Below are 70740 nucleotides of genomic sequence, written 5' to 3'. Positions count from 1 at the left end.
TATATATATATATATATATATATATATATATATATATACCCATTTGGGTCCAAAAATCTGAATGCAATAGCAAGAGGAACCGTATGTGTGTATGTTTGAGCGTATTTACCTGAGCAGGTGATGGTTTTATCAGAGCAGGTGAATTTGTACACTTTGATATATGGCAGGTTGGCTAAACCAGGACATTCTGGAAGTTTCCTAGCGTTCTCATAGCACTTATCATGCACCAGACAGCACCTAAACAAACAACACAACTCATCTAGTGTGTTAGCCAACTGTTAGACTAGCTCACGAGTAGGAATACACTCTCGTTTTACACCATCATGTTAAGCTAAACCTTTCAAAATATAACATTACCAGAACAACCACCATCTCCATTTTGTTCATCTCCATCAGTAACTAACTAGCTGAGGTGAGGTGCTTAAAAGTTTATTGGTTCCTCATTTTCAACCTCTGATAATCTGCATATCAAACTCTGATTGGTTCTAAGCTGCTGAACCTGTTTATTGAGCTGTATGTAACCCTGCCCCCTGAACTGGATTTATAGCTACAAAAATACTAAGAAAATCTCTCAAAAATGTGTGATTTTTGTGCTCTGGTGACCAGTTTGACCCTAAAATCTAATAATCAGAATCAGCCATGTTAGAGGAGTTACAAACGTAACAGTCAGAGTGTAGAGAGCTAGCTGACGTAGCTGGTGCTAGCAATGGATAAAATGGTGGGTGTTATATTGGGTGTTATGGTAACAGTGCGGATATTTAATACGTACTGATCAATATGGTCTTTAGGAGAGCCAGATCCAGAAAACCCACAGTAACATCCATAGTTGTTGTAAAGGAACGGATTCACTTTCGGCTGCACGCAAGTGATCAATTCACCAAACTGCCACAGAGCGCGAGGCGGAGACTCAGCACACACCACACACACTGCAGGGAGGGAAACGTCATGTAACATCAATGTAACGTCAGCGTAACATCACAAAATATCACATCATCATGTAACTCCAATGTAACATCACAAAATCATGTAACATTAATGTGACATGACATCACATAACATTAATGTGACATCACAACATCACGTAGCATTAATGTATTAACACAAAACATCATGTAACAGTAATGTAACATAACGTTCATGTAACAACACAAAACATCACGTAACATCAATGTAACAACACAAAACCTCATGTAACATTAACATATTAACACAAAACATCACTTAACAGTGATGTAACATTTTACATTAATGTATTAACACAAAACATCACATAACATTAATGTATTAACACAAAACATCACATAACATTAATGTATTAACACAAAACATCATGTAACATTAATGTATTAACACAAAACACCATGTAACAGTGATGTAACATGTAACATTAACGTATAAACACTAAACATCATGTAACATCAATGTAACAGCACAAAACATCACATAGCATTAATGTATTAACACAAAACAGCATGTAACATTAATCTAACTTCACTGTAACATCAAAACATCATGTAACATCACAAAACATCACAAGATTATGTAACATTAATGTAATGTAACATCACTGTAACATAAAAGCATGTAACATCATGTAACATCTGTGTAACATGACATCACATCAATGTAACATCAAAGCTTAATGTAACATCTTAATAACAGTCTGTATTAACACTGTTTATTTCTGTCATGGTAAACGAGTAACGAGGTGGTGTGGTGAAGCGCGTTGCTGTTACCACCTTCAATATTCTTTTCCTAAAACAGCACGTCCTGAAGTGTTTAATTCCTCTTAGAGCACAGACAATTGTTTTTATCCTTTTATAATTACATTTAATTAGTTTCCATTGATTCAGCAGCACCATGGTGTAATGAGGACGTGATAAAGAGAAACAGTCGACTTCATGGACTCACCTGAGGTCAACAGCAGAATCCAGGACAGACGCATGATTCAGAAAGAGTGAGAAAAATGCTGCTGCTGGAGCCTTGAAAAGAGCGAGGGATGAGGAGGAGGAGTGAGAAACGGCCAGATGAAATGACGGAAAAAGCTGATATGCCAAAAAAAAAAAAAAACACTTCTCGTATCACCTAGTTCCCTCTGGGTCATAAATATATTTATTCTTTTTTTTTTTTTAAATAGAGAAATTAAATGGAACAGATTCTAAAATCAGCACTTTTGTTTCCTCAGTTAGTTTTTACATTTTCATTTCACGTTATTGCTCCCAGCTCAAAAATAACCCGAATAAAGATCTTCATAAGAGAAATATGATTTTTGTGCATGTTATTAGATTTCAATAAAGCATAAGGACTTTATGAGGTTGTATAATTCGGTCACGTTTCTTCACCATTCCTTACTTTATTTCCAACAAACAATAAACACAGCACAGTGTAAACCAGACAATGTGTCTTTAAAGGTTTTATTTAGTAGTTCATGAATTTTGGAAAGACATTAAATGATTCATTATTTCTTTACTGCATTTTCTCCTCAGAGGATCATCTATCATTTTAAGCACTGCTTTTCTGATATGATTCAGTCTGGATTTTAACTTTATTTAAAAAAAATCTCACACATCAGGTCTTTTGGAGTTTAGTGTCGGACTTTATCAAAGGTGTGCAGTGTCCGGAGTTTATTCTGGTTCCAGATGACTCTTGCAGTGCTCAGATTCTCAGATTTGATGATTAATTTCATCTTGCAAAATTCATGTCAACAAAAGTGGAACATGTATTCACTCGAGAAAAAAAAACACATGAAGTTTTCCAGTTCCACGAAAATAAAACCGATGTAATTTATAATTTTGCTGATATTGTCTAAGTGATGTTTTTTTTTTTTATCACAAGGATTTGTATCTTTTTAATGGTTTTATTTTTTTTCCATACAGGACATTAAACAGATGAGCAAAAATGTAGAAAGTAACCCGAGATAATGTCACAGCTTTGAAAAACAGTTCGCTGCTGAATCTCAGGTGTTTCTGTTTGCTGATTGTAGATTGCTGATGATTGTTAGCATGAAGCAGAAGAAGAAGAGAGAGTAACTCCTTCCAGTGGCTTTGAACATGAAAAAGTGTAAAGGATGAGATGAGAAGTGATTAGCCTCAACATATTTCAGGTTATTATTATTATTATTATTTATGCTAACGATCGCCACAAAAAAATTATTTTAGAATGAATTGTATTTTTGTTTTTGTCACAGAGTGTACACTCACTTTTGAGAACAATAAGCTATTTTTAATTCGTGGTCACTCTGTGTGTGTGTGTGTGTGTGTGTGTGTGTGTGTGTGTGTGTGTGTGTGTGTGTGTGCGCGCGCGCTCTATGCAGGTCTTTCACATATATAATGATAACTCAATGTACAGTCAGCATCATTCCACAGCCTGTGTGTTGTCGTGGAAGGAAAGTTTTGTTTTGCATGAATCTGCCCGCAGTCTTCTCCATTCACACGGATATGCCAATCATCCGGCTGTCCTTCATCCCAGAGCCTGAGCCTACACACACACACACACACACACACACACACACACACACACACACACACACACACCAATCTGTCAATGTTTATGTTTATTTTGAGACTTGAGGACATGTTTAGCTGTACTGTTATGTAAAGTGTATACACTTTAATAGGAATGTATTGTTGATTCTAAGATCCCTGTTCTTGGCTGCAGGAGTGGAACCCAGTGTGTTCTTCTGTTCTGCTGTTGCATGCTGAGATGCTTTTCTGCTCACCACGGTTGTAAAGAGTGATTATATGAGTTACTACAGGGGTTTTCAAAGTGTGGGAGAGTCAGCCCCCCTCAGAGAGCAAATAAACAACAGCGCCCCCCTTACAATTTTTGTTGTTGCTATACTTAATGTTCCATTCGTATTTAAAAAAATGGTTGTTGTACACATTTGTATTTTTTCTTTTACACATTTTAAACATCTGTGCTTTTTTAGAACATCTTTTTTACACATTTTAAACATCTGTGCTTTTTTAGAACATCTTTTTTACACATTTTAAACATTGTGCTTTTTTAAAACATATTGTTTTAGACATGTGCTAAAAACATTCTTTTTTTTTTTACACATTTTAAACATGTGCTTTAAAAAAAACCACATTTAATACATTTTCTTTTTTAACACCTCACATCACCACAACCCCTTTTCTTGCCTCATCTTACACTCTAAAAAATAAAGGTGCTTCAGTGGTTCTTCAAATCTCTGGATGGTTCCATGGAGAGTCAAAACTCTGTGATGAACCATTACATTATGCGAAAGGTTCTTCACATTGGAAATGGTTCTTCAGAGCCTGGCATTCTCTTACCATTTGCTGGTCAATGCACATAGGCTATGTTTACACAAATCTGTCTTCACTGCTCAAACAAATGGTTTAAATGGTTCTTTAAAGAACTGTTGCATGAACAGTTCTTTGAAGCCCTGAAAAAGGTTCTTCTATGGCATCGCCCTGAAGAACCGGTACTAGCCCCATTATTTTTTAGAGTGTAGTGGGAGCAATGAGTTTGCTTCTTTGATATGCACAGGCACCTGATGCGGGGATGCACTGTTGACAGGAATAAATGTATATCATCCTCTACCTGCAGGCTAGACCGGTACTTGTTTTTGATCAATGTTAACGCGGAAAAACCGCATTCACACAGGTCTGTAGATGTGAACGGGATGAGTACCTGAAGCGCTTTTTTGGAGAGGTGGGGGAACTCGGTCTCCACAGACAGCCAGAAGTGCACAAGTGACACTTCACTCATCTTTTTTTTCAAGTCCATATTAGTTCAGTTCGACAAGGGCTTCTTCCTCTTGCACTGTTAGTGCATCACTGGATGTCGCTGGGAATGAGAATGGATTTCTCACCCACTGATTTGCTAAGGTCTCCTCTCCAAAATACTCTGCAAACTGCTCACACAGCCCCTCCAAATGCACAATGATCACCTGTTGTACAGTGTCCAGTTGCAGCCCTGCCTTCTCCACAACATCTTCCAACGTCGGGAACATTTCCACCGAGCCCCGTTTAACATGAGCACACCACAAGTCCAACTTTTTCCTAAATGCAGAGACTCGATCGTGTGCCAAAAAGACATGGATCTCTTTGCCCTGCAGAGAGGTGTTCAGTGCGTTTATTCGGTCAAAGATATCAGAAAGATATGCCAACATTGCAACCCAGTTCATGTCCCCCATATGCTTCACCAGTGGAGAACTGATTTCGGCAAGGAATAGGAGCACTTCCTCATGCAAATCACACAAGCGGGTGAGGACCTTGCCCCGGGACAGCCATCGGGCCTCGGAGTGCAGCAGCAGCTGTTGGAAGTGAGCATCCATCTCATTGCAGAGGACAAAGAAGAGACGAGCATTCATGGCACGTGATTTAACAATTTTTACTGCTTCGTCCAGCACCGCGCGCAACTCTTTTGGCATCTTCTTGGTCGCCAAAGCCTGGCGATGGATGATAGTGCTTCCAAACAACGGCCGGGGCAACCGCTTGCACCTGCTTCACCAAACCACTGTGGCGGCCTGTCATTGCCCTTGCGCCATCAGTACATATTCCACAACATCGGCTCCAACCAATACAATTCTCCTGCATGAAATCATTCAAAGCCTTGAATATTTCTCCTGCTGTAGTGCGAGTTGGCAGAGGATAACAAAACAAAAACTCCTCCTCGACACTGAGCTCTTTAATATAGCGCACATACACCATTAACTGAGCACAGTTAGCGACGTCGGTAGACTCATCCAGCTGAATGGAGAAGAGAGGGCTCTCACGAATAGCACCCAGCACCTGTTCCTTAACATCCGATGCCATGTCTGAGATGCGGCGCTGGATGGTGTTATCAGACATCAGTATGGCCTTCAGCTTGGCAGCAGCAGCATCTCCCATCATCACTGAACACATGTCTTTAGCAGCAGGTAAGATTAATGTTTCACCAATGTTGTGGGGCTTACCTGCTTTAGCTATGCGTAATGCCACATGATATGATGCTTCAGTTGCCTTGTCATTTACAGTGCTAAAAGTATGAATTACTTTCTGCTGTGACCGCAGTTCATTTAGCCTCCTGTCAAAAAACTCCTGGGGCTTGGTCACCAAACTTGGATGTTTGGTCTCAATATGACGCCGGAGTCGACATGGTCTCTTAGCATCATTAGCTAGCACCTCTTGGCAGACAGGCAGTGGAGCATCTTCAGATCCAGTCCATGAAAATCCAAGCTTTAAATAATCATGGTCATACTTCCTTCTTTTTTTGCTTGGCCCAGACTCTGTCTCCTCACTCACTGTAGCTTTAGGTACTAAAAACCTATCCATTTTGTCTCTGGCAAAGGCTAGCTGAAGTTCGCTAAATGTCCGCAATAGTAACTTATTCTGGTTTATTTTCCCTCACGTTGCGCCCCCCTGAAGAACTCTGGTGCCCCCCAGGGGGGGCGCGCCCCACACTTTGAAAAGCCCTGAGTTACTATATCCTTCCTGGCAAAAAAACTCAAACCAATCTGTCCATTTCCCTCTGACCCTCTCTTATCAACAAGGTGTTTGTTTCCACCCACAGAACTGTCACTCACTCACTCAGTGTTTTTTGTTTTCTGCACCATGCTGTGTAAACTCTAGAGACTGTTGTGTGTGAAAACCCCAGGAGATCAGCAGCTTCTGAAATACTCAAACCAGTCCATCTGGCTCAAACCAGCACCCAGACCACAGTGAGAGAAAGAAAGTCACACTGTGAGATCCCAATGTTTCCCATTCTGATGTTTGAACATTGTGAACATTAACTGAAGCTCTTGATTTGTATCTGCAGGATTTGACACATCGTGCTGCTGTCGAGGGATCGGCTGATTACAGAACTGCAGAGAACAGCAGGTGGATGTAGAGGTGTCCCTAATAAAGTGGCCAGTGAGTATAGCTCAATAGCAATACAACCTCCTTGTTTCAAAAGGAGTTAGGATGTAAGATTACGGTTATGGGCTCAAGATTTAAGGTTATGGATAATGGATTAGGATTTTAGGTTCTGGTTAATGGGTCAGGATTTGAGGTAATGGTCAAAGGGGTCATGGTTTAAGGTTATAGTGAAGGGCTCAGGGTTTGAAATTGTGGTCAGGGGGTCAGGAATTGAGATTATGGTTAAAGGGTCAGGACTTTATGGTTATGGTTAACCATATTGTTTTGTGTCCATGGTCCTGGAGAAATAATGTTTTGTATAAAAGGTTTATAAAGCAAGAGCAACACGTTCCACTCGATTTGAAGGGGTTAGTATTTGAGGTCATGGTTAAAGCTGTACTGCCTTTCAGATTTTTCAAGTGTAGGTCATAAAAAGAATTTTCCCGACACCCAATTAATTTTGTTTAGTGACCGAAAGCTACTGAATTCAAATCACAGACTTCCAATTTTATTATTTTTTTTCTAAAATAGAATAAATAGTGACTTTAGGGCCACGTGGCTTTAAATTCTCTGCTATTTTTTCCTGCTTCACCATGACCCAATTCAAGACACTACATCATGCATCACATCACGTGGTGGGCTTTCCCCATTCACGCAAGGCATTGTGGGATACAAATTTGAAACAGGAGAGAAAAATGGAGGACGTGAGTGTGCGAATGAAACGTGAAAGAGCGACTACAGTAACGGAAAGCGAGAAGAAAAGATGTTATGTTATATACGAAGGAAAGGAAACGCAGGACCAAACTAATAAATATGGGCGCTCAGCGAGCACCTCGGTGTGATCAGCTGTTCGTTTAGCGACAGAATGATGGAACTGTCAGTGCACGCTCAAAGGGAAACCTGTAGATGGCAGTAATGCAACACTGTGGATGCCAGCTGCCGTAAAACCCAAAAGAAGAAGAAGAAGGTAAACCTGCGCATGCGCACACAGACTTCCTCTGTCTGCTTGACTGCGCCAAGAGAGTGATTTCTTGCACATTATTTGCTTTAATCCCCTCAAATTAAATAACTTCCCAGCCACAGAATGGCCTGATATTTTGTGAGATATTACAGAAATAAACAGATATCACAATCACCACATTTCAGACGGAACTAAATTTCACCGATTTTATGAAATTGAAAGGCCGTCTCGCTTTAAGGGGACAGGATCTGGGGTCAGGTGAGGGGTCAGGGATTTGAGATTACGGTTAAGGGGTAAGAATTTGAGTCCAGGATAAGAGGTGAAGATTAGCCATTATGATTAAGAAGTCAGGATTTGGGGTGATGTTTGAGTGCTTACTTCTCAGTGGTCTTATAGTCCGTTCCATCGACCCAGCTCCAGTTTCCCTCGCCCTCTCTCTCAACCAGACCGATCCAAAAATTCAGATGGTCTTCGACCACCTGAGATATATACTCCTGAAAAAATATTATATACAGAGAGACACAATGAGAGAAAGAGATATTCTTCTTATTATTATTCTACTTATTATTATTATTATTATTATTAAGTTGCATCATGTTTTTAGTCATTCAGCTGCACATTAACAGTAAGCAGGTGGACTGCAGGTGAAAATTAGCTAATTAGCTAACCCTGGTATAGAAGCTACTCTATGCATGGTCCCTGTCAAATAAACTACTAAACTAAACTAAACTAAACTAAACTAAACTAAACTAAACTAAACTAAACTAAACTAAGCATCCAGGCTCTGTGTTTGGGGTTTACCATCTCCTCAAGGTCGTTCACCACCAGCAGGTGAGCCCTTTGCTGGATGCAGGCCTTCTCTGCAATGTGCCAGCTCTTCTTCTGAGTGGACACGTAATAACACTTGGTTTTGTAAAAGACCCAGTTATCCTCACAGGGACCTGTACGAACACAGTTTATATGACTTTATAAACGACAGAGGTGATGGGATGGACAGATCATTTGAATAATCAATTGACATTCAGATAAACACAGTCTGACCTGTCACTGGGAGCGGCACTGCAGGTTCACGATGTGCAAGATAATCTACAAGAGAGAACATAATTATAGATTCATAAACAAATACAAAGAGACCTACAGGAGAATGATGGTGTGTGAAAATGGACAACCTCATCTTCACCTTCACCTTAAGCACATGTTATGCATTTCAGTGTAAAGCTCGGAATCAAATTTCCAGCAAAGTTCAACTTTATGTGAAGATTTAGATTCAATGTGTGTTTATCTAGTGAACTTTAGAAGCTAGTGTGGGGGGATAATACTAATAAAGAATGTGTGATGATCTTGTTCACCTGTCTGAGAAGCTTTAATCGAAGTTCTGACGATCTGCAGCGAAGAGACGATGTCTGACACCTGCTGGTTCACCTGAGTGACTTTTATATGAAAAAACCAAAACAAAACACAGATACCCCGTCACAGCTTTATATTTACAGCAACAAACCTCTGAAATTTAATTACAGAAATAACTATAAAAACTTTTCATACTCTACATGACTTCAGACAAAAGCGTACACCTTTTATTTTATTATTATTTTGTGTCTGAGGGAAAATAAAACCATAATTTTCTGCTTTGGCCTCAACACCACCACACTAAGAAAAGTAGAATACTTCTGGTGCATTTTATACCTTTTAAAGAATTGCGTGTGTATGTGTGTGTGTGTGTGTGTTTGAGTGACTTTTTTTTTTTTTTTGTGAGACATTTAACCAGAAAGAGTTTTTAAGCGTGCACTTGTGTATGATGTACTTTTAATTCCCACTGTGAGAGTCAGCAGGAGCAGGAAGACTGTGAGCACGCCAAACATGACGTAAATCCGACGGTTCTGTGGGTCTGAAACAGACAAAAACAGCCGATTATCTCATGATTATAAAAACAATCTCCGGTTTCTGTAAATCTGTAGCAAGTTTAGATTTAAAATGATAACAAATCTATATTCTAATGTGTTATTTACAACCCCGATTCCAAAAAAGTTGGGACAAAGTACAAACTGTAAATAAAAACGGAATGCAATGATGTGGAAGTTTCAAAATTCCATATTTTATTCAGAATAGAACATAGATGACATATCAAATGTTTAAACTGAGAAAATGTATCATTTAAAGAGAAAAATTAGGTGATTTTAAATTTCATGACAACAACACATCTCAAAAAAGTTGGGACAAAGCCATGTTTCCTACTGTGAGACATCCCCTTTTCTCTTTACAACAGTCTGTAAACGTCTGGGGACTGAGGAGACAAGTTGCTCAAGTTTAGGGATAGGAATGTTAACCCATTCTTGTCTAATGTAGGATTCTAGTTGCGCAACTGTCTTAGGTCTTTTTTGTCGTATCTTCCGTTTTATGATGCGCCAAATGTTTTCTATGGGTGAAAGATCTGGACTGCAGGCTGGCCAGTTCAGTACCCGGACCCTTCTTCTACGCAGCCATGATGCTGTAATTGATGCAGTATGTGGTTTGGCATTGTCATGTTGGAAAATGCAAGGTCTTCCCTGAAAGAGACGTCGTCTGGATGGGAGCATATGTTGCTCTAGAACCTGGATATACCTTTCAGCATTGATGGTGTCTTTCCAGATGTGTAAGCTGCCCATGCCACACGCACTAATGCAACCCCATACCATCAGAGATGCAGGCTTCTGAACTGAGCGCTGATAACAACTCGGGTCGTCCTTCTCCTCTTTAGTCCGAATGACACGGCGTCCCTGATTTCCATAAAGAACTTCAAATTTTGATTCGTCTGACCACAGAACAGTTTTCCACTTTGCCACAGTCCATTTTAAATGAGCCTTGGCCCAGAGAAGACGTCTGCGCTTCTGGATCATGTTTAGATACGGCTTCTTCTTTGAATTATAGAGTTTTAGCTGGCAACGGTGGATGGCACGGTGAATTGTGTTCACAGATAATGTTCTCTGGAAATATTCCTGAGCCCATTTTGTGATTTCCAATACAGAAGCATGCCTGTATGTGATGCAGTGCCGTCTAAGGGCCCGAAGATTACGGGCACCCAGTATGGTTTTCCGGCCTTGACCCTTACGCACAGAGATTCTTCCAGATTCTCTGAATCTTTTGATGATATTATGCACTGTAGATGATGATATGTTCAAACTCTTTGCAATTTTACACTGTCGAACTCCTTTCTGATATTGCTCCACTATTTGTCGGCGCAGAATTAGGGGGATTGGTGATCCTCTTCCCATCTTTACTTCTGAGAGCCGCTGCCACTCCAAGATGCTCTTTTTATACCCAGTCATGTTAATGACCTATTGCCAATTGACCTAATGAGTTGCAATTTGGTCCTCCAGCTGTTCCTTTTTTGTACCTTTAACTTTTCCAGCCTCTTATTGCCCCTGTCCCAACTTTTTTGAGATGTGTTGCTGTCATGAAATTTCAAATGAGCCAATATTTGGCATGAAATTTCAAAATGTCTCACTTTCGACATTTGATATGTTGTCTATGTTCTATTGTGAATACAATATCAGTTTTTGAGATTTGTAAATTATTGCATTCCGTTTTTATTTACAATTTGTACTTTGTCCCAACTTTTTTGGAATTGGGGTTGTACATTATAATGAAGAATTCATATGAAGGCTAGCTCTAGCATCTAGCTAACAGGAGCAGGTCTGTCAACTGGGTGACACCCCAAATCTGTCCCTCTGAGTTACATGGAGTCAACAGGAAATCTTTTGGTGGAGAGGGTGGAGACCTCGACTGGCTATCGTAGCCTGCAGGGAATCGGCCGTCAGACATTCTGTCGCATGTCTCAGACCCGGTGAAATGTAACTGAATTGTCTTGGCCAGGCCTAAGGGTCCCATCTGCATCTCATCATTGCTGAGGAGTGTGCTCCCATCACCCAATCAAGCATCCAGCCAGAGCAGGTCATGATATATTTTTTACCATATTAACATGCCATTGTGTGTTATGCCTGATGTAAAGACTCTCGTCTCTGCGAGCCTACCGCACAGATTTAATACTTGTCATTTTTAGGGCATACCTAACAACGTGTTTTCTTTCCCTCTCTCTTCCCCCCCCCATCTGTCCCTCTGAGTTACATGTTGATCCTGGGATTGAGATGCTGGCCTCTTCTGCCCCTCGGACCTGCTTGATCCATCCTGGTGCCCTGTGTCTGGTCGGAGTTTTATCGCCCCACTCCTGTGAAGGACGGCCCCATGAGGACAGTTGAGGGTTATACCTGTTAAAACTGTTAATATTATAGTCAGGCTGTCTGTTGTTGCCCAAATGAGGATGGGTTCCCTTTTGAGTCTGGTTCCTCTCGAGGTTTCTTCCTCATGTCGTCTGAGGGAGTTTTTCCTTGCCACCATCGCCACAGGCTTCATCATTGGGGATAGATTAGGGATAAAATTAGCTCATGTTTTAAGTCGTTCAAATTCTGTAAAGCTGCTTTGCGACAATGTTTATTGTTAAAAGCGCTATACAAATAAACTTGATTTGATTTGATTTGATTTGATGGAAATCACCTGAAACAAGTCGTGTTGATAGAAAACGAAGTGGGAACTCACTGGGTGTGAATGCAGGAGGTTTATTATGATAAAGCTCAGTGCTGTCTGACTCTGATGAGGTGAAACGGTCATACTGCATCGACTCCATTCCTGTACAATGAGAAAAAGCTATGCACATGACTCACATATTAATATCAATAAGCAATAAACACTGTGTGTGTGTGTGTGTGTGTGTGTGTGTGTGTGTGTGTGTGTGTGTGTGTGTGTGTGTGTGTGTGTGATGCCGCTTTAGGAAAATAAAGCTGAGTATTTTCCTATAATGGCACTTCCCTGAATGTTTTATTCCCCTTATATTACAGCACCTCACTCGCAGTTAAATTTTTTCCTTTACAAAAGAACGACATCAGACTTTTTATCTGTTTGTAGTTACATTTAATGTTCATGAAGCTGGTTAGTCCTTGTCTCACTTATGTTCATAAGACAAAAAACACAGCTTGTTCCATCGTGTTCCTGAGAAACCGTAAAGAAGAAGTGTAAACTTTTCCTCTGTCCTGAAGACATCAGAAACCTTACAATTCCAGCTTCACCTCTGACTGTTACACAGCACTCACACTGGAGACTCCTTACAGAGACGTCACAAAAACACATTTCTCCTGACAGAAAACTTCACCATATTAACGATTAAACTTTTTTTTTAACCTGTTTATTAACAGTGGGATGTACCCTGTGAATGAGCTGTTACTATAGACACCATAACGCATTGATAACAAACAACAGCATTAATATAAACCTGCTGTTATAGAAAATTAATCAACACCTTCTGAGCAATCAGAATCAGTCCAGAATTCAGCAGCACTCTGATATAATTAGTAATAATTATTAATAATCAGATAATATAGTATATTGCTAATATCTAATACAGCTGAATAATGCTGTCGACCAAAAATGTCTTAAAAATAATGAAATTAAATGTTTCAACATTAAAAAAATACTATAAACAGTAATCAGTAAGCCATAATAAATCAATATAACAAAGTCAGTATTTGGTGTGAGACGACCCTTTGCTTTAAAAAATATATATCCGTCTCTGGTCCAGTGAGTGCAGTTTTATGTGGAAATGATCTGTAGGTTTTCCTGAGCATCTTACAGAACCAGCCGCAGTTCTTCTGGACACTTTGACTGTCACACTCACTTCTTCATTTCACACCAAAACCCAGCAGCCTTCATTATGCTTTCTTTTTTCATCTGAAAAGTGTCTCTTATGGAATATGCTGCTCAGATACAAACTTTTTTTCCCTGTAACATTTAATTTTGTGTGAAAACACAAATGTTTGGACTCTAAAATGTTTTTGTAATGTTTTGACTCAATAATGTACAAATCATAAAATAGAAATCTGTAACAAAGTTTGTATGAAAAAAATAGGGTGCCTAATACTTTTGCACAGGATTGTAAATACAGATCACTAAAAGCACATTTTAGATCTGACAATAACACTGACAATAATCACTAATATCCAGATCGAAAAGGTTAAGTTAATGTGCTGTTATTTAGAATCTTTACTATTGAAACCAAAATGTTAAAAAAGCTCAACTTTTTATGATGATGATTATTATTATTTTATTTTTTTTATTATTATTATGTTGTAAAATTGTTTATTAGTGTGTATTTTTTTTAAAAGAAATGGATCATAAGGGAATCTGAAATTCTCACCAGATCACGACGGCACAGAAGTGTGTCTCTGAGCTCCTTCACCTTCTAAAATCCCCAAGAATTAACAGAATAAATCTCCAGAAATCACGGTGTGTTTATGATGTGAAGGTCAGTAACTGCACCGAACACAGGAGTTTAATGTGGAGAGCTCCGGTGTGTTGAATATTAACCTGTAGATCAACACAGAATGCAGAATTTCTAGAATTACAAACACTTCAGAACATCATCTGATCATCTGTCCATAAAAAGAGCATGTTATTTCATGTCAGGATTCATGGTTAGGATTTTAGGAATAAAACATCAATATTCATGGTGTTATATGTGTGTGTATGTGCACAATAAATAATATATTCATCTCATGTATTTATAAAGTAGGTTATATAGAATGTTTTTTTAAAGGGTCAAAGTACATTAATGATTGTTGAGTAACTCAATAAAAACCCTGAGAACAACAAAAACTCTAGTCTGAACTCGTTTTTTTTTTAAATAATACAAAGTTTTATATATAAAGCCAAGAATTTGTACACACCTTCTAATTCCATTCTTTATTTTTATTAATTAAAAGTCACTTCATGTCTTAAAGTAATGATGGATGACGTTTCTCTTTACTTAGTTGTTCAGTTCTTGATGTAATATACAGTTGTGGAATCGGGCTATTTACTGTATTTATTTTTATTATTTACTGTTTACTGTTTGATCTCAAACGCATTAAGAAGACATGAAACTCGTCCACTAATGGCCTTTTAATGAGACACAGCTGTTAAGTGAAAAGTGTTCCAGGTGACTCCATCATGAAGCTGGTTAAGAAAATGACAATAGTGTGCAAAGTGTCATCAAGATAAGCGCTGGATATGCTGAAGAATCTAAAATATCAAACACTTTTTTGCTTACCACATAATTCCAGAGATGTTCCAGATGTTATTTCATAGTTTTGATTTCTTCAGTTTTGTTCTACACTGTAGTCACAATACAAATTACTAATATTACATGTTTAAATAATATTGGCTGGCTTTTTTTGTGGTATATCAGATATGAGATCGTTTATATTTACAAAATACAATTAAGTCGGTCAGTAAAACTTAAATCTTTTCTTTGTACTTTTGTCAGTTGAATTCGCATGAATTAACAAATCACAGATTTTTGCTTTTATTGCATTTTGGAAAATATCCCAACTTTTCTGGAAATGGGGTTGGTGAATATAACTCACTTGTTATGATTACATTTATTTATTTATTTATTTATTTATTTATTTATTTTAGAACAATCTCAACAACAAAATGGAAGCAATTTCTCATTTGTGGCCACACATTCGTTCATTCATCCGTTGTGTGTACTTCCCACCTGTATTTAGACAAAACCCTCTACCATTGGCTAATACTCAACAATCCCCGCGCGTGCGTCAGGCATTATCCAATCACAGAGCAGGCTATCTGATCCTTGTCGCCTCTACCGCCAAGGAACACGGAAGCGTGTCATAAAACGGGTGGGTTCAATACATGAATAAACCACACTGCGTGTTATTAACACAATTTCCGCTTCCGTTTTCCTGTGTTTCAGTGGTAAAGCAAAATGGCGGCGTTTGGACGGCTCTCTCGGACTCTGCTGCGCTCCGTTTCTGCGGCTCAGACACGGCAGCTTTCAGCCGCAGCGGCCCACGGGGAGCAAGGAGGTAAAATCATTAAATAACTAAATATACTTTTTATAAAATAATATGTTAAATAAAAGTAGTGGTTTAACTCTTCTGGAGAAAGTGACCTTGTTGGAGCTAATGCTAATCTTCATGTTGGCTAACTGTACTCTTCATTTTGTATATAATTTGACAGAATATAGTTTTGCTATATTTTACAAATTTTAGAGCATAATTTGATGTCTTGTTTTTATTTAATAATTATAGTTATGTTTGCATGCTGGTTTGGTAAAAGAGTGTGCAGAATCATGATTTTTTTTTTTTTTATTAAATAGTATGAATGGGCAACTATAATTTGTTTAATATAATGTTAGACTTTTTAAATAATAACTCGCGCTATCTATCTGTCTGTGTTGATATTATTGGCCTGTTGTAGACAGTAAACTGAGGGCTGTAAAGGTGATGTGGATCACACTAACATGCTCACTGATCATCTCCTCATGTCTTTTAGTGAAGACTTGGAAGCTGCTGACCTTCTTGGTGGCTCTGCCGGGAGTTGGAGTATGCATGCTGAATGCCTTCCTGAAGGCTCAGAACCACAGCCACGATCAGCCAGAGTTCATCCCCTACACACACCTCCGCATCCGCAGCAAGGTGACACACACACAAATCACATGATACACACACAAGTGCTCTCTCTAAAAATAGTTTGAAAAGCCTGGCTCTGCCATCATCTTCATTTACACCACAGTGCTGCTGAATTCTGGACTCTGATTGGTCAGAAGGTGTTGGTGGTGTTGATTAATTCTCTATAACAGCAGCTCTGACAGTAGCACAGGTTTATATTGATGTACACGCTCTAATATCTTATCGTTTCCATAGTAACTGCTCATTCACAGGTACGTGTACCGTGCGTGCTCTGCTGATGATAAATGGATTAAAAATAACTGATGTGGATTTTCTGTAAGCTGAAGGTTTTTTTTTTTAATGGTAAGAGTCTCCGGTACCAGTCAGGAGAAATGGCTGATAATGATTGATGATAAAGCTGAACTTGGAATGATCATGATTAATAAAATGAGCTGATGAAGCACTAAAACCAGGAACGAGGCAAGATGATGGAAAGATCGCAGTATTTTTCAGACATGATGTGCATCACAATGCTCATGTTTTATAACACAGTCCACAAAGTGTTGAACTGAAAAAGGATAATTCAATGATAAACCCTCCATTGTGTAAATTTAATTTTAATTTGTAGGGTTTTTTATTTAATGTTCTTTAATAAAAAGATCTCATGATATCTCAAATGTACACTGATATAATTAATCATGATATCACTACAGAAGCATACAGCGTTTAAACTATAAATTACAGCTCCAAAAAAAAAAAAAATCGTGTTGATCTGTTTGTCTTGGACATGACAGTTTCAGTTCAGGTTACTGTCCTTAAAGATGTGCTCATATGGAGTGTATTCTGTCTCGCTCTTGTTCATTTATCTCCACTGTAATGAGTTTATTTCTGATTTTCCTGCTCTGCAGCGTTTTCCATGGGGTGATGGGAACAAGTCCCTCTTCCACAACTCCCATGTCAACCCTCTTCCTGATGGATACGAGGGCCACGAATAAAGGACGCAGGGCTTCCCCATCAATCGGGACCAGAGGGCTTCCTCATCCCCCCTTCTCTTAACTCCTGGACCATGCTCCATTATTTCAGTTTACGTCCCAACATGTTTAAATTGTGTGTGTGACTTCTTGCTCATGGGTGCAGTGACTCACCCTAGACCACTGTGTGAGCCTGAATAAAATATACAATCCTTAAATTATAAAGGTGTCTCTTGTGTCCTTTAGTTTGTATAAGTTGTGTAGAATGCACACATTTGACACTTGGGTACAATGTGAATGGAAATCTATTTACACAACGATATTCTTGATCGAATTTGTCCCTCTGTGCATGCCGTATTTCTAGTTTCGCTGCGTGCACACTACTGTCCTAGGCAGTACGCTGGAATAGTGCGCATGCGCAGGTCTCGGACCGGTTTCGCGCACTGCTGAGTGAGTCCGCAGGGGGTTTGGGACAGCGCCGCTCTCACATGACTCACTCTTGTGACCAACATTCCAGACTTTAGGAAGATTGACTTTTAAATTAAGTCTTTAAAACTGAGGAAAAAGAGAGAGAGTGCGCGCGCAGGTAATGTCCCGTTAGGGGGAAATAAAATCTTAGCTTTTTGTTTAATTCGGTGTTTTTAAAGTGAAGGTGATGCAGAAGCCCTGAGTGAGTTTGGACTGACAGGTGAGTTTAACATCAACTGATTTTAACAACAGAATTTTCTAATCACGATTTTAATCTGACTTAACTGTCAAAATGTGCGGCAAGCGATTAGCATTGCATTAGCTTCATGTTAACGGTTCCTTTTTAGCACAGTTTGCTAACTTTTTTGAGGAACCAACATTTCTGATTCTTTTATGTTACAATACTGACATTCTCTGAAAGAAGCATAAAACGCCGCAGTCTGATTCTAAAAAGTTCAGTGAACATTTTTTTTTTGAGAAGCGTCATGAATAATTTTACAAATCGAAATTTAATTAACACACTACAATTGCGGGGTTTTTCTATAGCCACCCATATTCAGACAAATCCCCCCCGTTCGCTGTAATTGGTTACTAATTCGACGCTTCCTGAGCGTTCTGGGTTCTACGATTGGTTAAGATTTTTTCTGAAGCACCAGTTAGCCAATCAAAGAGCAGGAGGCGGGCTTGGCATAAAGCGGATAGGAGAAATAACGCATTATTTTAAAGTGATACTGATATTCTTTAATTTATTAAACGAACAGTTATTTTTAGACCTTGTTATCAACATTCAGATTTTTGAACTAAAAGGATTTGGATTCGTTCCATGTTTTAAAATTAGGATTTACATATAATTATTCAAGACTTGTTTAATTTTATTTAATTGCTGTACATTCCGCATAACATCATACAGATACATAAATAATGAGGTATAAATAAGTTTTAAAGAACAAAAATAATGAACAGACAATTAAGATTAAAAAGCACTTAATAATTACCTAAGACAAAAATGTAAATAATACACAAACAAGGCTTTTATATTATAATTATATAAAATAATTCAACACTAATTTCTGATAATTAGCTTTATAGGTTATAAATTTACAGATGATATAATAATTTTTGTATTGTTTTTCTTCTGTGCAGCATCTCAGCTCCACTCAGGATGGACAGAAGACGGAGGACGGAGTGTCTCTGATAAAGGTCCAGTTTAATCAGCACCATGTCCCTGAATCACTCGGCACTGATGGCTGAAACACGACACACTGAGAGCTCACTGTGAGATCATACACACACTGGGACAGAGAGAGCAAAGCAGGGATAGAGAGAGAGAGAGACAATTTTCAGTGATGGCACTTAGACCTATATTGTGAGTTTGAACTAAACACGTGCAATAATAATAGTGTGTGTGTTGTGATGTTTTCAGCTGCAGTTGTTTTTTCCTGTATGATCGCTCTAAAGTTCGGGAAGAAGGTGATCTGACCCGCGCTGGCATCTGCTACTACTACCCTGAACACGTAAGAACTGTCTGTCTGTCTGTCTGTTTGTTCATACAACTCGCCCATTAAATCTGTGTGTGCGTGTGTGTGTTACAGACTCCGTTGGATCAGCAGGAGCTGATGTGTGGTCAGCTGGCCGGTGTGAGTCGCTGTGTGTCAGAGATTTCTGCGTCTCCTGTCCGTCTGCTCCGTCTGCGCAGGAGCAAATTTGCCATCCGCATGAGAGACAACTTCCTCTGGGTGTGTGTGAGAGATCCAAACTAACAGGTTCATTAATATGGAGTTGATGATGAATCCCACCCCATTTCTCTTTGTCTCTCTCTCTCTCTCTCTCTCTCAGGCTCTGAGCTGTGTAAATGATCTCCCAGATGTCAGTCTGTGTGATTTTCTGGATCAGATCATTGATCTGTTCTGTTTCTATAACGGCTCAGTGCGTCGCAGCTATCAGGTACAAACGCTGATCAGTTATTTAATCACCATCATTACTGACTTTCAAAGAGTGGAAATAAGCCCCGCCCTGTTCTGTTGAAAGAAGGTACGTCTCACTGCCCAGTGTCTCTGTGCTCTTCCTCCTCCCTGCTGTAGCTCCACACTCAGGAGGAACTTGTTGTACGCTGGGCTCGCTATCTGTCCTACCTGCAGGGCGGCGCTACTGAGCTCCACCACATCTTCACCTGCCTCAGAACTGTCGACTACACACATGTACTGTACCTAACACACACTCCTGATCAAAAATATTAACAATAACACAGTTTATTTCTGTTGCAAATCTCATACGGTGTAATTGCAGTTATCAGTAAATGGGAAATGAATTAAAATTCATACAAATTATGAATTAGAAAGAACAAATAGGTGTAAGATGAAACATGTAATATTTAATGTACAGGAATTAGTGCTCTGTATGATTTATGATTATAATTTAAATAGTCTCTCTCTCTCAGATTGATCCGTTGTTGTTGCTGAAGGCTGCTCTGATCCTGCAGACGTGTCAGCGCTGCCCCCTGGTGTTAGCAGGCTGTATCCTCCACCGCGGCAGGTTTGGAGATCAGTTTTTAAAATGTTTATCATGTTCATGAAATGGGGCGGCACGGTGGTTAGCGCTGTCGCCTCACAGCAAGAAGGTCTGGGTTCGAGCCCCGTGGCCGGCGAGGGCCTTTCTGTGCGGAGTTTGCATGTTCTCCCCGTGTCCGCGTGGGTTTCCTCCGGGTGCTCCGGTTTCCCCCACAGTCCAAAGACATGCAGGTTAGGTTAACTGGTGACTCTAAATTGAGCGTAGGTGTGAATGTGAGTGTGAATGGTTGTCTGTGTCTATGTGTCAGCCCTGTGATGACCTGGCGACTTGTCCAGGGTGAACCCCGCCTTTCACCCGTAGTCAGCTGGGATAGGCTCCAGCTTGCCTGCGACCCTGTAGAACAGGATAAAGCGGCTAGAGATAATGAGATGAGATGTTCATGAAATAGTCACCTCTCTGTTACACACGAGAACTTCAGGTCAGTTTGCAGTGCTCTGTGTTCAGTGTTTCCCTACTCCCTGTTCCCTACTTCCTGTTCCCTACACTGGAGAATTATGCACACTACATAGTACCGTAACATGAGTGTATTAGAACAAAGAGATGTTCACTGTGATCTGCAGGGTTCAGGTTATCAGAGAGTAATTCCCCCCCATGTCATTTCTGTGATGATGCGCACTACTGTGTTTGCTACCAACTAGCTAAACCACATTTTAGTGTTGTTATTTATTATATAAAAGAGCGTAGTTCTATTAAATTTGTGATGAACAATATTTAGATGTTTATGTACCTTACATTAGTATAGTGTTTGTGTGTGTGTGTGTGTGTGTGTGTGTGTGTGTGTGTGTGTGTGCACGTGCAGAATGGTGAGCACGCAGATTTCTCCAGGGTTGACGATGAAGGTGATGATGCATGAAACAGAGACCTACAGCCTACAGGTAAACTCCACCTCTACTAAAACTCAAACAGCTGCTTAATAAATGTTCTGTATTTCATTTGTTTTTGTTTTTTTTGTCCACATCCCCTTGGTTGATTGTGCGTGGGTTTTTTACATCTGTACATGACTTGCAATGTTTGTTTGTGTAACTTATAATTAGGTAGCTACTAGAGATGCGCAGATGGGTTATTTTTTCTTCCGCAACCGCCTCACAAAACCACTATCCACCCGCTATCCATTTGCACAAACGTTTTTTCACCAATTTTCAAAACCGAGCCCGCCCACCATCCGCCAATTGGAGCCTCGATGAAAAAAAAACGTAGCTCATTTATTTCAAATTTTGCTCCATTGGACAACGTGAATGTTCCCTAATTGTTTATAACAACCAACGAACGTCCGTACTTGAACTATAGCAATTCAAATGCCTATTCCTCAAGTAGGCACTAGTACAGTGTCTGGCTGTTTTCAACTGATAGGCTATCGAAACGAGTCATCCACGACCACGAGCCTGCATGTTTGTCTGATAGACGAGACACGACATACAACAACTTGCGAATTGTTTGGGCTTGTGTGTGTGTGTGTGTGTGTGTGAAGAAGGGGGTGCGGGGGGGCTCCGTTTAATATCGGAAAAGACCAAATGCTTGACAAGACTGATGAACCTTTATTGATATCGAGCAATGCCAAATCTGTCAAATAGGGATGACGTGCAAGAAAAACATGAAAATAAATAGGCCTACCTAACAAAAGAAAATATGTCACATGCCCTATAGCCACGTATGTAGTTGAACAGTTTAGGCTAAATAAAAATAATAGTGGGCCTATGCCTATACAAAAAATAAACGGCATAGCATCAGCTAACAAACAAAATATCTGCGCGTTGCCTATAGCCACTTGTGGTTTGGTAAGTTGTTGAAATTATTTTAAAAAATATGTTAATAAAATAAACGGCATGGGCCTATGTGCCTACAGTAGCTTATAAACCGTTATCAATCACCCGACACAATCTTCAGAACATAAACGACATCAAATACCACACAATGTGTCTAAAGAACAAACAACAAAAGGTGTGTCTAGATTTTTTTTCTTTGCACTATGCAAGAATAAAATGGCATCTACTGTGTCGGGTTTTAGGCGAGAGCGCCTGGCCTCTATAACGCGCCCTGCTGTGCTGAAGGAGCGCTCGCTCGCAGCACTTGTTGCTGGAATGCATAAAATTCTCTTGGCGAGGTGCTGTAGTCGTGGAAATGCCTGCCCGTGTTTCTCCCAAAAGGAAAGTAGATTTTCCTCTGCTGATCCATTGATATATGGAAGTTTGTGGAGGAATACTCCCCTACTTCATCCACAAATTCACCTCCTGCATCCTCCTCCCATTCCGAGAAGTCAGTCCTTGACTTTTTCGATTGTGCACCACCAGCTATACAAAAGACAGATGAAATAAAATGTCATAAATACTCTACAATGCAAAGATGCATAATTGGGATAGTGTAATTAAACAGAATAACCTATGCCATCTCATACCCACCTTGCTCTGTGTCCGTCATGGGCTCTGGGTTGCTTTCATCTCCCTCAGGTAGAAGTTTGCGAACTTGCTTGGTGACGTCTTGTCTGTCATTGTCGGTCAGCATTTTCAGGGACTTAAATTTTGGGTGAAGAAAAGTGGCGATTTTATGAGTAGCTGTGGGGAGCATCTTCTCATCAAGAAGGGCAGACGCACGGGAGCGGAGACTTCTCATGAAAGGCACGTCTCCAAACTTGGGCTCGCAGTGTTTTTTAAGTTTAGAAAACCAGAGTAACACCATGTGGATGGTTGGGTAATGTTCCCCTTCAAGCTCACCGATTGCTAACTTGAAAGGGGAGAGAAAGTCAATCACCTGTGTGAGTTGGTCCTGGTGGATCCCATCAAGGCGATGTTCTTGGTCCTCGCTCTCCAGCAGCTCTCGTATGCCCTGGTATTGTGTGCGTATAGATTCCAACATGGTGATTTTGCTGTTCCATCGTACATCACAATCTTGGTGCAGAGCGTGCTTGAGGCTGGCCACTGCACCGGTTCTCTTCAGGTAAGCAACAAGCTCCTTGCAGTAGTCGATCATGTCCAGAACATTTTGAAAGCCATCGACATCAGCATCCTTTGTACCGAACGTATGTCTCAGCACCGTGTTAAGGATGTGTGCGGAGCACAGAATCCAATGGTAGCATCGGAGCGCGGCCTTTATATTGGACCCCTGATCACTGACAAAAACTGTTTTGTCGGGTTGTATTCTGTAGGAAGCCAACACACTGGTAATTTGCTCGTGAAGGTTTTCGCTGGTTTTTTTCAGCGTAGGGTCAAATTCCACCGTTGCCAAAACACGGCTTCCATTCGCAGATGTAGTGGCACGTAAGGACAGTGTATGCCCTCTTTTTAAACTCATCCGTCCACATATCTGTGGTTATGGCAATACCGCCGTTGGTACTTGGAGCTCTCTGGATGTCGTCCAAAAGTTTCTGTTTATCAATGGATGCCTGCTGCTTTGCCTGATCACATACAGTTTGCCTATGTGGCAAGATGGCAGCAGCGTCAACTGTACCAAATTTGGCGCCTATGTCAATCAACGTCTGGGCCACTTGATGGAATCCTTCACCAGATACTGTGTCAAATGGGCGCATATCAAGACAGCATAGGTCCACACATGCATCTGTCAATTTTGATTTGGCATCCTGTGGTACTCTATTTGGATCTCGACGGACGAAACTTGCTAAGGTGTTTGGGGAGGTTTGGGGTTTAGAGCACCTGTGATGCACCATGTTAGACGTGCCCGTCTTATGACTATCGTGAACATAAACAGCTTCACAAGTTTTGCACATGACATAACCTGCACTGGTGTCATCTTGATTCACCACCTCAAGAAATCTTTCCCAGACAGCACTTTTTCGCCCTTGTTTTTCCTTTGTTTTCAGTTCACCTCCTTTCAGTTTCTCACGTACCGAGTCCGACTTCGCTGCCGCTGCCATATTTGTTCTGGCCAAAACAAAGCAGCATGCAAACAACAGGGCCCAACTGCCTGATAGAAAAGGTGTATTCGTTTGGTTTTCAATTGTTTGTTTTCGTTCGGAACAATATTTTAAAATGTTTTTTGTTATTTATTTCAGTGCTTCAACCGCCACCCGCCCGAATTTAATTAAATTTTTATTTTTCGCTAGTTCACCCGCCCGATCCGCGGATTATCTGCGGACTCCGCGGCTGCAACCGCCATCCGCGCATCTCTAGTAGCTACATAAGTAGTATGATAACTAATTAGTTAACTAATTAACATAATTGTAATACCAGGTTAAGCGAGTGTTTAATAAGCCCCGCCCTCCTGTTTCAGGAACTGAACAAGCCAGCCACTGGGAGGAGCTCATTTCTGTCCACGCCCCATTCCAATGTGACCACAACATCAGTGTTTGTGACGCCTGCTGAGCTGCACACGCTGCGCCGCCCGCTAGTGGACAACTCCGTGTCCTGCAGGTGCCAAGACATTACAATCACATTCACATTTATTCATGATTCAGTCTTTAAAAATCGTTTATTTAACCTTAGATCTGAATCTCCTGAACGACCAGTGAAGCCCCGCCTCCTTTCCCGCACACTCTCTGACACTCCAAACACCGAGCAATCGTTCAGTCAGATTCTGACATCCTCCCCTAACTCCTCCCTCTCTGATGATGCAAGCTTCAGCTCGTGTCCCTCATTAGTGAGCACGCCGTTTCGTTCCAGCGTGGCGAGCCAGCCAGGAGAAGGAGATGCCGCTGTGTCACATGATCCTGCCATGGCCAAAGAGATGCTTCTGTTTGAGGGTTCAGCACCAGGTAAAGGTGAGGACAGTGAGCAGGAGCAGGTTGATGTCAATGCTGGGTACCTGAACCACAGCAGCAGTGAGGATGAGAATCTCCGAGCTCTCAGAGATGACGAAGAGGAAGAAGGGGCGGAGCAAGTGAATGACATCAGAGAGAGGAGGAGTGACGGAGAGGAGGAGTGTGTGAGGGTGTGTGAGGAGCAGGACATGGTTCTCGAGCCCTTGCTGCTGTATGAACACCGGGTCAGAGGGCTCGTACTCGTGCTGCTGGTGGAACCTGGCTTCAACACACACCCTAGTGCCAGACAGGAAGTGGTGAGCTGTGTGTGTGTGCGCGCGCATCCCAAACCATTATACTACTACATTATATAGGACGCCACTCAAGGTACCTTACCGAGACAAAGGTTTCCCAGTTACCATGACAACCAGACACATAATCAGCAGGACACTTCTTAATGTGCATACTGTTTAATTCAGTAATGTATGTCATTTGGTACACAGCCCATGAGTCTCTGTGGTCAGCTGACACTCTTGGGGTGTGTGTGTGTGTGTGTGTGTGTGTGTGTGTGTGTGTGTGTGTAGTACCACAGTAGTCTGGCGTCTCTGAACGGACTCGAAGCTCACCTGAGGACAATCGCACCTGCATCTGAGAGCCCTGCGACGCCGTACACTTTTGCCCACTATGACCGCATCCAGAACACAATCGCCAGTAAGACACTCCCACACTTGTGTACACACACACACACACACACACACATACATACATGCGTGCATGCACACAAAAGCTGAAAGAAACAGCCAATAGGAGCTAGTCTGGTTTTGAGGATGATTTTGTGTGTGTTAGCAAATACGTGTAGACATTCTACAGGACCTCAGGATCGCGCATTTGTGAAAGCCACAGCGCTGTTACACTCCCACTTCTCACATGAGGACATGCTACAGGAAGCCATTATCAGGTGTGTGTATGTGTGTGTGTGTGTGAGAGGGAGAGGCTGAGTGTGGGGGTGTGTGTTAGATATACTATGAGCTGAAATGTGTGTATTACAGGAGTGCCGGTTGTACTCTTTATGCCACTCGCACTGCAGCGCAGGAGACCTTCTTTGTCCAGCAGGGGGCACCCACAAGGAATTCTGGGATACCGAATGGCCAGGACAGCGCCTTCTCTCTACCGAGTAAAGCTCGTCATCGCTTACTCAAACATGGAGTTAACCTTCTCTGAACTACTCACTCACTCACTCTCTCTGTGCGCGTGCACACACACACACCCCGCCTGCCTGTGATTATTAATGACTTTTACATACAGATTCAGTGTATTAGCAATGTAATAACTAATGAACTTGCACTCCAGTGTATGGAGCACTACGTAGGGCATGAAATAAAGACTCCTACACACTACTTAGTGTCTAAATTCACTCCCCACTTTATACCATGTTGCAAGTTTGAGATAAATACCTCAACAACTACCTAACATTCCAAAATTCTTATGGTTATTTTATATACTTTTTGTATTTTTCTTAGTTTTTGTCCCGTATGTGTGTGGGAGGGGGTGTACATTTCCTACTAAAACATACACACTTGCAGTAAAAAGGGTACTAAACTGTACCTTTCGTTGTTTTCTGCAGTAGTACCCTTAAGTCTACACCTTTTTAGTACCTTTAGTATCTTTTTCCTGCAACTGTACATGTAGTTTAAATATTTATTTAAAGGTCTACATTTTGAGATGAAAGACGCTAAAGGTACGAAAGATACCCACCTCATAAAGGAAAAGTCCAGTTTGGTTCCCTAATCTTCCTGCACGTATAAAAGCATATTTTTGTTTTACAACCCCGATTCCAAAAAAGTTGGGACAAAGTACAAACTGTAAATAAAAACGGAATGCAATGATGTGGAAGTTTCAAAATTCCATATTTTATTCAGAATAGAACATAGATGACATATCAAATGTTTAAACTGAGAAAATGTTTCATTTAAAGAGAAAAATTAGGTGATTTTAAATTTCATGACAACAACACATCTCAAAAAAGTTGGGACAAGGCCATGTTTCCCACTGTGAGACATCCCCTTTTCTCTTTACAACAGTCTGTAAACGTCTGGGGACTGAGGAGACAAGTTGCTCAAGTTTAGGGAGAGGAATGTTAACCCATTCTTGTCTAATGTAGGATTCTAGTTGCTCAACTGTCTTAGGTCTTTTTTGTCGTATCTTCCGTTTTATGATGCGCCAAATGTTTTCTATGGGTGAAAGATCTGGACTGCAGGCTGGCCAGTTCAGTACCCGGACCCTTCTTCTACGCAGCCATGATGCTGTAATTGATGCAGTATGTGGTTTGGCATTGTCATGTTGGAAAATGCAAGGTCTTCCCTGAAAGAGACGTCGTCTGGATGGGAGCATATGTTGCTCTAGAACCTGGATATACCTTTCAGCATTGATGGTGTCTTTCCAGATGTGTAAGCTGCCCATGCCACACGCACTAATGCAACCCCATACCATCAGAGATGCAGGCTTCTGAACTGAGCGCTGATAACAACTTGGGTCGTCCTTCTCCTCTTTAGTCCGAATGACACGGCGTCCCTGATTTCCATAAAGAACTTCAAATTTTGATTCGTCTGACCACAGAACAGTTTTCCACTTTGCCACAGTCCATTTTAAATGAGCCTTGGCCCAGAGAAGACATCTGCGCTTCTGGATCATGTTTAGATACGGCTTCTTCTTTGAACTATAGAGTTTTAGCTGGCAACGGCGGATGGCACAGTGAATTGTGTTCACAGATAATGTTCTCTGGAAATATTCCTGAGCCCATTTTGTGATTTCCAATACAGAAGCATGCCTGTATGTGATGCAGTGGCGTCTAAGGGCCCGAAGATCACGGGCACTCAGTATGGTTTTCTGGCCTTGACTCTTACGCACAGAGATTCTTCCAGATTCTCTGAATCTTTTGATGATATTATGCACTGTAGATGATGATATGTTCAAACTCTTTGCAATTCTACACTGTCGAACTCCTTTCTGATATTGCTCCACTATTTGTCGGCGCAGAATTAGGGGGATTGGTGATCCTCTTCCCATCTTTACTTCTGAGAGCCGCTGCCACTCCAAGATGCTCTTTTTATACCCAGTCATGTTAATGACCTATTGCCAGTTGACCTAATGAGTTGCAATTTGGTCCTCCAGCTGTTCCTTTTTTGTACCTTTAACTTTTCCAGCCTCTTCTTGCCCCTGTCCCAACTTTTTTGAGATGTGTTGCTGTCATGAAATTTCAAATGAGCCAATATTTGTCATGAAATTTCAAAATGTCTCACTTTCGACATTTGATATGTTGTCTATGTTCTATTGTGAATACAATATCAGTTTTTGAGATTTGTAAATTATTGCATTCCGTTTCTATTTACAATTTGTACTTTGTCCCAACTTTTTTGGAATTGGGGTTGGAACACTTAAGTATAAAGGTAATATTTGTTGTATAAAATGTAGTATTACTGCTGAATTCATGTTCACTCAGTTACTGAAGTGCTGTAGCAATTTATTTCATTTTTGTTGTAATTATTCCCCTTTTCCACTATAGCTCCAGTTCACTTTCTCACTGTGTTTTCCCTGTTAATTTATGCTGCATTGTTCTCATCTGACTTTATTAGTGGTCATATAAATAACCCTTCTCTCGGCCACACTTAAACTTCATTTCCAGGTTGCGGCCCAGCAGTCCCTCTCCAGCAGGAACCTTCCAGATCAGATCCCGGAGTCAGCAACCTGTCAGATTCCTTCTAATGTGTGTAAATGAATTTGACTTGGACAGGTAATAAAAATAGTAAAGGGTTGGCTCAATGACGTCCAGGAACATTTAAACGTTTTGACCACTTTCAGGAACTAGGTCTGAAGTTGTTTAATGAAATTTTACTATACCTTTTGAATTAACACAATAACGTTACTACACTATAGCTTCGGCTGTAGGAACACAGTTCAGAGTCAAATACACGAGTCACGATTCACACAAATGGAATGGTTCAGATGTTGAAAGGTTTGTGTACAAGCATTTTAAGTGGTTACTGAAAATAAATTAATGAATAAATTATTAGCAACATTTGAAAAAGAAATATGAATGGCTCATTAGTATATATGAATCAGTTCTTGGTGTTCACCTAAAAAACTCTGAGATGCAACACCTTTCCTGTACTGTATGTGTGTGTTACTGAGTGCAAGTGAAGTGATTCTGAAGGCAACTCTGTCGCCTTGGGCCCCACAGACTCTCAGGCCCCTCGACCTGCTATTGATTGTGCTCTGGGGTCAGAAAAAGAAAGTTTTGTGCTCTCTCAGCTGGTGTCATTTCGTGTGCAAATGAGTGTTGTGTTGGTAATGGTGCACATGCAGTGTAATTAGGGCTCATTACGGGGTTGTAAATGGGAATAGTCTGCATTAAGCTGTGCACTGAAGGGCCTCATTATGCAGGAGCATTTAAAACCTCTATGGGGGTGTAAATGGGCGCCTAGAGACACAAAAACCTGCACAGGCTGGGGGAAGGCCTCCAATTACACTCGGTACATACACCCTTTTGTCATTGTCCCAGAGTTTCAAGCCCTTTTTGCAGTGACCAAGCTCACTTGATGCTAACTTGTGGTGAATTTGAGGCCAGATTTGGTTTATTAACCTCTTAAACTATTTATTTTTTAAGGGACTTAGAAAAACAATGACTTTCAAAGCACATATTAGTTACTTTCTCCATCCTGCTCCTGATAAATCCTTAACTCCTGTGTAGAGGATTTGGGGAGTCAATTGCAGGGATTCGATTCACTGATTCTAGGATTTGGGAATCGTGAGTCGACTCTGAAGCTTTGGTGTATTTTACTTTAGAAAACAATGTGTAAAGATAAAGCATGTAACTGAGTGCTAACCTGCGTGTTACACTAAAGCAAATCACTAAAAGGTCTGTTGTTCACGAATCATATGTAAATCATAAATGATAGCTGAATCAGAAATGTTGGTAAAGATCCTGGTCATTTATTATGACACTCATTCTGATTGTTTTTCTGTCAAAAAAGACAAAGCGACCAACAAATTTATATACAGGGTTAGTCAAAATTATGTTAACACTTAATTCACAAAACATGCATGTGCAAGGCAGCGAGCAACAGCACCGTTTAACCCGTCACCCGCGGCGTGCAGGAGCGGAATCATCCTTCAGTTCAGTGTGGACATCATTGGGACTAACCCTGTGTTATAAGGATTTGAATCCTTTTCCATGAGCCTGGAAGTGCGAGTCGACTCCAAGAAGGAAAAATGCCTGAATGAAACGTGCACGAGAGCGCTGAAGTTCATTGGACGAAGAATGACCAATCAGATAAGAGCGTGCTCGCGAGCGGCCCGAGGCATCCGCCCACGAACGGAATTAAAGGTGTCATGATTAAAAGAGAAAAATAATTACATTTTTTAAAATTAATTTTTCCGGCGGTTTTTTCCCCCCGAAACATTTTCGATGAATAAGTTACTTCACCGTTTTATATATATATAGTAAGCAATGGAGTTATTAAAGTTGTTTACTTTTTCATCAGTAGCACGTTTTGATCCGTAAATGACCACAATCACGTCATTAATATGCAAATGAGCTCGTGACGTCGCCCAGAGGATTGTACCACCGGTTAAACAGTGAGCGCGGAGCCGCGGCGGTCTGAGGGAGCACCGGATCGGCTCTGTAAAAAGCAACTCTAATTATTTTTCTCTTTCTGTTTTAAACATGACGCCTCTAATTGTGTTCGCGCTCTGGAGCTGTTTTGCGGGGGCCAGGAGTCGGTGGTTGCCCGGGCGGATGCCGCGCTCTCCTGCAGCGGGGCAGTGCAGCCAGCTCACCGCGCCGTGGACCGGCAGTCAGCCCGCCTCAGCGGCCGCAGACTGGAGCCGCGTGTACCGCCTGAAAGTGGCGCCCATGTCTGAGGATGGCCCGCAGCGCCCGGTGTTCCCGCAGCAGCCGCTCTTCCGCTTCATCCGGCGGGTGTACAGGTGCTGCCGGCTGGGCCACCGCTGCGGAGGGGTGAAAGGGCTGCAGGGCCGGGGGACTGCAGGTCAGCACTCTGTCAGTTTAACTCCATTTTCCCTCTTATTACTTTCTTCCCTTTATCAGAGCTCACAGGGCTGCTTCTGCTCATCTCATGAATAATTCACCAACACTGAATTCCCGCCTTTTATTTAAATTAAACTGTAAACTTTAATCCGTGAAACTGCACGCGGGACGGACTGTACCATTCGTCCCACTCACAGGGGGGGTCAGTTTTCAGGACCGGTTCGGTAACCTGTGTATTTTGTTCTGGAATTATATTTAACCTCTCAAAATGTGCATTATTTTAAAAATGAATGAGTACAATTAACGACCACTCGAAGACATATATTATAAGGTAAACAAAAAGTATATACATATATTACATGCTTTTTAGAACCTCCCTCCGAAATAAATCCGCAGCCCCTCGGTTTAAAGCTCCGCTGAATGGCAGAGTGACTCTGCTGTGATTAACATGGCTGATTATAGGAAATGAAATAATGTTCGTTTTCAAGGCTCTGCAGTTGAATTTGTGCTGAGCGAGGACGTGTGGTCAGCACCGATCCTGAGAGCTGAGGTTCATCTTGACGTTTCCAACCCGCACCAGCTGAACATCCAGCCCCTGCTGCCCTGGCTGGAGAAACGGCACCTGCCTACGAGGTGAGACGCATCACAGAGTGCAGACCAACACCAGTTCTTCACCGCTGAACATGTACTTCAGTAAACTTATACAACTGAAATATTCTGTCTCTCTTGGTAGGTACAGTGTGTGGAGGAACGATGGCGTGCTGGAAGTCAGGGTGGATCTGCTCTTCCTCTTCCAGGCTCTTCAGGCTCTCGGAGGGAAGCGTGGAGGCTCCAGCGTAATGGAGATCTGGCGTCTTGGAGGTCTGCACACAATCCAGGCTTCCAAAGCAAGGCCCACTGAGATGCAGGGTGGAGACAGAAAGGTGGCGCACCCCCTGCAGGTTCCTGTAGAGCTGGGCCTGGTTTTACACTGCAGCACAGTGGAGCTGAACACGCCACTGCCGTGTGAGAGTCACGGGGTACGGCTGCTTCACACACCCTTCATCACGCTCTCATACGGATAACTCTCTCACTCACTCACACACACACTGCTCTTGATGTGTTTGTCAAAAGTGCGGTATACCAGAACACTGTAAATTTCCAAATACGCACTTCAGCAATCCATTGAAATATATTTAATTTATATGGCTGTTATTTTATGGGGACTGTATGAATGTATATAGTGTAAATAAACATATAGTTATATATGAAAGCTTTATTTCTTTTCGGAGTTGAATGCTGTTTGATTTACTGCTCAACGTTACTGCTGTGTTTGAATAAAAATTAAGTTTTGTTTCATAAAACACGAAACAAATGTTCATGCAAAGTGCTTTAGGATAAATTATTCAAAATTTAGCTTTACTATAAAACTTGGAATTTAAAAAGACAAATTGCATTTTTAAATTAGGAAGCAGGACCAACACTCAAAAAAATTAAACCCTTTGCAAAGCAGCAATATTACAAACAGTATTTAAAGTTAAATATTTATAAATAATTTGTCACAAAACAAATGTTATATTAGAATTTATTGGATTCACAACACAACTCATTCTAAATAAGATATTCAGTGTGTTAATATTGCACAACTGTGCTGCTCACACAGAATGGTCGTCTCCAATAGCTGGAACACAGGGCATGATGCTTTTCTCAGTACTAAAGACCAATTCTGAATAATCCTTATTCCTAAATAATGCCCTATTTTAGCCTGGTGAGCCAGACTAAATGTGAATATTTAGTCTGGCCTCGATCCGTAGACATTTCCGAAGCGGGTAGGAGGAACAAACCGCTGTCTTTCAAACTGTCTCTGTGCGTATAGGCCAACGCTCTGACCAATCAGCGCAACAGTGACTGTGACGTAGTCAGAGTGACAGAAAGCAGTGGGGGAGGCCTTGAAATTAAATAATTTTTCAAAATGCGTATTAATTAATAAACAGGTTCTAGATATTAAGAAGTTTGGAGATAATGACCACAAGTTTGGAGTCTGTACCACATACACATTTTTTCCCAAGTGTTTTTCAAGGGTTTGCTTAAACTGTTTTTAAGAGTTTTTATTTAGTGGTGTTTGGTGAAATAATTTCCTTTAAATTTAAAATAATGGGAAAATAAGAAACAATCAAAAAGTAATGTTTCAATGCTGTTTATCAATTCTTCGTACTGCACAAACTAGCCCCATCCTTTTGGCTACAAGCGGAGCCTGGTGACTCTAAATTGAGCGTAGGTGTGAATGTGAGTGTGAATGGTTGTCTGTGTCTATTGCCGCTTTTCCACTACAAACGCGGCTGTGCCGTGCTGAGTTGGGCTGAGTCGAGCTGAGCGGGGCTGTTGGAATTGCATTTCGACTACAACCGCGCTGAACCGTGCTGGCTGGAAGTGGGTGGACACATTGGGTGGAGTTAGCGAAAGTGGGTGGACGTCACGTGATGTCGTTAAGCAGCGCAAACAGTGACATCAGTGAGCTTTTAAGCGGTAGTCTCACGACCCGAATAGTAAACAATAAACATGGAGGACATGGAGTCGTTAGTGTTGCTGGTCTTGGTGCTGTGGCTTGTTGTCACCGACAACGCGGACAGATACTGGCAAGAGCGTATAGATGAGGCGAGGCGCATAAGGCTTCAGAAATTCTCGTAATTCGTAATTCTTCTCCTTCCGGGTTTGCGGTGTTTACAGATCCCAGCGTGCTCGCGGGGCGTGTGTGGGCATGTGAGGACACTCCTCCTCACCAATCAGTGCACAGGGGAGTGTCTGCTCACGCCCCCAACCTCACTCGGCTCGCTTTGGCTTGCTTCAGCCCCACTCCAAAACGGTGCGAGTTTTAGGGGCTAAGCAGGGATGAAGCGAGCCGAGTCGTGCTGGTTTTTGGTAGTCAAAACGCGAGCCGTGTCGGGCTGAAGTGAGCTGAAGCGAGCTGAAAAAGGGTAGTGGAAAAGGGCCTTAAGTGTCAGCCCTGTGATGACCTGGCGACTTGTCCAGGGTGAACCCCGCCTTTCGCCCGTAGTCAGCTGGGATAGGCTCCAGCTTGCCTGCGACCCTGTAGAAGGATAAAGCGGCTACAGATAATGAGATGAGATGAGACACACCGCCTAGTGGCCAGTGTTAGTAATTACCAGTCACACACTGCCTGGTGGCCAGTGTTCATAATTACCAGTCATACGCACCGCCTAGTGGCCAGTGTTAGTAATTACCAGTCACACGCACTGCCTAGTGGCCAGTGTTCATAATTACCAGTCATACGCACCGCCTAGTGGCCAGTGTTAGTAATTACCAGTCACACGCACTGCCTAGTGGCCAGTGTTAGTAATTACCAGTCACACGCACTGCCTAGTGGCCAGTGTTAGTAATTACCAGTCACACGCACTGCCTACACCGCCTAGTGGCCAGTGTTGGTAATTACCAGTCACACACCACCTAGTGGCCAGTGTTAGTAATTACCAGTCACACGCACCGCCTAGTGGTCAGTGTTAGTAATTACCAGTCATACGCACCGCCTAGTGGCCAGTGTTAGTAATTACCAGTCACACACCGCCTAGTGGCCAGTGTTGGTAATTACCAGTCACACACCGCCTAGTGGCCAGTGTTAGTAATTACCAGTCACACGCACCGCCTAGTGGTCAGTGTTAGTAATTACCAGTCATACGCACCGCCTAGTGGTCAGTGTTAGTAATTACCAGTCACACGCACTGCCTAGTGGTCAGTGTTAGTAATTACCAGTCATACGCACCGCCTAGTGGCCAGTGTTAGTAATTACCAGTCACACGCACTGCATAGTGGCCTGTGTTAGGCAGCTGGGCCATAGAAGGTTCACACTGCACGCTGCATGCTGCACGCTACACGCTACACGCATGTAAAGAAAAGTGGACAAACGTAGCATGACTTGCTCTGGACCATAGAACGGCGTTCACGTTGCACGCTGCACGCTGCACACTTCACGCGTGAAGCGAGAAATGAACATGCACACTTTTTTCTAGGCGTGAAGATGGAAATTCCAGTCAATGCATGCGGTCACCGCCGCGCCAGCCAATCAGAACGGGTCTAGGGAGATAACTATGCTTTCAGGGGAAAACTTCAGAAAAAATATAATTGAATGGTATAATTGAAAAATAGTTCTTCATCGGGATTGTCAAGCAGATTATAGAATGTTCGGTGAAATTCACCACGGGTTTCTCTCAGAAGGAAGTGTTCTCGGCTCCAAATTCTGTTCCTTTTTCTCTTCCTCTGTCTCAGTAAAAGCAGAATGAGGCAATCGTCGTCATCCGAAGAGTCCATATTGTTGGTTACTCGGTCAAAGTAGAACAGACGCAACACGTGAACATCCAAGCATGAAGTTTAATGGCCCAGGGTCCGGTTCTTCACGTGAACGTGTAGCGTGCAGCATGCAGCGTGCAGCGTGAACCTTCTATGGCCCAGCTGCCTTAGTAATTACCAGTCGCACACACCGCCTAGTGGTCAGTGTTAGTAATTACCAGTCACACACACCGCCTAGTGGTCAGTGTTAGTAATTACCAGTCATACGCACCGCCTCGGGCGGCACAGTGGTGTAGTGGTTATCATTGTCGCTTCACAGCAAGAAGGTCCTGGGTTCGAGCCCCATGGCCGGCGAGGGCCTTTCTGTGTGGAGTTTGCATGTTCTCCCCATGTCCGCGTGGGTTTCCTCCGGGTGCTCCGGTTTCCCCCACAGTCCAAAGACATGCAGGTTAGGTTAACTGGTGACTCTAAATTGACCACAGGTGTGAATGTGAGTGTGAATGGTTGTGTGTCTATGTGTCAGCCCTGTGATGACCTGGCGACTTGTCCAGGGTGAACCCCGCCTTTCACCCGTAGTCAGCTGGGATAGGATCCGGCTTGCCTGCGACCCTGTAGAACAGGATAAAGCGGCTACAGATAATGAGGTGAGATGAGACACTGCCTAGTGGCCAGTGTTAGTAATTACCAGTCACACACCGCCTAGTGGCCAGTGTTCATAATTACCAGTCACACGCACTGCCTAGTGGCCAGTGTTAGTAATTACCAGTCACACACCGCCTAGTGGCCAGTGTTGGTAATTACCAGTCACACACCGCCTAGTGGCCAGTGTTAGTAATTACCAGTCACACGCACCGCCTAGTGGACAGTGTTAGTAATTACCAGTCACACGCACCGCCTAGTGGTCAGTGTTAGTAATTACCAGTCATACGCACCGCCCAGTGGTCAGTGTTAGTAATTACCAGTCACACGCACTGCCTAGTGGTCAGTGTTAGTAATTACCAGTCATACGCACCGCCTAGTGGCCAGTGTTAGTAATTACCAGTCACACACACCGCCTAGTGGTCAGTGTTAGTAATTACCAGTCATACGCACCGCCTCGGGCGGCACAGTGGTGTAGTGGTTATCATTGTCGCCTCACAGCAAGAAGGTCCGGGTTCGAGCCCCGTGGCCGGCGAGGGCCTTTCTGTGTGGAGTTTGCATGTTCTCCCCATGTCCGCGTGGGTTTCCTCTGGGTGCTCCGGTTTCCCCCACAGTCCAAAGACATGCAGGTTAGGTTAACTGGTGACTCTAAATTGACCGCAGGTGTGAATGTGAGTGTGAATGGTTGTCTGTGTCTATGTGTCAGCCCTGTGATGACCTGGCGACTTGTCCAGGGTGAACCCCGCCTTTCACCCGTAGTCAGCTGGGATAGGATCCAGCTCGCCTGCGACCCTGTAGAACAGGATAAAGCGGCTACAGATAATGAGATGAGATGAGACACACCGCCTAGTGGCCAGTGTTAGTAATTACCAGTCACACACCGCCTAGTGGCCAGTGTTCATAATTACCAGTCACACGCACTGCCTAGTGGCCAGTGTTAGTAATTACCAGTCACACACCGCCTAGTGGCCAGTGTTAGTAATTACCAGTCACACACCGCCTAGTGGCCAGTGTTGGTAATTACCAGTCACACACCGCCTAGTGGCCAGTGTTAGTAATTACCAGTCACACGCACCGCCTAGTGGTCAGTGTTAGTAATTACCAGTCACACGCACTGCCTAGTGGTCAGTGTTAGTAATTACCAGTCATACGCACCGCCTAGTGGCCAGTGTTAGTAATTACCAGTCACACGCACTGCCTAGTGGCCAGTGTTAGTAATTACCAGTCACACACACCGCCTAGTGGTCAGTGTTAGTAATTACCAGTCACACGCACTGCCTAGTGGCCAGTGTTAGTAATTACCAGTCACACACCGCCTAGTGGCCAGTGTTCATAATTACCAGTCACACGCACTGCCTAGTGGCCAGTGTTAGTAATTACCAGTCACACACCGCCTAGTGGCCAGTGTTAGTAATTACCAGTCACACACCGCCTAGTGGCCAGTGTTAGTAATTACCAGTCATACGCACCGCCTAGTGGCCAGTGTTAGTAATTACCAGTCACACGCACTGCCTAGTGGCCAGTGTTAGTAATTACCAGTCACACACACCGCCTAGTGGTCAGTGTTAGTAATTACCAGTCATACGCACCGCCTAGTGGTCAGTGTTAGTAATTACCAGTCATACGCACCGCCTAGTGGTCAGTGTTAGTAATTACCAGTCATACGCACCGCCTAGTGGCCAGTGTTAGTAATTACCAGTCACACGCACTGCCTAGTGGCCAGTGTTAGTAATTACCAGTCACACACACCGCCTAGTGGTCAGTGTTAGTAATTACCAGTCATACGCACCGCCTAGTGGTCAGTGTTAGTAATTACCAGTCACACGCACTGCCTAGTGGTCAGTGTTAGTAATTACCAGTCATACGCACCGCCTAGTGGCCAGTGTTAGTAATTACCAGTCACACGCACTGCCTAGTGGCCAGTGTTAGTAATTACCAGTCACACACACCGCCTAGTGGCCACCGTTAGTAATTACCAGAGGTAAACAACACCTAGTGGTCATCATTAGTGGTAAATGATGTGTTTACACAGGTGTTTACCTGTGCTAAACACCGCCTGATGGTCACTAGTAGCTACCAGTGGTAAAAACTGTCTTGTGGCCATCATTATTAGGTACCAGTGGTAAACACTGTTTGGTTGACCATTGGTAGTACTTACAAGTGGGGAAACACCACTTTGGTCATCCTAGTATCTGTCAACATTGGACACCACCTAGTGCCATTTGTTTGTAAATACCAGCAGTAAACACAATTTAGTGGTCATTGTTAACTGAGGTGAGCACCTAGTGGGCTAGTCTTAGTAATTACGAATGATAAACACCATCTCGTGTCCATCTTTACATTTATGTTGTATATTTATCCATCCATTATCTGTAGCCGCTTTATCCTGTTCTACAGGGTCGAAGGCAAGCTGGATCCTATCCCAGCTGACTACGGGCGAAAGGCGGGGTTCACCCTGGACAAGTCGCCAGGTCATCACAGGGCTGACACACAGACACAGACAACCATTCACACTCACATTCACACCTACGCTCAATTTAGAGTCACCAGTTAACCTAACCTGCATGTCTTTGGACTGTGGGGGAAACCGGAGCACCCGGAGGAAACCCACGCGGACACGGGGAGAACATGCAAACTCCGCACAGAAAGGCCCTCGCCGGCCACGGGGCTCGAACCCAGAACCTTGCTGTGAGGCGACAGTGCTTACCAATATACCACCGTGCCGCCCCTGTTGGATATTTATATTGTATTAATTGATTTATTTACATAACCTTTAATGATGAAAAGTTAAAAAAACACCACCTAGTGGCCATCATTAGTAATTACCAGGAGTAAATCCCACCCATCAGGATGTGTTGAATCCTGAGGTCTGTTGTAGCGCATACCTGGTGGAGAGAGATGCTGTTGTTCCACACTAAATAATCACTTAGTAAATATTTACTTTTTATTTAGATATTGATATTTTTATATGGATATTGATTTTGTTAGCTAGCTTACTATTGCTGCCTGCTTCTAATTCCACTGGAATATTATTATTTATGTAGTGTCCGGTCCCTGGAGTGTTTGAAGCTGTAGCCATGTAGGTGTGTGTGTGTGTGAGAGAGAGAGACGTCCTTTTTTCCACTTTAAGGGTCGCAGTTAGACTCTGAACTCTGGCCCAAACTTGGAATGGAGGGAGACGGGGGCAAAGTTCAGCGTGACACACAGAGACACAGAGAGAGAGAAAGAGAGAGAGAGAGAGGGAGGAGGGGGAGAGCAAAGCGAGAAAAATCACCTTTGAAAGCAAAACAACAGCCGGCAGAAGTGGAGACACGAGAGAAGACTAGGAAAAGTGGCTACGAGTCCTCACCGGACGTGTTAAAACGGATAAACAGAGCATACGGTGGCACACAGGTGAATACGAGTGTGTGTGTGTGTGTGTGTGTGTGTGTTACACCTTGTGCGACCTTGGGTGTGAGGAAGGAACTACAATAATGATTATTGCGTTCACCTTTCCATATGTTAACTGTGAGCCACACACACGCATATATATAGCAGCACTCTGTGTGTGTGTGTCTCACGGTTTATGTCTCTCCTGTCTTCAATGTGTGTATGGTGTGTTTATTCAGCAGCACACACACTGTTTCTGATCCACATTTTGTGTGTATCCCTTTGTGTGTTGACAAATTCAAAGTTGATCTACAACCCCAGATCAGAAAAAGTTGGGACGGTATGTTGAAATTTAAATTAAAAGTCAAAACAATGACTTTTAAATATTATTTGCAACAGAACAGCACATTAGGCGGCACGGTGGTGTAGTGGTTAGCGCTGTCGCCTCACAGCAAGAAGGTCCTGGGTTCGAGCCCCGTGGCCGGCGAGGGCCTTTCTGTGTGGAGTTTGCATGTTCTCCCCGTGTCCGCGTGGGTTTCCTCCGGGTGCTCCGGTTTCCCCCACAGTCCAAAGACATGCAGGTTAGGTTAACTGGTGACTCTAAATTGAGCGTAGGTGTGAATGTGAGTGTGAATGGTTGTCTGTGTCTATGTGTCAGCCCTGTGATGACCTGGCGACTTGTCCAGGGTGAACCCCGCCTTTCGCCCGTAGTCAGCTGGGATAGGATCCAGCTCGCCTGCGACCCTGTAGAACAGGATAAAGCGGCTACAGATAATGAGATGAGAACAGCACATTATATGATGTTTTACACGTTCCCACTGTGTGATGGTCCATCCCAGATGCCTCCGAGCCTAATGTCGCTTCTGGACACCATTAACATAAGGCTTCCTTTTTGCACAGTAAAGTTTTAACTGGTGTTTGTGGATGGAACTCCATATTGTAGTTTATCAACGGATTCCCAAAGTCATCCCGAGCCCATGTGGTTCTATCAGCTGTAGATGAATGACGGTTCTTGATGCCATCTGAGGGATCGGAGATCACGGGGGTTCAGATTAGGCTTGAGCCCTTTGCCCTTTATGCACTGAAATTCCTCCAGATTTCTTGAATGTTTTAATGATATTATGCACCATAGAGAATGAAATATCTAAATCCCTTCCTATCTTTCTTTGAGGAACATTGTTTTCAAATTTTTCAATAATTTTCTCACACATTTGTTGACAAACTGGAGATCCTCGGCTCATCTTTACTCCTCAAAGACTCGGCCTTTCCTGGATACTGATTTTGTATCAAATCATGATGACAGTCACCTGTTTCACATTATATCGTTATTTAATTGTTTTACTTCATTACTCGCCCAAAATTTCCCTGTCCCAACTTTTTTTTGGAATGTGTTGCAGGTCTGAAACACAAGAATAGATGTATATTAACAAATTAAATGAAGTTGAGCAACAAAACATGAAATATCTTGGGTTCATTCTGTCTGCAATGAAATACAAGAAAAAAGTATGTTTAGAAAAATCACTGCTTTCTTTTTTTATTTGTGTTTTCCACACTGTTCCAACTTTTTCTGATTTGGGGTTGTAGATATCTGCTGGTTCAGTGAGTTTATTCAGAACCTCATATACACAATGAGTGTGTTTGTGTTGTGTGTTTTTGTATTGATGTTTGCGTAATTTAATTGCTTAAGGGGCTTTATTGGTTTTGAGCTGAAACTGAAATCCATGGTTCTTCAGTCCACAGTCTGGTTCACAGCGCATGCAATGTAAACAACATGCTTCCAGATTACGGGTATTAACCTACAGAACGTACAAGTACAGCAGCAGTGGAGCTTTTATCATCAAGATCCGTGTTAATAACCATAATTTAAAAGGCCACTTTATTTTTAATCTCTAACTGTGAGGTCATCATATAGTGTGCTTATAAAACAGACAAATAAAACAGACCCAGACTGTGGACCAAACACAAAGGTGTTACACAGCAAATTCCTCAGTGTTGAATTAACACTTTCAGAGTTAATTTGTGTCCAATTGGACCTATATAAACACAGTAGGGTGTTAAATCAACACTCTGGGTGTTAATTCAACACTGGGGATTTTGCTATGTACTAGAAATGTGGTCCAAAATGAGGACTGAACCCAAGGCCCAAATACACAACATGAAAATACATCAAATGGTTTTCCAAAACCCAAGAACTTTACGAAACCATTGCTCACCTCAACTGAAAAGGCCAAGACCTGAACCAAACTGTGACCCAAAAGACAGAAGCTTGAGACCATGGTCTAAAAACCTGAGGTCTGAATCAAACCTAGGGCCAAAGAAACAGGCTCAAAACAAAATGTGACCCAAAAGACAAAGGTTTGAACCAGACTGTGCTGCAAAAAGACAAAGGCCAGAACAAGACTATTGCCCAAAAAAACTGAGGTTACTATATTATACTATAGTCCAAAAGTCAGAAGCTTGAACCAAACCATGGCCCAGAAGACAGGCCTGACCAAAATGTGGCCCAGAAGGCAGAGCCCAAAATCAAACTGTGACCCTAATACAATAGGTTGAGTTAAACTATGACCCAGAAGACATAAATCCAAACTATTTTGCCCAAATTACAGTTCTGAACTAAGCTGTGGCCCAAAAGACACAGACCTGAACCAAAATATTGCCTAAAAGAGAATCCTGAACTAAATAAAACTGTTGCCTATGAACTGATAACTGTGTGGCCCAAAACCCAAAAACTAAATTAAATCAACCTGTGGGGGAGAGAAACACACACACACACACACACACACACACGGATTGAACCAAACCATTAATGGGGTGAACAATTACACCCTGTTACTTTAGAAACCTCTAGTGATGTGTGTGTGTGTGTGTGTGTGTGTGTGTGTATAGCTGGGTAATGGAGGGAGGAGAGGAGCGAGGGATGGAGGGACGAGTGCACAGGCTTTCAGCTCTGCAGCAGCAGCTGCTCTGCTCTCTGTTGGGCTCTGGTGTGACCCGTGAAGTGCTGATCCAGGCCATCAGCGAGCTGGAGAGAGAGCGGAACCGACCTGGAATCGGGCTGGGAGGTGGCGCCAGAGCAGACCGCATGGAAGCGGCCGAGCGGACGGACGGAGAGAGTTCTGAGGACGGAGACTCAGACTTCCCTCCACCCATCTTCAGGGAGATTGAGAAACTACCGCCAGAGGAGGCAGCTAGGCAAAGGGCTGAGGTGGAGCAACTGCTGCAGTAAGTTTACACACACACACACACACACACACACACACACACACACACACACAAAACTATCCTATTGATAAGTCACTGTATCAGATGCAGTGAAGCTGTACATCCAAAATTCTCACACACACACACACACACACACCAAGAAGTTTCTACATCCATAAGTTACAAACACATTCCACATCACAACACACACACACACACACTAAATTTGCCTCAGTTTCTCTTTCACTGTATCTTCTTACCTGCTCTGTCCTTTGTCCTACTCATGTCTCCCTCTGTCCTCAGTCAGATTTGTGTGTGTGTGTGAGAGAGAAAGAGTGTGTGTGTGTCTCGGCTCTCAGTGATGGAGGGATATGAAGGAGAGGTTCCACCTTTTCTAGTTACTAATTACCCACAGTCTTCATTATTCTCTTTAATAAATGAGCTACACACATGAGTTAAAATTAACAGAGCTCAGAGAGAGTGTGTGTGTGTGTGTGTGTGTGTGTGTGTGTGTGTGTGAGAGAGAGTTTTGCACAGTGTTCACACATGTTATAAGCAGTGTATCTGGACTCTGACCCCTCTGTCCTTCCCTTATCTCACACTGTCAACACTGCCTACGTGGTGTGTTCTGTTTATTTAGCGACGTGTTTAACTCTGCCATGTTAGCGGTGACGTTTGGTATCCAGTGGAAACAGAATCACGTCTGATTTTAGGAAGAACACTGAAAGGACAGCACATCGTGTCATGTCTGTGTGTGAACAGGACACTATCATATCGACCGGAGTCGCATCCTCACTTGTCTCTTCCCATCATGTGCACCAGTGAATGAACACTAGCAAAACAACAACACTCCTAATAATTGTTGGTTAGCGTTAGTATGTTCAGACAGGTAGTAAATTAGCCGAGGAATGTTTTTTGTTTCCTGGTCACATTTAGATTTTATTAAGGGTCCAAGCATTCAGTGCTTTTTGTTGTTCATCATCTTCTTCTTCTGTGTCTTCATCATACTTTGCCTCACAGAGACTCTATGGGGAAAATTAATTCTCAAAAAAGTTAATCGATGGCAGACGCTGATCAGGAAGTGAAGCTGTGCCTCCTCAACACAAATACATGTATGGTACGTGATATTGTGCTAATGTACCAATGTGGATAAATGGACCTCAGTTGGAGGCACTACACACTTTTAGGACAAGAGGAAGAGCAAAGATGAGATTTATAGATGTGGTGAAGGTGACATGAGGATGGTTGGTGCGACAGGAAAAGCTATGGAGGACAGGAGGGACATTATTATATTCCATTAATGGCATTTAGCAGACACTCTTACCCAGAACAACAAACCCACATCAACCTGGGGGTCAGGTGCCTTGCTCAAGGGCACTTCAGCCATTCCTGCTTATCCAAGGAATCACACCGGTGACCTTTTGATTCCAAAGCAGCTTCTTTAACCATGAGGCCATGGCTTCCCCTATTAGCCGCTGTGTGGTCACCCCTAAAGGGAACAGCTGAAAGAAGAAGAGGAGGACCACAGTCAGGGCGCTATAAGTCCTGCTTGTTGGATGTTTTTGAAATCTCTTTTTGAATTTGTTAGTCTGTAAGTGGCTTCAATTGACTGGATGAAAACCATCAACCAATCAGCTTTCAGCCGACATTTCACAGGGTTAGCATTGACCATCTGTCACGAAAATATGAATGGTATGTCCAGGTAGCTGCCTTCTAGAATCTCATCTCATTCTCATCTCATTATCTGTAGCCGCTTTATCCTGTTCTACAGGGTCGCAGGCAAGCTGGATCCTATCCCAGCTGACTACGGGCGAAAGGCGGGGTACACCCTGGACAAGTCGCCAGGTCATCACAGGGCTGACACATAGACACAGACAACCATTCACACTCACATTCACACCTACGCTCAATTTAGAGTCACCAGTTAACCTAACCTGCATGTCTTTGGACTGTGGGGGAAACCGGAGCACCCGGAGGAAACCCACGCGGACACGGGGAGAACATGCAAACTCCACACAGAAAGGCCCTCGCCGGCCACGGGGCTCGAACCCGGACCTTCTTGCTATGAGGCGACAGCGCTAACCACTACACCACCGTGCCGCCCCCTTCTAGAATCTAATACAAAATATTCATGAGGAGGAGCAACTTATGAAGGAGTGCTTGGACCCCGATAATCACTGCTCATGGAGAGAGTTTAAAAATGAAAATGGCCGTGTTGCATTGTGGGAAATGGTCAGACAGCACAGGAAGGAACATGACTGTAGTATCTTTCAGAAACACTTTATTTCACTCTGTGTATGTTAGAGAGGACCCATGGCGTGTGGCGAAGATGATAAAGAGCTACATGCAGCAGCACAATCTTCCTCAGAGGGAGGTGGTGGAGACAACGGGACTGAATCAGTCTCACCTGTCACAGCACCTGAACAAAGGTACGCCCATGAAGAACCAGAAACGGGCCGCGCTCTACAGCTGGTACGTCAAGAAACAGGACGAGATCAGCCAGCGTGAGTACACACACACATCGCACACACACACTCATATTCCAGTCTTTCTATTAAAGACACAAATGAATTTAATAAAATCAATTTAATAAAATATTTGCCCTTCGGTGCTCTGAAACAAACGTTACAGGAGGCATAAGCATCACTGCAGCTCATGTGCTGCTGCTAATGTTACACTTCCTCTGATCGCAGCAGATGCTTAACATCAACTAGTAGCTCCTTTAAATACCGTTAAAACGCATACACACTCTCACCGGCCACTTTAATAGGAACGTGTTGATTGTAAGATCCCTGTTCTGGGCTGCAGGAGTGGAACCCAGTGTGTTCTTCTGTTCTGCTGTTGCATGCTGAGATGCTTTTCTGCTCACCACGGTTGTAAAGAGTGATTATATGAGTTACTATATCCTTCCTGACAAAAAAACCCCTCAAACCAACTTGAATCTGTCCATTTCCTGACCTCTAATCCTCTCCTATCAACAAGGCGTTTGTTTCCACCCACAGAACTGTCGCTCACTCACTCAGTGTTTTTTATTTTCTGCACCATTCTGTGTAAACTCTAGAGACTGTTGTGTGTGAAAACCCCAGGAGATCAGCAGCTTCTGAAATACTCAAACCAGTCCATCTGGATCAAACCAACACCCAGACCACAGTGAGAGAAAGAAAGTCACACTTCACTGTGAGATCATGATTTTTCCCGTTCTGATGTTTGAACATTGTGAACATTAACTGAAGCTCTTGATTTGTATCTGTGGGATTTGATGCGTCGTGCTGCTGTCGAGGGATCGGCTGATTACAGAACCGCAGAAAAGAGCAGGTATTTGTTCTTGGTGTTCCTAATAAAGTGGCCGGTGAGTGTACATAGTGTTCATTTTTAAGTTCTAATTTACCTCAGAACAAAAAGACGTTCTTTAATGTTGTCGCTTTTTAAAGTATCAGTTCAGTTCAGGCACTGGACTCAGAAAAAAACCCAAACAATCCCCAACTGAACCGAACTGATTTGTGATGTTGTGAAATATGAATCGCGTCATTATCATAAATGTCTTCAATGCAGAGTTCACCAATGCAGGTCGGGGGCTGGTTCTGGGGGAGGAGCCAAGTGAAGAAAACAAGAAGGGGAGGAGGAACCGGTTTAAATGGGGCCCAGCATCACAACAGATTCTGTTTCAGGCCTACGAGCGTCAGAAAAACCCGAGCAAGGAGGAGAGAGAGGGACTGGTGGAGGAGTGTAACCGGTGAGAGCAGATGCACCGTGTGTGTGCATTTGTGTGGTACACAAAGCCCTTAAACACCTCTGATAGTGTGTTTGTGCGTATTTCAGAGCAGAGTGTTTGCAGAGGGGCGTGTCTCCGTCACAGCTGGCCGGTTTGGGTTCGAATCTTGTGACAGAAGTGCGTGTTTATAACTGGTTTGCTAATCGCCGTAAAGAGGAAGCGTTTCGCCACAAACTAGCGCTCGACCCACCTTACAGCAACCAAACAGCATCCGGGACAGAGCAGAGCATCCCGCCCACTCCCACACAAGGTAACACACACGCACACGGGTCAGCAAAGCTATACATGATAGTGAAATTAGTGATCCCAGTTTGTACACTAGCACTGATTTGGGACACAACCCATGGCAGACTGATGAGCTTCTCTCTCTCTCTGTGTCTCAGGTCTGAAGTTCACTTCCTCAGTACTGTGTGAGGGTGTCGGGGCAGCGCGGTCTGCTGGGAATGGAGACAGAGCTGACGGAGGTCACCTGGGGACAGGTCTGGTCCAGCTGGAGCCAAGTCACACACTTCTGGAAGCACATCAGCACAAACCAGTGAGATTATCTCCATCAAATGTTTTAATTCTCACAAACATCACCGAGTTGGGTTCTCCTGATAGAACTGGTGATACACTTCCTCTCGTGTGTGTGTGTGTGTGTGTCAGATATCAGGAGGAGGGTCTCTGCCGCCCGTTAGCACCCTGACCTCTCTCCACGGCATGTCTCACACACACTCTGGCTCGCCGCAGGGCCTCATCATGGCCTCCTTACCCAGTGTCATGAGTCTGGGAGACTCGTCTCTGCTTATAGGTATACACACACACACACACACACACACACACACACACACACACACACACACACACACACTTCTAGAGAACCTCAGAGTACAGGCTACACCTTATTTTTTCTTGCGCTCTACCCTGTAGGTCTCACGTCTACTCAACCACAGACGGTTCCGGTCATCAACAATGTCGGGGGCGGGTTCACCACACTCCAGCCAATCACCTTCCAGCAGCAGCTCCACACATCATCCCAGCAGCCAATCACGCAGCAGCTGCCAAGTCACATGACTCCAAGTCCATTCATGGCCACGATGGCACCGCTGCCCTGCCACAGTATGTGATGACATCGTGTGTGTGTGGAATGACATCATTCATCAGGAATATGTCACCTAGCACATAGTATCAGCAAAGCACTAAGATACAAAGGTGTGTGTTTCAGTGTACAGTAAGGCAGATCTGACGTCGTATCCGTCCTCCAGCCTGCTGTCCCAGGCGATGGTCATCACTGACAGCAGCAGCATCGGAACCCTCGCGAATCTCACCACGGTCCGACAGGTGACGCTCAGATTAGCATCAAATTAGCATTAGCATGATCGTACTGAGATCAGTGTGTATGATGAATATACAGTGGATATAAAAAGTCTACACACCCCGTTAAAATGATCGTTTTTTCTGATGTAAAAAAAAAATGAGACTACGATAAATAATTTAAAAACTTTTCCCACCTTTAATGTGACCTATAACCTGTACAATTCAACTGAAAAACAAACAAATCTGTTGGGGGGAAAACATAAAAAAATAAAAATAAAAAAACGTACAATAAGCTGGTTGCAGAAGTGTGCACACCCTTAAACTAATACTTTGTTGAAACACCTTTTGATTTAATTACAGCATTCAGTGTTTTTGGGTTCACACCTGCCATCAGTTAAACCGACTCTGATTAACCCCAAATAACGTTCAGACATTTACTCAGTTGCCTCCTCCAGCAAAAGCCAGGGTTCACAGAGAGCTTACAAAGCATCAGAGGGATCTCTTTGTTGAAAGGTATCAGTCAGAAGAAGGGGACAAAAACATTTCCACGGCATTAGATATACGTACCATGGAGCACTGTGAAGACCGTCATGAAGAAGTGGAGAAAATATGGGACAACAGTGGCATTACCGAGAACTGGACATCCCTCCAAAATTGATGAAAAGACAAGATGAAAACTGTTCAGGGAGGCTGCCGAGAGGCCTACAGCAACACTGAAGGAGCTGCAGGAATTTCTGCCAAGTACTGGTTGTGTACTACATGTGACAACAATCTCCCGTATTCTCCATATGTCTGGACTATGAGGTAGGGTCAAAGAAAAACATCCAGGCCCGGCTAAATTTTGCAAAAAAAAATACATCAACTCTCCCAAAAGCATCACCAAAAGAACACCATACCCACGGTGAAACATGGTGGTGGCAGCATCATGTTTTGGAGTTGTTTTTCTTCAGCTGGAACAGGGGCTTTAGTCAAGGTGGAGGGAATTATGAACAGTTCTAAATACCAGTCAATTTTGGCCCCAAACCTTCAGGTGTCTGCTAGAAAGCTGAAGATGAAGAGGAATTTTATCTTTCAGCATGACAATGACCCCAAGTTTACATCAAAATCAACAAAAGAATGGCTTCACCAGAAGAAAATTAAAGTTTTGGAATGGCCCAGCCAGAACCCAGACCTAAATCCAATTGAAAATCTGTGGGGTGACCTGAAGAGGGCTGTGCACAAGAGACGCCCTCGCAATCTGACAGATTTGAAGCACTTTTGCAAGGAAGAGTGGGCAAATATCACCAAGTCTAGATGTGGCAGGCTGATAGACTCCGACCCAAAAAGACTGAATGCTGTAATTAAATCAAAAGGTCCTTCAACAAGGTATTAGTTTAAGGGTGTGCACACTTATGCAACCAGCTTATTGTATGGTTTTGTTTTGTTTGTTTTTTTACATCCCCCCCCCCCCCCCCCCCCAACAGATTTGTTTGTTTTTCAGTTGAATTGTACAGGTTATAGGTCACATTAAAGGTGGGAAAAGTTTTTAAATTATTTATCGTGGTCTCATTTTTTTTTACATCAGAAAACCTGATCATTTTAACAGGGCGTGTAGACTTTTTATATCCACTGTAGATAGATGACTCGTTTGCACGTGTATGTTTGTGTTTCAGACGCTGAGCTCAAACCCTGAGGAACACACAACCACCACAATCCAGGAGGAGTCACTACACCTGCAGTCCAGCTCTCCAGCACCAGGTCTCTCACACACACACACACAGCAGATTCATACACACTACACGATTATTACAACAATAGGAACAATAAAAACATGACATTAAGCAATCATTACAACTTTTATACAGTGTGTCTATATGTTTATATACTAGTGCATCTCAAAAAATTAGAATACCATGAAAAAGTTCCTTTTTATTCATAATTTAATTCAAAAAGGTAAACTTTCATATATTCTATATTCATTACATGTAAAGTGAAATATTTAAAGCCTTTTTTGTTTTAATTTTGATGATTATGGCTTATAGCTCATGAAAATTAGAAATCCAGTATCTCAAATTATTAGAATATTCCCTAAGATCAATCAAAAAAAGGATTTACAATACAGAAATGTCCAACTTCTGAAAAGTATATTCATTTATACACTCAATACTTGGTTGGGGCTCCTTTACCATGAATTACTGTATCAGTGCGGTGTGGCATGGAGGTGATCAGTCTGTGGCACTGCTGAGGTGTTATTGAAGCCCAGGTTGCTTTGATAGTGGCCTTCAGCGTATCTGTATTTTTGGGTCGGGTGTTTCTCATCTTCCTCTTGACAATAGCCCATAGATTCTCTATGGGGTTCAGGTCAGGTAAGTTGGCTGACTAATCAAACACAGTAATATCATGATCAGCAAACCATTTGGTAGTAGTTTTGGCACTGTGGGTAGGTGCTAAGTCCTGCTGGAAAAGGAAATCAGCATCTCCAAAAAGCTCGTCAGCAGATGGAAGCATGAAGTGCTCTAAAATCTCCTGGTAGATGGCTGTGTTGACTTTGGACTTGATAAAATACAGTGGACCAACACCAGCAGATGACATGGCACCCCAAATCATCACAGACTGTGGAAACTTCACACTGGGCTTCAAACACCTTGGATTCTGTGCCTCTCCACTCTTCCTCCAGACTCTAGAACCGTGATTTCCAAATTAAATGCAAAATGTACTTTCATCTGAAAAGAGGACTTTGGACCACTGAGCAACAGTCCATTTCTTTCTCTCCTTAGCCCAGATAAGACACTTCTGACATTGTCTCTGGCTCAGGAGTAGCTTGATATTAGGAATGCGAAAGTTGTATCCCCTTTCTTGAAGATGTCTGTTCGTGATGGGTCTTGATAGACTGGCACCAGCCTCAGTCCACTCCTTGTGAAGCTCTCCCAAGTTCTTGAATCAACTTTTCTTGACAATCCTCTCAAGACTGCGGCCATCCCTGTTGCTTGTGCACCTTTTCCAGCCACCCTTTTCAGCAATGACCTTTTGTGGCTTACCCTCCTTGTGGAGGGCATCAGTGATCATCTTCTGGACAACAGTCGAGTCAGCAGTCTTCCCCATGATTGTGGTTGTGTGTACTGAACTAGACCGAGAGATACACTGTGTTCATACTGTTTTACTCAAACTCGAAATGAAATATTCTAATATTCTGAGATTTTTTTTATGTTTTTGTACTGCATGCCATACTGATTAAAATTAAAATAGAAAAATGCTTGAAACATTTTAGTTTATGTGTAATGAGTCTATAATATATAACATTTTCACTTTCTTAAATAACTGATGGAAAATATTGAACTTTTTCACAATATTCTAATTTTTTGAGATGCACTAGTACATTATGACACTTTTATATAAACCGACTCTCTGATAAACAAACCTAAACTACCGTAATAATTAAGAGTTATTACAGACAGAGCGAGCGACCCTACCTGAGAGTCAAATCCAACCCCAATCAATCAAGTGAAGTATTTAGTTTCATATTTATTGCTCTCTTTAACCCTCTCATGCACGGCATCCACACTGATAGAGGGTCTGCTTTGAGGAAAATATAACACCAACAAATCACTTACTGTAATTTAACATTGATCATTATCCTGAGTCCTGATTTATAGATTATTTATATGTGACTAGACTAATTCCCAGTGTCTGTGGTATATCTTAAACGTTCCACAAAAATTGCCCCCAAAAAAGGACAGATGAATGTCCAATGAACACTTTAGGTTTTTATTATTATTATTATTATTATTATTATTATTATTAATAAAGCATTTTTTAACCTCATATCAGCTGAATCATGTGACATTCCTAAACTGGGTAAATTTTGTATGTCAAAAATAATATTTAGTGATTTTTGTTTATAAACACATTAGAAATATATATATATATATATATATATATATATATATATATATATATATAAAACTCTTCTGTGTTTATAACAAAAATCACTAAATATCTTAGACTCTAATGTTAATGTTGATGACCAAAATTATAGAAAATGTAATTAAAAAAACAGCAATATTCTTGTAATATCTGATATACTGTATATATGTGTGTGCACTGTAAAAAAATATTTGTTGTTTTAACTTAAAGTTAGTGCAAGGGCTGCCTTAAAATTTTGAGTTCACTGGAATTCACATAGTAAGTTAAATTGTTGTGAACTTACTATATTAATTTCAGTGAACTCAAAATTTTAAGGCAGCCCTTAAGGCAACCCTTGCACTAACTTTTTTAAGTTAAAACAACAAATCATTTTTTACAGTGTGTGTGTAATAAATATTATATATATTATTATATATATATAATATTTATTACACACACACACATATATACAGTATATCAGATATTACAAAGTGATATGAAGTTTATCGAGTGGTGAGTGTATATATCACGAGTGAGTGAAGTGAAAATATTTTTCAACACGAGAAGATAAACTTCATATCTTCACTCCACTGTGTAATGTTCTTTATATTCTACAAAAAAATATATATCTACAAAAAAAAAATACACAAGTTAATGAAAATAATTTTAATTTTGAACCGGTTCACCATTTTGACAACTCGCATTGAGTCAGTGGGAAAACACTGGCAGTGAAATCATCAGAGTGAAATATCGGGAATTATTATCCATCCAGGAGACTTTTTCAATGGAATAAAAACGTGTTCTATTCCCTTCTAGCAGGTTTCATTCATTTGGTTTGATAGCATGCAATATTGTTAGCATATTGCTTATCCTATGTGTATTACGCCACTCTACCCAATGGAGACTGAGCGTTGAATATGGTTTATGATATTGCACGGTTGTCAAGACAACATGACGTCACACATTGTAGATGTAAAACTTCTGCGCTGGGGAGCGACTGTGACAAATTGTAAACAAATATGGCCGCAAGGTTTGCTTCGTTAAATACGGAAGATTTTGAGAGAATTTTGGCTGTCAATGTTGATTTTAAAAGTAACTCGGTAAATTACACAGGGAAAATAATAATAATAATAATAATAATATTCAGCTTGACTGCGCTAGCATTGGCCTTCGCTAACACTACACCAGCTGGAAGGTATCTGGACTGCTGCGCTAACAGCACAGAGTCGCGGGTAAGCTAGCGCTGGCCTTTGAGGATGCTGATATGAAGAGAGAGTACGCATAATAATAATAGTAATATTGCCTGGTTTTTTTTTGTGGTCTATCAGATATATTCCATTCAGCTACTCATCTTCAACTCGTTCAGTATCATGCTCCCTGAATGGAATATATCTGATATACCACGACAAAAAGCCAGACAATATTATTTAAATCTGTCCCTCAGATCTGTGATGTATTTCATATGAAAAATGTGAGTTTTTCAACACGAGAAGATAAACTTCATATCTTCAAGGCAACATGTGATTTTTATGATATCGACACATTCACAAACAAAAAGTTCCCAAATTTATCAAAACAACTCACTCATCGGGCGGCACGGTGGTGTAGTGGTTAGCGCTGTCGCCTCACAGCAAGAAGGTCCTGGGTTCGAGCCCCGGGGCCGGCGAGGGCCTTTCTGTGCGGAGTTTGCATGTTCTCCCCGTGTCCGCGTGGGTTTCCTCCGGGTGCTCCGGTTTCCCCCACAGTCCAAAGACATGCAGGTTAGGTTAACTGGTGACTCTAAATTGAGCGTAGGTGTGAATGTGAGTGTGAATGGTTGTCTGTGTCTATGTGTCAGCCCTGTGATGACCTGGCGACTTGTCCAGGGTGAACCCCGCCTTTCGCCCGTAGTCAGCTGGGATAGGCTCCAGCTTGCCTGCGACCCTGTAGAAGGATAAAGCGGCTAGAGATAATGAGATGAGATGAGAACTCACTCATCGATTTCCTCACGAGTGACAGATAGAGATTTATGTCCCGGTTTTGGTTCTCCATGTCCCGGATGGAGCTCAGATGAAAAACACCAGTGGTGTATTTCCCATTAAAACACTCGTGTGTGTGTGTGTGTGTGATTATATATGGATACATATATTGTTTTGGTTTTTTTAAAGGTATAATATTTTTCTAAACATCACGTAATTAAAAAAATATTCAAATTTATATATGACATGCAAATTTAAGATTTTAAAAGCCATCTAAAGAAGCTGACTTTAAAAAAAAAATGTATGCAAGAAACAATGAAAGCCTGGCTGTTACGCACAGCACACTGATAAATTGGATGCGTGTGTGTCGATGATTCATGTTGGAAAATGAAACAATTAGAAAGGAGCATTTGATAGGAAATAAGTGTATAAAAATTATTTTTATCACCTCTTTAAAATTTGTCTGAAAAAAGATTTCATTCAAAAACTAATAAGCAAAATAAATCAATATTGTAAACACAAAGTCAATCTAGTTCACTATTAAAAAAAGTTAAAATACAGAGCCTGAAAATGGTTCTCTGGGAAAAAACAAAAGGTTTGTTTTTTAAACTTGAACTGTTAAGTAACCACTTTTTTCTAAATGTGTTTAATAACAAATCTCTAATCATCTCTCTGCTGTACATTAACCCACATCTAAAACTATTAACGTATAATAATAAAGCACATGTCCTCCGGTCCTCAGTGTCCTCCAGCAGTTTGGATATTTATCCTCAAACCCAGTCCAGTGACAGCCACACCGCCCACCTCCTCACTTCATCCCCCGGAGACATCGGCCCCTACATTCCCGCACAGATGGTCTCTACCGCTCAATAGCAGCAGCAGCAAACTCAGTGGACCATACCATCAGCGCCTCACAAATAGGGGGAACTATTTTTTAATTTCAGCCATAAGGAGGTAAAAACCTTAATGACAGTGATGAATATTAACCAATGCTGCCTTTGTGTGTCTCTGAGGAATCTCTGTGGGTGAAGATTATGATGGAACGTGCTCAGAGACGAGTAATTTCACTGATTAAACCTCAGTGTTAAAACGCACAAAAAACAAAACCAAAACCCTGTGGATCAGAACAATCTACACACATCCTGATTGGACCGCGGAGTCACTGGGGCAATGTGGGCGGAGCTTATATTACATTTCATTACCCAATCACAAACTTGGTCATCATCAATATCGTTTCTTTTCATCTTGGAAGCTGCTTGGTGTAAAATATTCCACAGGTGATGTCATCAAGGCAGTGATGGATTGTCAAAATCAACCGGCTCCTGACGTGAAACCCTTTTTATCCAGCAGCAATTCTTATTAAACAAACATTTTTAATTTTCTCTGTAAATATTATATTGATGTATAAACTGAATTAAAATTGTATAATAAAAAGAAACACACGGTTTGTTTGTTCGCTGTGTTTGAGACATTTCCTGCACCTACGGCTCAACACGAGCTTACTGCGAGCATGAGGTTACAGGATTATGCTAACTGAGCTAACTCGAGGCTTGAGGTCACGTGATATTAGAAAGAGAGAAAAATGAAAGTAAGAAAGCAGAAGATTTACAGAATAAAATAAAACAGAAGGAGAGAAAGAAGGAGGAAGTAAGAGAGTGATGGAGGTCGTAGAGTGCATCCGCGCTATTGATTGGTCGGCTCTGAGGCCCTGCGTGACATCAGTGGCAGCTGGAATTCGAACTGAGAGTAATTACATCTGTGCATTCAGAAAACAATTTTCAAACTTTATAATTAAATATTTTAAAACTTAATAGGGAGGGAAAGTGGGTGGCGCGGTGGTGTAGTGGTTAGCGCTGTTGCCTCACAGCAAGAAGGTCCGGGTTCGAGCCCTGTGGCCGGCGAGGGCCTTTCTGTGTGGAGTTTGCATGTTCTCCCCGTGTCCGCGTGGGTTTCCTCCGGGTGCTCCGGTTTCCCCCACAGTCCAAAGACATGCAGGTTAGGTTAACTGGTGACTCTAAATTGAGCGTAGGTGTGAATGTGAGTGTGAATGGTTGTCTGTGTCTATGTGTCAGCCCCGTGATGACCTGGCGACTTGTCCAGGGTGAACCCCGCCTTTCACCCGTAGTCAGCTGGGATAGGATCCAGCTCGCCTGCGACCCTGTAGAACAGGATAAAGCGGCTACAGATAATGAGAATGAGATGTTGGGATTATCTACTAACTGTGAAAGTGTGGGTGCAATCAGTTAATTATTGATATTAAGTGATCAATCTCGTTAAATCAGTCTCATTAAATTTTGAAGGTCAATAATTAAAATGAATCAATCCCATTGAATCATTTAATTTGACTCGTTTGAATTGAATCATACCATAGAATCACTCTCATTTGAAGTGAATCGTTCAGTGAATCGTTCAATGAATCATTTAGGGAATCGTTCAATGAATCATTTAGGGAATCATTTAGTGAATCATACCATTAATCCTGGTGCTTAATAATAAATTACCAAACAGCTAAATTATGGTACATTTCCAAATTATTAAGATCACTTACCATATTATATAACATTTGCACCCTTTTTGAATTCTTTGAGAAAATTGGGGACTTCAGATGTTGTTCACACAAATAAACACAGTTTGTTTAATAAATGAATTTATTATACAAAGATAAAAAGATAAATCAATATATACAAGCAGTGAAGTGTGTGTGTGTGTGTGTGTGTGAGAGAGAGAGAGAGAGAGGGAGTGTGAAGGACTTGACCATGTGTTTAGCCTCGTGTAGCTAACTACACGTGGTGGAGGCCTAGCTTGTTGGTAGCTAAACAAAAGAATGTTATCTAAACAGAACAAAGGATTAGCTCTGTGTTTAGCCTCGTGTAGCTAACTACACGTGGTGGAGGCCTAGATTAGCCTTGTGTTGCTAGTATGTGTTTGTGAAAGGCCCTATAGCCTAGCTAAAGTGTGTTTGTTAGGCCTGATGGCTTGCTGAGCACATGGTAGGCCTTGATTAGCTTTGTGTTGCTAAGCAGACAAAAGCGAAGCTGTAGCTAACCCACTAGCTCATAACCATACTGAATCCACTGAAATCTTAATGACATCAAGATGTATAATAATGAGAACTATATGTTAGTAGTAAAGAATAAAAGAGAGAAGCATGCGCAGCCTATCTATTAAACAATTGAGAGAACATAGAACCAAAATAAATCAACACGCTGCGTGTTCAACAGTGTAACAATAAACCTGGGTTTAAATTCACACTATTTCAAATAAAAGCAAATTCCTAAGACTATCCTAATTATGCCCAAATGCCAAAATCTTACTTAATCCTGCCTTTAGCAAGATATGAAGAACTATTCGCCGGTGTAGTCTCGGGCCTCGCCGTGGGAGCACGTGAGCCGCTCGTGATGGAGGCGGAGAAACTTTCGGGTCGAACGGAGCACTTGGGTGGTTCCCGTGGAAAGCAGAGGGTTCTTGGTCCGAACCTCAGCGTTCGTGAGGAAAAGTCTCTGATCAGAATAAGATGTACAGCGCTTTGAGTTAAAAAGGATTCAATCGCTTCTTAACTTTTAACTGCCTGGGCTGCAGTCGTGACGTCACTTCTAATGCAAGTAAACCGGTTGTAACTCAGGTTGAGTTTAAAGATCGCGCGACTCTAGAGTTTACCTTTGCCAAGGGTAAGAAGGAAAATCGCGCTGAGTGATGGATCTTGCAAGAAAGAAGACGTCTTTTTGGGGTGGAGAGCGCGCCTCTTTATACATCCAGATCCATCGGAAGCCAGACGTGAGAGAGCAAAGATGGAAGCGTTGTCCCATTGTTTTATGTTTCCTTGTATGATGACGTAGATGATCCCGCCCACGCGTGACGTAGGTCACACGGAAGTGGACTGGGAATTGTAGTTCTGACACAAGATGGCGGTATGATACCTACAGTCCCCCTTTTGGTCTCAGGGGTATGACGGAGTCGTAGCACTGAGAGCACCGTATCGTATCATCGCCGTGTCCATAGTCCTTGAGGTAGACTTGTCCTGTGCAGTCCATGGTGTCCTGTGAAGACTGTAAACTTGTGAGTTCCAGTAAGACAGTTGGAGACAGAGGCATTTTGGGCATAATATAATCACTATGGGCATTTTGGGCATATAATCACTATCTAACTAACTAGATCAAAACCACATCAAAAAAATTAAACATGGAACATGAAACATGTAGTGTTCAATTTCTTAGGCATAAAAAAACAAGAAAAGAGAAGAAATGAAGGAAGGAAAGAAGTATTAGTGTTTGGGTTGGCAAACCTAATCTTCTGGGAAGGTGATAGCAGTGGGGGGGTCTGGCTAGAAAGCGTGCGCTACTGCGGCTAGCTGTCGGGGACACAGACCATCTTATCTAGCTAGGTGTGTAGTGTTATGTATGGGTTGCCTGGGCAGACCCAGTGGATGTCTTTAGTGGGGGTGCACATCTCTAAGTTTGTGGATTCACAAAAATGAGGATAGCACTGCCAAGACTATACGCCAGGTGTATTTGCGATGACTACACACTAGTAATAATAGCGGATTTTAGTATTTTATCTACCATGTTATACTGAAGGGTTACTTCTTTGTGTTGGTGAAGTCTGACCGGGAATGTTAGTGTACGCTTATGGTTGAGTGATGCGTACAAGCTAAGTGGACAGGATGGGCCTAGCTGTCGTCCACCCCCTTTTGGAGTGAGGACTGTTCAAAAGGTTTGATTCGATTATCATGGAAATCGATATGAAAGCATTTGATTAGGCCTAGATATCCTAATGTGATACGCGACGGGGAACGGTTTTCCCACGATCGAAAGGTCTCGACCAGGGTGGTAGGAACTTCTCTGAGATTCGGGCGTAGTAGGCTTTGTGTCCTTCTACTCTCGAATCGAGATTCTTTTGGGCACCTGTAAAGATTGACTGTAGGTGGCGTTGTAGGTCGGCGACATGTTGATGTGCAGTGTATGCAATCGCGACGCTCATGGCCTCTGGTTTGTATAGGAGATGCGGGGGAAGAACTGACTCTCGCCCAGTCATCATCCCAAAGGGTGTGACTTCAGTGGCGCAATGAGGGGTGGACCGAATGGCCCTTAGCACCAAGGGAAGTTTCACATCACAAATTTTACCATGGTTTGTGATATACTTTTGCAGCATGCTCACAATGGTTTGAATGGCTCGTTCAGCCTGACCAGAGAATTGAGGGTGGTACGCGATATGGAATTTCGCCTTGACGCCTAACATGTTCCACAGCGCAGCCATTACACCAGCGGTGAAATGGGTGTCTGTGTCTGAGTCGATGGATAGAGGGAGATTTTTGCCACTAGGGGGAGTCGCGATGTCAGGTGTTTCGACACCGGACTCGGTGTGCAAAGACATGAACTGAAGTTAATCAGAAATTTGATCTCGCGTGGCGCTTGGTTGATCAGTGTTCGCACTAATCTCGTCGCAATAGTTTTGTGCATATTTTGTGGGATCCAACGACTGTGGGGTTTTGTTTTGTGTAAAGCTGACTAAGTTTATGTCGCAGGGCTTGGTTGGGATTGGGTCGCCTTGTGAGAGCCGTGTGTCTGAGAAATGGTGGTGAAGACTTTAGCGCACATGAGAGGTGCGTCTTGTGTGTTTGCCTTCGCCACCAGGGGGGGCCCTACATCCTGACCCTCGCCTGCTGTTTCAGAGAGATCTCCTTCCCCCTTTTACGAGATATACCCGTGGTTCCTGGCCTAGTCATGCCAGCAAATGGTTTGTCATTTTTCTTGGGCTCCTTTGTTTTATCTGTTGAGGGGTCTGACGTCTCCTGTAACAGTTCTTTAATCTCAGCCAACTGGGCTTTTAAAGAGTCCAGCTCTGAGTGGAACTCACCAGGTTGGTCTGAGTCACTGTGTTGGTCGTCTCTACCCTTGCGTTTAGAGCTACGGTCGGAACGCTTCTGCCGTTTCTGGTCAGAGCGGGGATGACGGTTTTGCTGCCAACCGTTTTGTTCCCTATGACCCTTTTCATGTGATGGGCGATTGCCATCGTCACTGTGGACTCGCCCTTGGTCCCTCCTGGCCTTACCTTGTCGATTTTTCCACTCACCATTGTGATGGTTCGGCAAGGATCGGGCTGGACCGGAATTCTTCCAGGTGGGTCCCCCTTTCGGTGCTTCACCTCCTAAGGTTAGCGGGGGCTTGTCCTCACCCTGGAGACTAAGGACTCTGGGTTCATCATCATTTCCGTTTGCGGTTTTGACAATGGTCTCCCAGGTCATTTGGGCTAGTCGCCTAATTTCCCTCATCGAATAGCGACCTTGTCGACACGTCAGTGTGACATGGGTCCGCACGCTTGGGTGGAGGTTATGCAAGAAGAGAGATATGAAACCTCTATCTTCTTCCAACCCTGGTGCACTACTACCTTGGAAATAGGCAGTACGTAGCCGTCTGTAATATTCACGAGGCGCCTCAGACCGTTTTTGTTTGACTTGTAATGCACACAATATCGCGGAGGTTTCGTCCGTGTATGGCGCATATTCTTCCCTCATGTAATTGCGAAGTTTCGAATAACTATCGCGAATGTTTGGGGGTAGTGTCTCTAAAAAGGCACGAACGCTACTACTGGAGGTCTTCCAGATTAGTTTAAGTTTTTCACGTGTTGTGGCGTTCGGCAGGTCCATCAGGCATCGATCAATTTCTCGTAAATAGTTATTTACATTTGTTCTTTGATTGTCGGGATCGAATTGTTCGACATCTTTGGCAAGTAGGTCAATTTGCCGTAAACGAAGGGTTTGGTGCACGTCCTTGTGCGACCTTCTTGGCTCTTCTGAGTACTCACTGTCTGAGCTACTCTGGAATCGCTCCCGCTTCGCACGAGATGCGTGGTCTGATTCGTCTGGAGATGGATCAGGGAGACTGAAGCGCACTGACCTAGGTGTGCTACGGGCCTGGGCTCGGGATGAGCGCAGGGCGGCTCCATCCTGGCTAGACGACGACGGAGTCGTGTAGCGAGTTGATGGAGTTTGGCGGGATGTCTGGTCCTTGACCAGATCATTTACGGTGTCCGGTTCGGACGCCTCTTCCCGCTCTGAGCTTTGGCGCATTGTTGGGGGTCTTTCACGCCCCTCGCGCTGCTCTTGGGGGGTCTGCTCCTGGGCAGCCCTCTTAGCAACCATTTCGGCTTTCTCTAGCCGTTTGGTGCAATTATCAAGGGAGGTCTTCAAGAGCTCACACTCCCTATGTAAATCATTATGATCGGCTGTCAGCTTGGCGTTGCTGGTGGTCAGCCTTTCAACCTCTCCGCGAAGGCATCTGATTTCTGAATCAGCATTTTGGAAGTATGATAGGAATAGCTTACCTAGTGCCACTTGGATACTAATAGTTGTTCTTTTTGGATCTCTCATATGTTTGTTTGAATTGTCTAGGTTGTTTTGGCATTCACTCTCACTCATGTACTTAATGTTTGCCTTTTCGGAGGCAGAGCAGTGAATGAGGTCTGCAATGACCTCAAGGAGAGACACGTCTTGAGCGTTGTCTTCCATTTTTGAGACATGAGGGGATGCCATTTTACTTAGGCTGGATGTTAGATAATTAATCAAGTTAATTATTAATTTAATCATTATTAATTAACTATGTAATTATGAAGGTTTATTTGGAAATGCTCTCTTATCCTAAGTTGAATAGGTTATGAGTATTGGTGATATGGTTATCACACTACTGTTAACCGTTTTAACACACCTGGGGATATACCTTAGCAGTTGCTGAATTGAACTGAGTTTATTTGTTGTTGAACAATATTCCAGAAGTCAACAAACCAATCTGCCTCACACGGGGCACCATTTTAACTGTGGGTGCAATCAGTTAATTATTGATATTAAGTGATCAATCTCGTTAAATCAGTCTCATTAAATTTTGAAGGTCAATAATTAAAATGAATCAATCCCATTGAATCATTTAATTTGACTCGTTTGAATTGAATCATACCATAGAATCACTCTCATTTGAAGTGAATCGTTCAGTGAATCGTTCAATGAATCATTTAGGGAATCGTTCAATGAATCATTTAGGGAATCATTTAGTGAATCATACCATTAATCCTGGTGCTTAATAATAAATTACCAAACAGCTAAATTATGGTACATTTCCAAATTATTAAGATCACTTACCATATTATATAACATTTGCACCCTTTTTGAATTCTTTGAGAAAATTGGGGACTTCAGATGTTGTTCACACAAATAAACACAGTTTGTTTAATAAATGAATTTATTATACAAAGATAAAAAGATAAATCAATATATACAAGCAGTGAAGTGTGTGTGTGTGTGTGTGTGTGTGTGAGAGAGAGAGAGAGAGAGGGAGTGTGAAGGACTTGACCATGTGTTTAGCCTCGTGTAGCTAACTACACGTGGTGGAGGCCTAGCTTGTTGGTAGCTAAACAAAAGAATGTTATCTAAACAGAACAAAGGATTAGCTCTGTGTTTAGCCTCGTGTAGCTAACTACACGTGGTGGAGGCCTAGATTAGCCTTGTGTTGCTAGTATGTGTTTGTGAAAGGCCCTATAGCCTAGCTAAAGTGTGTTTGTTAGGCCTGATGGCTTGCTGAGCACATGGTAGGCCTTGATTAGCTTTGTGTTGCTAAGCAGACAAAAGCGAAGCTGTAGCTAACCCACTAGCTCATAACCATACTGAATCCACTGAAATCTTAATGACATCAAGATGTATAATAATGAGAACTATATGTTAGTAGTAAAGAATAAAAGAGAGAAGCATGCGCAGCCTATCTATTAAACAATTGAGAGAACATAGAACCAAAATAAATCAACACGCTGCGTGTTCAACAGTGTAACAATAAACCTGGGTTTAAATTCACACTATTTCAAATAAAAGCAAATTCCTAAGACTATCCTAATTATGCCCAAATGCCAAAATCTTACTTAATCCTGCCTTTAGCAAGATATGAAGAACTATTCGCCGGTGTAGTCTCGGGCCTCGCCGTGGGAGCACGTGAGCCGCTCGTGATGGAGGCGGAGAAACTTTCGGGTCGAACGGAGCACTTGGGTGGTTCCCGTGGAAAGCAGAGGGTTCTTGGTCCGAACCTCAGCGTTCGTGAGGAAAAGTCTCTGATCAGAATAAGATGTACAGCGCTTTGAGTTAAAAAGGATTCAATCGCTTCTTAACTTTTAACTGCCTGGGCTGCAGTCGTGACGTCACTTCTAATGCAAGTAAACCGGTTGTAACTCAGGTTGAGTTTAAAGATCGCGCGACTCTAGAGTTTACCTTTGCCAAGGGTAAGAAGGAAAATCGCGCTGAGTGATGGATCTTGCAAGAAAGAAGACGTCTTTTTGGGGTGGAGAGCGCGCCTCTTTATACATCCAGATCCATCGGAAGCCAGACGTGAGAGAGCAAAGATGGAAGCGTTGTCCCATTGTTTTATGTTTCCTTGTATGATGACGTAGATGATCCCGCCCACGCGTGACGTAGGTCACACGGAAGTGGACTGGGAATTGTAGTTCTGACACAAGATGGCGGTATGATACCTACAAAAGTATCAGGTGAAATTTCGCTGTCTTTTAAAAGATCGAAATTGCGCCTAACCTGTCAGAAACGGACGACAACCAAACTGTCTAGTCAGAGTCACTCATATTACGTCAGCAGTAGCTTAATAAGTTTTGTTCTTCATACTCGCCCTTCCGAGTGCTGACAGCTCTCCCTGTGAATAGCGGCAGTTGGCTACATGCCCTGATCTGTAATGGTTATCCCCACGAGAGATGCATTTCTTATTGGTACAGAAATACTCCGCCAACCACGCTACACAAACGGGCATGTTGATGTAGGCTACTCGCCGCCGCTACCTGCTGCAGATTTGGAAAGGCGCTAGACTTGCGGTGACGTCACATACGCAACGTCGGGTCCGTGTAGTCTTTGATCAGCTTATTAAAAAACATTCAAAACAATTCAAATTGGTGGAAAAAATAAAGTATGATCACCAGGATCGATAGAGCTGCCCGACACGCACAACATATGGAAGCCATTGTCTTAACTTTGAAGCGTAACCCGAAATGTAATGTTTTGAAAAGATATTCCCATTCATTTTGCCGTAGAGCAGGGGTCACCAAACTTTTTTCTCTGGGGGCCACATTGTCGTTCCTGACTGTGATGGGGGGCCGGGGTCGGGTCAGCTATATAACATAGAATTGTATGACCCAGACAAATATGACCACCAGCAGGCCTCATTGTGTAGTAGAGATTACTAGCCTGGCACAGCCATCCCCACTACTATATCCCCACTACTAGGGCTGCACAATATATCGAAAAAGTATCGATATCGCGATATCATAGTTTGCGATACACATACCGCAAAAATTACTTAAATTTCGATAAAAGGCACATTCTGTGCCGTCCAATCACATTTGAATGTCAACAAGCGCCGCGGGATAACTCCGCCCCCTATTGCAAAACAAGTAAAAGCCTCGTGGTGATGGCGGAAGGTGGGAGCGGTAGCAAGTGTGGTGAGACAAACTTGTGTGAGGAGGAACTGGTTTCCAAAAAAAAAAAATTCACGTCTGCTATTTGGAAGTACTTTGGATTCAGGAGGGATGACGTACTGCAAACTCAGGTACTTTGCAAGACATGTAAAACAGTGGTGGGGCGGCTCACTGGGACAAACACTACTGTACAGCAGCATAAAAACATAAAACCGCGCTCTCTCTCGCACACACAACCGCTCTTACTCTCTCTCTCACTCACACACACACACACACTCACTCACACACACACCACTGCTCTCTCACCCGCATGTGTTATTAACAGATTGTGTTTGAGTTTATGGTGAATCTGTGTCGCTCATCTTCATCTCCCGGGAGCCGCTGAAATTGCCATTTTGAATGCTTTATGTTAATGTAATGTAGTTTTCAGTTTTTTGTTTACTTCAACTTAAGACATTTTCTGCTGCGCTCACAAAAATTAAGAGATTTAAAGATGATTGATGGACACCATTGCAGGTGTAGCCATGTTTTTCCAATAAAAAATAATGTTGGAATGGAAGCGATGCATTGGGTGTTTTTTTTTAAATGCTAGATACAGGGCAGACCGGCGAGTAGAGGTAAGAAAAACATTATATATTTAATTATCGTGATACATATCGATATCGAGATATTCAGTCATGTTATCGAATATCGCATATTTTTCTGATATCGTGCAGCCCTACCCACTACTATATCCCCACTACTATATCCCCGCTACTATATCCCCACTACTATATCCCCACTACTATATCCCCCACTACTATATCCCCCACTACTATATCCCCACTACTATATCCCCACTACTATATCCCCCACTACTATATCCCCACTACTATATCCACACTACTATATCCCCCACTACTATATCCACACTACTATATCCCCCACTACTATATCCCCCACTACTATATCAACGCTACTATATCCCCACTACTATATCCCCCACTACTATATCCCCACTACTATATCCCCCACTACTATATCAACGCTACTATATCCCCCACTACTATATCCACACTACTATATCAACGCTACTATATCCCCCACTACTATATCCCCCACTACTATATCCCCCACTACTATATCAATGTTACTATATCCCCCACTACTATATCCCCACTACTATATCCCCACTACTATATCCCCCACTACTATATCCCCACTACTATATCCCCCACTACTATATCCCCCACTACTATATCCCCACTACTATATCCCCCACTATTATATCCCCCACTACTATATCCCCACTACTATATCAACGCTACTATATCCACGCTACTATATCCCCACTACTATATCAACGCTACTATATCCCCCACTACTATATCCCCCACTACTATATCCCCACTACTATATCAACGCTACTATATCCCCCACTACTATATCCCCCACTACTATATCCCCACTACTATATCCCCCACTATTATATCCCCCACTACTATATCCCCACTACTATATCAACGCTACTATATCCCCCACTACTATATCCCCCACTACTATATCAACGCTACTATATCCCCCACTACTATATCAACGCTACTATATCCCCCACTACTATATCAACGCTACTATATCCCCCACTACTATATCCCCACTACTATATCCCCACTACTATATCCACACTACTATATCCCCCACTACTATATCCCCCACTACTATATCAACGCTACTATATCCACACTACTATATCCCCACTACTATATCCCCACTACTATATCCCCCACTACTATATCCCCACTACTATATCCCCCACTACTATAGCCACACTACTATATCCCCCACTACTATATCAACGCTACTATATCCCCCACTACTATATCCACACTACTATATCCACACTACTATATCAACGCTACTATATCCCCCACTACTATATCCACACTACTATATCCACACTACTATATCAACGCTACTATATCCCCCACTACTATATCCCCCACTACTATATCCCCACTACTATATCCCCCACTACTATATCCCCCACTACTATATCAATGCTACTATATCCCCCACTACTATATCCCCACTACTATATCCCCCACTACTATATCCCCACTACTATATCCCCCACTACTATATCCCCCACTACTATATCAATGCTACTATATCCCCCACTACTATATCCCCACTACTATATCCCCACTACTATATCAACGCTACTATATCCCCGCTACTATATCCACGCTACTATATCCCCGCTACTATATCAACGCTACTATATCCCCCACTACTATATACCCCACTACTATATCCCCACTACTATATCCCCCACTACTATATCCCCACTACTATATCAACGCTACTATATCCCCCACTACTATATCAACGCTACTATATCCCCCACTACTATATCAACGCTACTATATCCCCCACTACTATATCCCCACTACTATATCAACGCTACTATATCCCCACTACTATATCCCCCACTACTATATCCCCACTACTATATCCCCCACTACTATATCAACGCTACTATATCCCCACTACTATACCCCCCACTACTACAGTGGTGCTTGAAAGTTTGTGAACCCTTTAGAATTTTCTATATTTCTGCATAAATATGACCTAAAACATCATCGGATTTTCACACAAGTCCTAAAAGTAGATAAAGAGAACCCAGTTAAACAAATGAGACAGAAATATTATACTTGCTCATTTATTTATTGAGGAAAATGATCCAATATTACATATCTGTGAGTGGCAAAAGTATGTGAACCTTTGCTTTCAGTATCTGGTGTGACCCCCTTGTGCAGCAATAACTGCAACTAAACGTTTGCGGTAACTGTTGATCAGTCCTGCACACCGGCTTGGAGGAATTTTAGCCCATTCCTCCGTACAGAACAGCTTCAACTCTGGGATGTTGGTGGGTTTCCTCACATGAACTGCTCGCTTCAGGTCCTTCCACAACATTTTGATTGGATTCAAGTCAGGACTTTGACTTGGCCATTCCAAAACATTAGCTTTATTCTTCTTTAACCATTCTTTGGTCGAACGACTTGTGTGCTTAGGGTCGTTGTCTTGCTGCATGACCCACCTTCTCTTGAGATTCAGTTCATGGACAGATGTCCTGACATTTTCCTTTAGAATTCGCTGGTATAATTCAGAATTCATTGTTCCATCAATGATGGCAAGCCATCCTGGCCCAGATGCAGCAAAACAGGCCCAAACCATGATACTACCACCAGCATGTTTCACAGATGGGATAAGGTTCTTATGCTGGAATGCAGTGTTTTCCTTTCTCCAAACATAACGCTTCTCATTTAAACCAAAAAGTTCTATTTTGGTCTCATCCGTCCACAAAACATTTGTCCAATAGCCTTCTGGCTTGTCCACATGATCTTTAGCAGACTGTAGACAAGCAGCAATGTTCTTTTTGGAGAGCAGTGGCTTTCTCCTTGCAACCCTGCCATGCACACCATTGTTGTTCAGTGTTCTCCTGATGGTGGACTCATGAACATTAACATTAGCCAATGTGAGAGAGGCCTTCAGTTGCTTAGAAGTTACCCTGGGGTCCTTTGTGACCTCGCCGACTATTACACGCCTTGCTCTTGGAGTGATCTTTGTTGGTCGAGCACTCCTGGGGAGGGTAACAATGGTCTTGAGTTTCCTCCATTTGTACACAGTCTGTCTGTCTGTCTGTGGATTGGTGGAGTCCAAACTCTTTAGAGATGGTTTTGTAACCTTTTCCAGCCTGATGAGCATCAGCAACACTTTTTCTGAGGTCCTCAGAAATCTCCTTTGTTCGTGCCATGATACACTTCCACAAACATGTGTTGTGAAGATCAGACTTTGATAGATCCCTGTTCTTTAAATAAAACAGGGTGCCCACTCACACCTGATTGCCATCCCATTGATTGAAAACACCTGACTCTAATTTCACCTTCAAATTAACTGCTAATCCTAGAGGTTCACATACTTTTGCCACTCACAGATATGTAATATTGGATCATTTTCCTCAATAAATAAATGACCAAGTATAATATTTTTGTCTCATTTGTTTAACTGGGTTCTCTTTATCTACCTTTAGGACTTGTGTGAAAATCTGATGATGTTTTAGGTCATATTTATGCAAAAATATAGAAAATTCTAAAGGGTTCACAAACTTTCAAGCACCACTGTATATCCCCCACTACTATATCAACGCTACTATATCCCCGCTACTATATCCCCCACTACTATATCAACGCTACTATATCCCCACTACTATATCCCCCACTACTATATCAACACTTGATTCCTGGCACATATTTGTTTATCTTTATTAGTGGTTTGCAAAAGTAGTAATCGAGTCTTCACACTTTATTTTAATTTGAAATACCACAGATATTCCATTTATTTATTTTCTAATAAAAATAACATCAAAGCTGTCAAGGTAAGAAACATCTGCCTAGCTGAGGTGATTGACACTGGCAAAGGTGAGTGGAAAATTATAAATTGTAGGTAGGCCTGTTGATATTATTAATAATATTAATAATAATTGTGTGCAGCACTTAATTAAGGTCAAATAAATAGGCCTATAAAATAAATACATTTAAAAAACCAGTGAAATTATAATAATATGAGCAATAGATCAATAGATCACAGCAGTTGTGCTGTGTCCTGTACGTCATTGCTCTCATCCATGGCCAAAGCAAAAAACTCCAATTCTGACGCTTTCTCATTCAGCTGGTCATACACATCGTCCCCCAAATCTTCGGTTCGCCTGGTCATAGTAGGTGCGGAGAGACTCACCGCGTTGAGCGCATCCTTCTTGTCGGGACACACCTCCTCGGCCACAGCAAGCATGCATACTTTAACAAAGTCCCCATCAGTAAACGGCTCTCCATGGGTAGCTAGTAGGTGAGCTACCTTATAGCGAGCTCGGACAGCAGCCTGGTTGATCTGGGTTTGGCGAAGGAATACATTCTGTTGTGCAGCCAGTCCGCATTTCATCCTCAGAATCCTGTCTTCTCTTGTTTGCCCTCACAAACTCGCATACTCTTTGTGGTGGGTTTCGTAGTGACGACGCAGATTATATTCTTTGAAAACCGACACACTTTCTTTACATACAAGACAAACTGCACGGTCCTTACACTGAACGAAAAAATAATCGGTGGTCCACTGTTCTTTAAAAACTCTGCACTCTCTGTCAGCTTTTCGCTGACCGCTCGCCATTTTGCTGTCCTGAACACTGACAGTTCTCTGCGCGTGCGCTGCCTGTCACTGCTTGATCGCGAGCATATGACGAAAATTCGGAAAATATGAATAGTTCATTTTATAACTAAATATCAATTTTAATTGATAAAATCAACAAAATACAAGATGCAGACATGTTATTATTTGCCAAAAAGCAATTTAAAAAAAAACAGGCCATGACCACTTTTGGGGGTTGCCTCATAGGGCCGGTTCAAGTGGTGGGGGGCAGAGGGGCCGGTCAAAGGGGGGTGGCGGGCCGGAGTCGGCCCGCAGTTTGACGACCCCTGCCATAGAGGTTGGAACGCATCCAGTAGGGGGCGATGAGATTACATTCCCTCCCTATCAACTGGATCTCAGTCAAAATAGATCAAAAAGTATGAGAATTATAACGAGTATGAGGAGGAAGACAAGTGGCAGAAAAGTAATAATTTAGTACAACAGAGCACACGCTGTCTAAAGAAGTGAAGAAATGATGCGGGACATGAATATCTTCCGATGCGGGAGATCTTTCGGACATCACTGTGTTCAGATATCACAACTTTCATATCAGTCTCAGACACCGCGCTCTCACAGAACGGAGTGTGTGTGATCTATTGTACACCTTTCTGGCCATGAGCTTCAGAATCTTGAAAGCTGCAATCTGATTGGCTCTCCAGTTTTCAGCGGGAAAACAAACGTCTGAAACACTGTGACCTGACGACCTTCTTTTGGAGCAAAAGTGGAAAACATTCTCAGAGTCCCATCTTTAAATGCTACTGATGATCGAGGAGAGGTAGGTGTGTGTGCTGATGGGCGATGACAAAAGTTCTGTGATTGGTCCAACTGTCTCTTTATGTGGAAGTAGGCGGGCCTTGGCTACATTTAGTGATGACGCATAAAAGATTAAAGAGAAATCAGGCTCATGAGACTTTAACAACGCCGACATTACAGACGGATAAATAACCGTATATTGAGATTTAAGAAATTAAAAAAAAAAAAAAAGTCTTTAAGATATAAAAAAAAAACCTTCAACTGCACTGACTCCAGATTCTCTTTTGTATAAACAAAACATTTATTTATAAAAAATAAAATATGAAAAAAACAAACTGCAGTGAACAATCACTATAAAGAACCGCCACTGATGATAAACACAACTGAAACACCGAGATTACCGTCACTCTTTCACTCCCTCACTCAGTCCCTTTCTTCTTCTTTTTCTTCAGCATGTTCTCTCCACTCTGTTCCTGACTCACAGCTCTGTCTCCCTGCGCTAACAACTCGTCTTCCTCTCTCTCCATCACAACTTTCCTTTTCTTCTTTTTCTTCTTCTTTGGTTCAGTGCTCTCCTCATCCCTCGCTCCAGAATCTGTCTTCTCATCCTCCTGTCGTCTCTCTGTGGAGGAAGGAAGCAGGTCTGATACGGACACAGCCGCTTCCCTCAGCCTCGACTCCATCTCACTGTCACTGTCACTGAGAGAGACAGAGAGAGAGAGAGAGAGACAGAGAGTGTCAGTGGTTGCTATGGCAACACAAGTGAGGAAATCTGAGAAACACTCTCCTGTGTGAGTGCTAGTTAGTTAGTTAGTTAGTTAGTTAGTTAGTTAGTTAGTTAGTTAGTTAGTTACCTGGAGCTGGGTGCAGGTCTGCGTTCAGAGCGTGTAGTTTGCTTTGGCT

At 42.4% G+C, this 70740-nt stretch overlaps 7 protein-coding genes across 8 annotated transcripts in view; 4 read left to right on the top strand and 3 right to left on the bottom strand.

Moving 5' to 3' along the window:
• Positions 1–1962, bottom strand: part of pla2g1b (phospholipase A2, group IB (pancreas)) — a 2259-nt gene extending 297 nt beyond the window's left edge. The window contains exons 1-3 of the mRNA XM_060930646.1: positions 1912–1962; positions 770–926; positions 110–237 (exon numbers count right to left, since the gene is read on the bottom strand). Coding sequence (XP_060786629.1) covers positions 110–237; positions 770–926; positions 1912–1945 — 319 coding nt within the window. The 5' untranslated portion in view covers positions 1946–1962. The remainder of the gene's footprint in view (positions 1–109; positions 238–769; positions 927–1911) is intronic.
• A 1343-nt stretch (positions 1963–3305) lies between these two features.
• Positions 3306–12463, bottom strand: LOC132892682 (asialoglycoprotein receptor 1-like). Its single transcript, XM_060930995.1, has 7 exons — positions 12376–12463; positions 9608–9691; positions 9156–9236; positions 8848–8892; positions 8608–8747; positions 8185–8300; positions 3306–3471 (listed from the first exon to the last, which is right to left on the bottom strand). Exons 1-7 carry the CDS (start codon positions 12461–12463, stop codon positions 3306–3308), a joined length of 720 nt encoding a protein of 239 aa, XP_060786978.1.
• A 3097-nt stretch (positions 12464–15560) lies between these two features.
• Positions 15561–17476, top strand: LOC132892385 (cytochrome c oxidase subunit 6A, mitochondrial). Its single transcript, XM_060930645.1, has 3 exons — positions 15561–15695; positions 16165–16307; positions 17189–17476. The coding sequence occupies exons 1-3, from the start codon at positions 15596–15598 to the stop codon at positions 17273–17275; spliced, it is 330 nt and encodes a 109-aa protein (XP_060786628.1). The 5' UTR covers positions 15561–15595; the 3' UTR covers positions 17276–17476.
• A 184-nt stretch (positions 17477–17660) lies between these two features.
• On the top strand, positions 17661–26371 carry hps4 (HPS4 biogenesis of lysosomal organelles complex 3 subunit 2). Its single transcript, XM_060930644.1, has 13 exons — positions 17661–17939; positions 18863–18994; positions 19143–19233; positions 19312–19455; positions 19556–19663; positions 19801–19917; positions 20157–20251; positions 21087–21162; positions 24509–24648; positions 24721–25291; positions 25559–25685; positions 25821–25932; positions 26024–26371. Exons 2-13 carry the CDS (start codon positions 18939–18941, stop codon positions 26193–26195), a joined length of 1809 nt encoding a protein of 602 aa, XP_060786627.1. The 5' UTR covers positions 17661–17939; positions 18863–18938; the 3' UTR covers positions 26196–26371.
• A 3664-nt stretch (positions 26372–30035) lies between these two features.
• Positions 30036–32216, top strand: si:ch211-170d8.2 (uncharacterized protein LOC571755 homolog). The gene is made up of 3 exons (XM_060930643.1): positions 30036–31021; positions 31509–31653; positions 31754–32216. Exons 1-3 carry the CDS (start codon positions 30697–30699, stop codon positions 32082–32084), a joined length of 801 nt encoding a protein of 266 aa, XP_060786626.1. The 5' UTR covers positions 30036–30696; the 3' UTR covers positions 32085–32216.
• A 9986-nt stretch (positions 32217–42202) lies between these two features.
• Positions 42203–54291, top strand: hnf1a (HNF1 homeobox a). Its single transcript, XM_060930642.1, has 10 exons — positions 42203–42531; positions 44815–45014; positions 46063–46243; positions 46330–46532; positions 46666–46817; positions 46928–47072; positions 47192–47380; positions 47487–47602; positions 49231–49315; positions 54161–54291. Exons 1-10 carry the CDS (start codon positions 42203–42205, stop codon positions 54289–54291), a joined length of 1731 nt encoding a protein of 576 aa, XP_060786625.1.
• A 15823-nt stretch (positions 54292–70114) lies between these two features.
• The window catches only part of c10h12orf43 (chromosome 10 C12orf43 homolog), a 3588-nt gene continuing 2962 nt past the window's right edge, over positions 70115–70740 (bottom strand). For both annotated transcript variants that reach the window (XM_060931078.1, XM_060931079.1), the window contains exons 5-6: positions 70692–70740; positions 70115–70536 (exon numbers count right to left, since the gene is read on the bottom strand). The exon at positions 70692–70740 is cut by the window's right edge and continues 45 nt beyond it. In XM_060931078.1, the coding sequence (XP_060787061.1) occupies positions 70257–70536; positions 70692–70740 (329 nt within the window). In that variant the 3' untranslated portion in view covers positions 70115–70256. The remainder of the gene's footprint in view (positions 70537–70691) is intronic.

Source organism: Neoarius graeffei, chromosome 10 (genome assembly GCF_027579695.1).
Source record: "Neoarius graeffei isolate fNeoGra1 chromosome 10, fNeoGra1.pri, whole genome shotgun sequence".
Taxonomy (NCBI): domain Eukaryota; kingdom Metazoa; phylum Chordata; class Actinopteri; order Siluriformes; family Ariidae; genus Neoarius; species Neoarius graeffei.
Note: the sequence above shows the minus strand (reverse complement) of the source record. Positions and strands in the feature narration are given on the sequence as shown.

Coding starts and splice junctions, on each gene's coding strand:
- LOC132892682 (XM_060930995.1), bottom strand. CDS start 12,463: ATGGAGTCGATGCAGTATGACCGTTTCACCTCATCAGAGTCAGACAGC. Junction 8,893..9,155: donor GATTAAAGCTTCTCAGACAG/GTGAACAAGATC, acceptor TCTCTCTTGTAG/ATTATCTTGCACATCGTGAA. Junction 8,301..8,607: donor TGAACGACCTTGAGGAGATG/GTAAACCCCAAA, acceptor ATATTTTTTCAG/GAGTATATATCTCAGGTGGT.
- si:ch211-170d8.2 (XM_060930643.1), top strand. CDS start 30,697: ATGACGCCTCTAATTGTGTTCGCGCTCTGGAGCTGTTTTGCGGGGGCC. Junction 31,022..31,508: donor GCAGGGCCGGGGGACTGCAG/GTCAGCACTCTG, acceptor TTCGTTTTCAAG/GCTCTGCAGTTGAATTTGTG. Junction 31,654..31,753: donor AAACGGCACCTGCCTACGAG/GTGAGACGCATC, acceptor CTCTCTTGGTAG/GTACAGTGTGTGGAGGAACG.
- LOC132892385 (XM_060930645.1), top strand. CDS start 15,596: ATGGCGGCGTTTGGACGGCTCTCTCGGACTCTGCTGCGCTCCGTTTCT. Junction 15,696..16,164: donor GGCCCACGGGGAGCAAGGAG/GTAAAATCATTA, acceptor CATGTCTTTTAG/TGAAGACTTGGAAGCTGCTG. Junction 16,308..17,188: donor ACCTCCGCATCCGCAGCAAG/GTGACACACACA, acceptor CCTGCTCTGCAG/CGTTTTCCATGGGGTGATGG.
- hnf1a (XM_060930642.1), top strand. CDS start 42,203: ATGGAGGGAGGAGAGGAGCGAGGGATGGAGGGACGAGTGCACAGGCTT. Junction 46,818..46,927: donor AAGCACATCAGCACAAACCA/GTGAGATTATCT, acceptor TGTGTGTGTCAG/ATATCAGGAGGAGGGTCTCT. Junction 47,073..47,191: donor AGACTCGTCTCTGCTTATAG/GTATACACACAC, acceptor TCTACCCTGTAG/GTCTCACGTCTACTCAACCA.
- hps4 (XM_060930644.1), top strand. CDS start 18,939: ATGTCCCTGAATCACTCGGCACTGATGGCTGAAACACGACACACTGAG. Junction 18,995..19,142: donor CGACACACTGAGAGCTCACT/GTGAGATCATAC, acceptor TGATGTTTTCAG/CTGCAGTTGTTTTTTCCTGT. Junction 20,252..21,086: donor TGTATCCTCCACCGCGGCAG/GTTTGGAGATCA, acceptor GTGCACGTGCAG/AATGGTGAGCACGCAGATTT.